This window comes from Nerophis ophidion, linkage group LG14 (assembly GCF_033978795.1).
Source record: "Nerophis ophidion isolate RoL-2023_Sa linkage group LG14, RoL_Noph_v1.0, whole genome shotgun sequence".
NCBI classification, from domain to species: Eukaryota; Metazoa; Chordata; class Actinopteri; order Syngnathiformes; family Syngnathidae; genus Nerophis; species Nerophis ophidion.
The window spans coordinates 18,746,573-18,818,661 of record NC_084624.1 but is presented as its reverse complement, the minus strand read 5'-3'; the positions used below and the strand labels follow the sequence as shown (position 1 = coordinate 18,818,661).

At 34.6% G+C, this 72,089-nt stretch overlaps 1 protein-coding gene and 2 long non-coding RNA genes across 3 annotated transcripts; 2 read left to right on the top strand and 1 right to left on the bottom strand.

Moving 5' to 3' along the window:
- The first annotated feature begins 5,391 nt into the window (after nt 1-5,391).
- On the top strand, nt 5,392-14,367 carry LOC133568236 (uncharacterized). The gene is made up of 3 exons (XM_061920043.1): nt 5,392-5,511; nt 5,742-11,953; nt 13,260-14,367. The coding sequence occupies exon 2, from the start codon at nt 5,896-5,898 to the stop codon at nt 8,476-8,478; it is 2,583 nt and encodes an 860-aa protein (XP_061776027.1). The 5' UTR covers nt 5,392-5,511; nt 5,742-5,895; the 3' UTR covers nt 8,479-11,953; nt 13,260-14,367.
- Nucleotides 14,368-35,065: 20,698 nt separating this feature from the next.
- LOC133568928 (uncharacterized) lies at nt 35,066-37,624 on the top strand. Its single transcript, XR_009809695.1, has 2 exons — nt 35,066-35,616; nt 36,452-37,624. It is a non-coding gene; the product is annotated as an uncharacterized LOC133568928 (long non-coding RNA).
- A 4,810-nt stretch (nt 37,625-42,434) lies between these two features.
- On the bottom strand, nt 42,435-44,991 carry LOC133568927 (uncharacterized). The gene is made up of 2 exons (XR_009809694.1): nt 44,443-44,991; nt 42,435-43,607 (listed from the first exon to the last, which is right to left on the bottom strand). It is a non-coding gene; the product is annotated as an uncharacterized LOC133568927 (long non-coding RNA).
- Nucleotides 44,992-72,089: the final 27,098 nt, after the last annotated feature.

Below are 72,089 nucleotides of genomic sequence, written 5' to 3'. Positions count from 1 at the left end.
ACACATAATTTGTCATTACTGGTATATTACTTAAAATAACAGGCGGTTTGTTTATTTACAGATAATGTTTTCAATTCTACAGTTTTATTATCTATTTAAAAAAATTGAAAAATTACAGTAGAAATTTAGAGTAAACTAACCATAAAAATGGGATTTTTTTTTTTTTACAGTGAACCCTACAAAGGATAATTTTTCTACTACAACTAACAAAGATATACATCTATAGGCATTATTAGCCATTTTGCATGTGTTGTTTCAAAGTAGTGTTTGAAAACATTTTTATTGCTTTTTTCGCATTATCTCAGGATTCTAGGAATATTATTGTCATATTGAGTAAAACAACTATTTTTTGCATTGCAAAGATATAAAAAAAGCAATCGTTTCGAGTAAAACTCCCAAAGATGCATTATTTCAGGCATTATTAGCCATTTTTCATGTGTGGTGTAGGAGTTATGTTTAAATAACTGTCATATTGAGTGTTACCGTATACAGTCATATTGAGTAAAACCAAATTTTTGTATTTGCAAACCATAGAAAAGCAACTGTATCTAGTAAAACTCACATGGATTCAATATCAAAGGCATTTTTAGAAAATTTGCAGGTTTGGATTAGGAATTATTTTGGAATATATTCTTATTGCTCTTTTTGAATTATGTCAGGATTTTAAGTACATTACTGTAAAATTTAGTGAAAAACATTTCTTTATGTTTTTGCAAACCTTACAAAATGTTTTTTTTTCCCAGGAAAACTCTCAAAGATACATTTCTTCAGGCATTATTAGACATTTTGCATTTCTACTTTTGAAGTTATGTTTCAAAAACAAATATGCACCACACTGTGAACCCACATCGACACAAGAATGATAAACACATTTTAGGAAAAAATCCTCACTGTATCAAAACATAAACACAACATAACAAATACCCACAAGCCCATGCAGCGCTGACTCTTCCGGGCTTTTTGCTTTTTCGCATTATCTCAGGATTCTAAGAACATTATAGTCATATTGAGTAAGAAAATTATTTTTGCATTTGCAAGATTTAAAAAAGCATATGTTCCGAGTAAAACTCCCAAAGATGCATTATTTCAGGCATATTTAGTCATTTTTCATGTGTGGTCTAGGAATTATGTTTAAATAACTGTCATATTGAGTGTTACAGTATACAGTCTTATTGAGTAAAACCTACATTTTGTATTTACAAACCATAGAAAAACAACCGTATCTAGTAAAACTCACATTTATTCAATATCAGGCATTTTTAGACATTTTGCACGTTTGGATTAGGAATTATGTTGGAAAATATTTTTATTGCTTTTTTCGCATTATCTCAGGTTTCTAAGTACATTACTGTCAAATTACTAAAATATTACTTTTTGTTTTTGCAAACCTTACCAAATGTTTTTTTTTTCAGGAAAACTCTCAAAGATACATTTCTTCAGGCATTATCAGACATTTTGCATTTCTACTTTTGGAGTTATGTTTCAAAATTGTAATTTTGAGTGTGACCAATATGAAGCCGGTAAGATCTAATTTTTGTATTTGTGAACCTTCCCAAAATACCTGATTCCGCCAAAACTCCCATAAATTCAATATTACAGGCTTTTTTGGACAGATTTCATGTTTGGTTTTGGAGTTATGATTATAAACCTTTCATATTTAGTATGACAATTATACTGTTATATTGAATAAAAAAAACTAAATTGTGTATTTGCAAACCTTACAAAAGGTAATTTTTCCAGTACAACTAACGAAAATACATATCTCTAGGCATTATTAGCCATTTTGCACGTGTTGTTTAGAAGTTATGTTTAAAAACATTTTTATTGCATTTTCGCATTATCTCAGGATTCTAAGAACATTATATACATATTGAGTAAAAAAATACTTTTAAAAGTTATAGTTCTAAAACAGATATGCACCACACCGTGAACCCACATCGAACAAGAATTATAAACACATTTCAGGAAAACATCCTCACTGTAACAAAACATGAACACAACATAACAAATACCCACAAGTCCATGCAGCGCTGACTCTTCCGGGCTACATCCCCGCTACCACCCAACCCCACGCCCCAAAACATCACCGCCCCCCTGCGTGCTTTGGTTGATGTGGGCGGGGTTAGGTGGTGGGGATGTATATTGTAACACATGGAATTATGGGTATTGTTAATGTTGTGTTAATGTTGTGTTACGGTGAAAATGTTCTCCTGAAATGTGTTTGTCATTATTGTTTGATGTGGCTCCACAGTGTGGCGCATATTTGTAACATTGTTAAAGTTGTTTGTACGGCCACCGTCAGTGTGATCTGTAAGGCTGTTGACTGTTGACTGTTGCCGTCACTCATGTATGTCATATTGCAGGGAATAAAATGTAATTGTTAGTTTGAGCATAAACTTTTTATAAGAGGCTACATATATTTTTCGACTTGAATGTGAAAATACACATAAATATTAAAAAAAATGGATTTACCTTAAAATTACATATACAACTGTTATTTTGTTAGTATGGACAAATACTTTTATATAGCAAGCTACATATTTAATTAAAGTTAAGTACTGTAATTTTACATGAAATTGAAAGTAATTTGAGAAAACAGAAAATAATATGTATAATTAATTTGGTATTTTTCTGTAAAAAAATAGGAATACACATAATTTGTCATTACTGGCATATTACTTAAAATAACAGGCGGTTTGTTTATTTACAGATAATGTTTTCAATTCTACAGTTTTATAATCTATTAAAAAAATTGAAAAATTACAGTAGAAATTTCGAGTAAACTAACCATAAAAGTAGGATTTTTTTTTTTACAGTGAACCCTACAAAAGATCATTTTTCTACTACCACTAACAAAAATACACATCTCTTGGCATTATTTGCCATTTTGCATGTGTTGTTTAAAAGTTGTGTTTGAAAACATTTTTATTGCTTTTTTCGCATTATCTCAGGATTCTAAGAACATTATTGTCATATTGAGTAAAATAACAATTTTTTGCTTTGCAAAGATTTAAAAAAGCAATCGTTTCGAGTAAAACTCGCAAAGATGCATTATTTCAGGCATTATTAGCCATTTTTCATGTGTGGTGTAGGAGTTATGTTTAAATAACTGTCATATTGAGTGTTACAGTATACAGTCATATTGAGTAAAACCTAATTTTTGTATTTGCAAACCATAGAAAAGCAACTGTATCTAGTAAAACTCACATGGTCTCAATATCACAGGCATTTTTAGACAATTTGCACATTTGGATTAGGAATTATGTTGGAATATATTCTTATTGCTCTTTTTGCATTATCTCAGGATTTTAAGTACATTACTGTCAAATTGTGTAAAACATTTCTTTTTCTTTTTCTTTTTGCAAACCTTACAAAATGTTTTTTTCGAGTACCCCGCCTTCCGCCCGATTGTAGCTGAGATAGGCGCCAGCGCCCCCCGCGACCCCAAAAGGGAATAAGCGGTAGAAAATGGATGGATGGAAAATCACAAAGATACATTTCTTCAGGCATTTTTTTGTAATTTTTGCATGTGTATTTTTGGAGATATGGTTCAAAAACTGTCTTATTGAGTGTGACCAATGTGATGCCAGTAAAACCTAATTTTTTTATTTGTGAACATTTCCAAAATACCTAATTCAGGTAAAATTCACATAAAGTCAATATTACAGGGTTTTTTTTAGACAGATTTCATGTTTGGTTTTGGAGTTATGTTTATTAACCTTTAATATTTAGTATGACAGTTATACTGTTATATTGAATAATTAAAAAAAAACTTTCATCTTTGCAAACACTGTAAAATTAAGTTCTGTAAAAAAAAAACGGTCATTTACTGGCAGCTACGGCTGCCAAACAAAAAACATAAAATTAAAGTAAAACATTGTAAACCAAATAATGATCAAAAACATTACATTTACAGAAATTTTCATGAAATGTTTTGGGGAGAAATATCGTAATTTTACAGATTTTTACTAAATTATTAAGATCAACCACCTTTAATAAAGTGATGATGCAAACAATTCTGCAGAAAAATACCTTTATTCTTCAGAATTTTTCCAGATTGTTACAAACAACCACCTTTAGTGAAGTGACAATGCTGGCGGTTCCACAGAAAATTACCATTGTTTAACAGATTTTTTCTGAATTGTTAGTATCAGGGGTGCCTCATTCACTTTACCGGGGGGCCAGTGGATCCAGGAAATTGATGCAAAGTGGGTTAACCTTGTATGAATGGCGATCCCACCCTAGCAACATACTTACCAATCCTACCATTTCACCGCAAGAATTTCACAGACCCTCATGTAGGGTTGACTCAAAGTTTGGCCGGGCGAACATGACACGTAGTACCGTGGTGAGTTTTTTGTACTCTCATTCACCAAATCATCAGCGTGCCAATTGAGGCATGTGACGTGCGCGGTATTGTCTTGCATATGATAATGACTGCAAGATATACTTGGTCAAAATTCACACAGGTCACAGTGACGGTGGCTGTACAAACAACTTTAACACTGTTACAAATATGCACCACACTGTGAACCCACATCGAAAAAGAATGATAAACACATTTCAGGAAAACATCCTCACTGTAACAAAACATGAACACAACATAACAAATACCCACAAGTCCATGCAGTGCTGACTCTTCCGGGCTACATCCCCGCTACCACCCAACCCCACGCCCCAAAACATCACCGCCCCCCTCCGTGCGTTGGTTGAGGTGGGCGGGGTTAGGTGGTGGGGGTGTACATTGTAACACATGGAATTATGGGTATTGTTTCTATTGTGTTAATGTTGTGTTACGGTGACGATGTTCTCCTGAAATGTGTTTGTCATTCTTGTTTGATGTGGCTCCACAGTGTGGCGCATATTTGTAACATTGTTAAAGTTGTTTGTACGGCCACCGTCAGTGTGATCTGTATGGCTGTTGACTGTTGATTAAGTATGTCTTGCAGTCACTCATGTATGTCATATTAGAGGGAAAAAAATGTAAATGTTAGTTTGAGCATAAACCTTTTATAAGAGGCTACATGTATTTTTCGACTTGAATGTGAAAATACACATAAATATTAAAAAAAATTATTTACATTAAAATTACATATAAAACTGTTCGATTGTTAGTATGGACAAAGACTTTTATATAACAAGCTACATATTTAATTAAAGTTAATCACTGTAATTTTACATGAAATTGAAAGTAATTTGAGAAAACAAAAAATAATATGTGTGTTGTCCTGAAGTCAACTGTTAATATTATTTACGTAATTACATTATAATATTTTTGTATTACTTGATAATATTTTGTATTAGTAACTGCAATGCTTTAATTTGGAGTCAAAGTTGTTTATATTTATTGTACTTTATAATCGGTAAACAGCAGTTAGAAGATGTCACTTCCGCTAAATTACTTCCTGTTGGTTGACTTCCGGTATTTGTTCGAAAGCTAGAGATACGTTTTGTGGTCTTCTGTAGTACTTTCTGTTGCCATCCTACACAAAGCGGCGAAGAAGCAATGCCGTAAGTCGTCTTTAATAAGTTAACAACATGTCAGACACGTTAAAAAAGTGTAGTAGTGCCGATATATTAAATATAATTGTCGAACTAGATACATTGTGTTCAAGTCATTTAGGCAGACGGGAGTCTCCCTCTGCTGGACATTTTTCGACATTACCGTTACATTTTTATATGTCATTGTAAACGAATATGTACAGAGGCAATAAGTGTGTTGTGTCTCTTGTTCTTTTCAGTTTTTCACCATCTTGTCTATGAAGGAATTGTCAAAAGTAAATGGTCAAGCTTACAACAACGTTCTCTTCATTGACTCCGGTTTGGCTTGGTGTTGAGTTGGCGTTTTTACACGTCTCACGAGAACACTAAAGTGAAAAAGGCACGTTCCGGCACATGGCAACTAGTCACAGTGGAAGCAGCAAAACGTCAGTATCCACAGCAAGTGCAGCTCTTGTTAGAGCTAAAGCAGAAGTCGCGGAAGTACAAGCGTCGTACGCAAGCCAAGAAGCTAAGCTTAAACTGGAAGAAGCTAAGCTAAAACTGGAAAAGGCTCATAATCAATTAGAAACAACGAGAATAACCACAGAATTAGAAGTGCTGACATTACAACGAGAAGCAGACGCAGCTGAGGCGGAAGCTAAGGTATTGGAGGAAGCTTCGGGAGCACAATCCACTGGCGATGACAGGAAAACTGAATCAGAAAAGGCAAACATTGAACGCACCAGTGAATATGTTCAATCACAGATCGACCTTCAACAGCAGTTGTCATCTCTAGCTGCCTTGTGTCCAGCAATAGATAAGCAACCGTATCCGTTAACACAAGCTACCATCAACACCTGGCATCTGGATGAAAATACTCCATATATGCAACCCAGTCCTAATAGAACAAACTTTAAGAGCGATAAAGAATCTCACTTATCCACACCAAACTTAAATAAACCAGTTAAAGCCACGACAAACTCCGAAGAAAAAAGACAATCTGGCTCAAACATACATGCTCCGCCCTATGTTCCCCAACAGGTTCCACAAGCCAGCATACTGTCTTCAGTGGAACCATTGGCCCACTATTTGGCAACACGAGATCTCATCACTTCAGGACTGTACTACTTCGCTGATAAACCAGAAGATTATCGCGCATGGGAGTCGTCATTCACTACAGCGGTCAGCGGTGCTCACCTCACAACAACCCAAGAACTAGACCTCATGACAAAGTGGCTTGGTAAGGAGTCTGGAGAACATGTGAGACGCATCCGCTCAATGTATGTAAACCATCCAGAACTGGCTCTACACAAAGCATGGGAAAGACTGCGTGACTGTTATGCTACCCCTGAAATCATTGAAAAATCACGATTTGATCGGCTGGACAATTTCCCCAAAATTTCTAATAAAGACAACGCAAGGCTACGCGAACTGGGAGATTTGCTCATGGAAATTCAAGGTTTTAAGAAGGACGGCTATGTCACCGGCTTGTCCTATCTGGATACGTCACGTGGAATTAGGCCGATTGTGGACAAGCTTCCTTATAGCCTTCAGGAAAAATGGACATCTTCTGGGTTTTTGTACAAAGAACATAATAACGGTTGCTTCCCTCCCTTCCACTACTTCTGTGTTTTTGTGTGCTCTGAGGCAAAGAAACGAAATGACCCCAGTTTCACCTACCAGTACAATACAACTGCTAACCTTGACAAACACATTGCAAAAGGTTTTAACTCCAACAGACCCATCACAGTGCACAAAACAGACATTTTAACAACCAATAGTGACCCCAATGAATGTTGTCCTCTACACAACAAACCACACCCCCTTAAGAAATGCAGGACATTCCGAAACAAATCCCTGGATGATAGAAAGGCCTTTTTGAAGGAAAAAGGGATATGTTTTAAATGTTGTTCCTCAGTTTCACATCTCGCCAAACAATGCCAGTCTTCTGTGAAGTGTTATGAATGTGGAAACACTCATCATGAGGCAGCAATGCATCCTGGTCAATCCCCTCAAATGGCCAAGGCTCCTCCATCTCTTAAAGAGTATGGCGGGGAGGCAGAAGAACAGTATAACATGCCTGATGTTAGCACGAGCTGTACAGATGTTTGCAGTCAAGGTCAGTGGGGGCGCTCATGCTCAAAAATATGCCTTACTAAAATGTACCATAAAAACTTCAAGGACAAGGCCATCAAAGCATACGTAATTTTGGATGACCAAAGTAATCGATCATTGGCAAGACCAGAATTGTTTAAAATGTTCAATGTGGACAGCAAACCAATCACTTATCATCTCAGAACTTGTTCTGGCCTTGTAGAGGCACACGGCAGGGAGGCTGAGGGTTTCCAGATTGAGTCCCTAGATGGTAAAGTTCTCATCTCACTTCCAACACTCCTCGAGTGTATAGAGATTCCAAATAATTGGAATGAGATCCCAACACCAACTGCAGTTTTGCATCAACCCCATCTCCATCACATTGCCAAACACATCCCCGAATTGGACCCCGGAGCACAAATACTCCTTCTCCTTGGAAGAGATGTAATCAGGGCACACAAGGTCAGACAGCAAGTAAATGGACCACACGCCGCTCCTTTTGCACAATGTCTGGATTTAGGCTGGGTGGTGATGGGAGAAGTGTGTTTAGGCAATACACACAAACCAACAATTAATTCAATGAAAACAAACGTATGGGAAAATGGACGTCATTCCATCTTTCTACCCTGCACCAGTGTCATGTGTGTTAAGAAGCAACAAACCTTCAACCAGTCCTGCAAATCACAAGAAAGGATGCTGGGATCGACAGTTTTCAACCAAACTGAACATAACAACAAACCTGCTCCATCAATGGATGACCTCCTCTTTCTAAAGATCATGGACATTCAAACCTACAGAGATGGATCCAACAATTGGGTCGCTCCACTCCTATTTAAGGAACCACGTCAACGTTTGCCAAACAATAAGGCCCAGGCAATCAAGCGGTTCATGTCACTTCAATGAACCCTCCAAAGGAAACCGGAAATGCAGGAACAGTATGTCACATTCATAGAAAAGCTCATTACCCACAAGCATGCAGAGGTAGCGCCGCCATTGAGGAAAGATGAAGAGTGCTGGTATTTGCCATCCTTTGGCGTATACCACCCACGAAAACCTGACCAGATCAGATTCGTTTTTGACTCTAGCGCCCAACACGCAGGTATTTCCCTAAATGACGTGCTACTCTCTGGACCCGACCTCAACAACTCCTTGCTGGGCGTTCTTCTGCGCTTCCGGAAGGAAAGAGTAGCGATTATGGCAGACATCCAGCAGATGTTTCATTGTTTTTTGGTGCATGAAGATCATCGAAATTTCCTACGTTTCTTGTGGCATCAGGACAATTATCTCAGGAAGCCAGTTATTGATTATCGCATGAGGGTCCACGTGTTTGGCAACACACCATCTCCTGCTGTGGCAATCTATGGACTGCGAAAGGCCATCAGGGAAGGTGCACAGCAGCACGGAGATGATACAGTCAGGTTTGTAGAAAGGCACTTTTATGTGGACGATGGCTTGGTATCCTTACCATCTGAAGGTGAGGCTATTGACCTGCTCCAAAGGACAAAGTGTTCACTCGCCGAGTCGAACCTTCGCTTGCACAAGTTTGTATCAAACTCTGAGGAAGTCAGCAAAGCCTTCTTCCCTCAAGATTGTGCCCCTGTGGTCAAATACTTAGATTTTGAGTGGAGACTTTACACCCACACAACGGAGCTTAGGGTTGCTCTGGGAGATTACATCTGACACATTTACATACTTTGCATCACCAACAAACAAACCATTCACTCGACATGGTGTTTTGTCTACAGTAAACAGTGTTTTTGATTCCCTAGGAATGCTCGCACCTGTCACAATTCAGGGAAGATCCCTTCTCAGAGAACTTACCTCCGAGCTAGCAGACTGGGACACGCCCCTGCCAGAAGCCAAAAAGAACAAGTGGGAGACTTGGAAAGAGTCTCTTCAAGGCTTAAACAAGATTCATATTCCACGCAGGTACACTGCAAAGTCACTGTGTGATGCGGTGCTCGCAGAGTTGTGCGTGTTTTCAGATGCATTATGCAAGGCCATTGGTGCTGTGGCTTACCTGAAAGTGGTCCAAGAAGATGGAGAGGCCGAAGTCGGATTTGTGATGGGAAAGGCCAAGTTGGCACCCCAGTCTGAACCTACTATCCCAAGGCTCGAGCTCTGTGCTGCTGTGCTAGCGGTAGAGATGGCAGATCTCATCCAAGATGAGCTGGACCTCAAGTTCGATGAAGTTCGCTTCTACACAGACAGTAAGGTAGTGCTTGGATACATTTGCAACGAGAAAAAACGTTTCTACACCTATGTTCATAACAGAGTCCAGCGTATTCGTCAATCTTCAAATCCCGATCAGTGGAACTATGTGTGCACAGAGGAAAACCCTGCAGATCATGCGTCAAGATCTTTACCTGTATCAAGCCTTGGACAAACATCTTGGTTTATCGGCCCTGCATTCCTGCAAAAGACATCTGCAAAAATGACACAAACCAGTGAAAGATTTGAGCTCATTGGACCACATAACGACTCTGAAATCCGACCACAAGTGCAGACCTGCGCTACTTACCTGGAACGTCAGATACTCAACCCAGATCGCTTCCAACGATTTTCCACTTTCACTTCCTTGGTGAGGGGTGTGGCATTCCTCACCCACGTCGCAAGAACATGCAAAAGGTCTAATCAAAAAGATGGATGCAAAGGCTGGCACAAGTGTCACCAACCACGCACTGCAGATGAAATTGCCCAAGCTAAATATATTATTCTGAGGGCAGCACAAAAGGCAGCCTTCTCAGGAGAGCTTTTAGCTTTACAAGAAAACAAGCCAGTTTCAAGAAACAGCCCTTTGTTGAAACTCAACCCAACATTGGAGGATAGACTCATTTGTGTGGGAGGTAGACTAAAGTGCTCTGAACTCACACTTTTAGAAAATAATCCTGTAATTCTCCCCAAGAAAAGCCACATCTCTGTGTTGCTCACACACCACCACCATGTGCAGGTAAAACATCAAGGCCGTCATTTTACTGAAGGAGCCATCAGAGCAGCAGGATTGTGGATTCTAGGTGGACGGTTTTTAATCAACTCAATTCTTCACAAATGCACAATCTGTCGTAGACTTCGAGGGAAGGTTCAAGAACAACAAATGGCTAATTTGCCTCCGGAACGTCTTAAATCCTGCCCTCCTTTTACGTATGTGGGAGTCGATGTCTTTGGACCCTGGTCTGTCTTAACCAGACGTACCAGAGGAGGACAAGCAGAGAGCAACGGTGGGCCATGATGTTCACTTGTCTTAGTTCGAGAGCTGTTCATATCGAGTTAATCGAGTCTATGGACACTTCAAGTTGTATCAACGCTCTCAGGCGTTTTTTCGCACTTCGAGGTCCAGCAAATCAACTTCATTCTGATTGTGGCACTAATTTTACGGGAGCATGCAAAGAGCTTGGAATGAACAAGGCAGTGCAGAACTTCCTCAGTGAAAAGCAGTGCATTTGGAAATTCAACCCACCACACGTTTCCCACATGGGAGGCTCTTGGGAGCGAATGATCGGGATTGCAAGAAGAATCCTGGATTCAATGCTACTGCAGCATGGGACTCCTATAACCCATGAAGTTCTTTGCACTCTGAGGGCGGAAGTCACTGCAATTATAAATGCACGACCACTTCTGCCTGTATCCATAGATCCACAACAACCCTTCATTCTTTCACAATCAATGCTCCTAACACAGAAGGCAGGAGCTCCACCTCCACCTGGAGAATTCACAGAGAGGGACCTTTACACCAAACAATGGAAGCAAGTGCAAGCATTTGCAAACCAGTTTTGGAGCCGATGGAGAAGGGAGTACCTTCCTTCTTTGCAACAGAGACAGAAATGGAATATGTCAAGGCGAAACCTTCAAGTAGGAGATCTAGTTCTCCTCAAGGACAAGCAAGCTGCACGTAACTACTGGCCTATGGCCATGGTCACCGCCACGTTCCCCGGGATCGACAATTTGGTCAGGAAGGTCGAAGTGAAGACTACAGACCAAGGAACCCCAAAAACATTTTTGAGACCAGTAACAGAAGTTGTTTTACTCCTGCCCAAAGACTAGAGTTATTTGGTAACCTTAGTGGCCTCACATAGGCCAGGCGGGGAGTGTGTTGTCCTGAAGTCAACTGTTAATATTATTTACGTAATTACATTATAATATTTTTGTATTAGTTGATAATATTTTGTATTAGTAACTGCAATGCTTTAATTTGGAGTTAAAGTTGTTTATATTTATTGTACTTTATAATCGGTAAACAGCAGTAAGATGATGTCACTTCCGCTAAATTACTTCCTGTTGGTTGACTTCCGGTATTTGTTCGAAAGCTAGAGATACATTTTGTGGTCTTCTGTAGTACTTTCTGTTGCCATCCTACACAAAGCGGCGAAGAAGCAATGCCGTAAGTCGTCTTTAATAAGTTAACAACATGTCAGACACGTTAAAAAAGTGTAATAGTGCCGATATGTTAAATATAATTGTCGAACTAGATACAATGTGTTCAAGTCATTTAGGCCAGGGGTGCCCATTACGTCGACCGCGAGCTACCAGTCGACCGCAGGGGGTGTGTCAGTCGATCTCCAGCCAGGCTTTTAAAAAAAATAGACCTAAAAATTAGTGATCATCAATCTTCACCAAGACGTCACTTAAATGACATTCACGGTACCGGAGAGTCTTGTGAGATGACGCTGGCTGCTGCAAGATCATTATTATGAAAATATGACCGAGAGGAAGGCAAGAAACACTTTTTATTTCAACAGACTCTCGCGTCGTACCTTCCGTCAAAACTCTAAAGGCCGACTACACATTTCCTATCTTCACAATAAAAGCCCTGCTTCATGCTGCCTGCGCTAACTAAATACAGAGTCTCGGAAAACTGGCGTGCACAAGCGATCCCTCAGAAAGCTGGCGTGCACATCACTTGTGCACGCCAGCTTTCCGAGACTCTTATTTTGTTAGCTCAGGCAGCATGAAGCAGGGCTTTTATTGTGAAGATAGGAAATGTGCAGTCGGCCTTTAGAGTTTGACGGAAGGGACGGCGCGAAAGTCTGTTGAAATAAAAAGTGTTTCTCGCCTTCCTCTCTGTCATTTTTTCATAATAATGAACTGGCAGCAGCCAGCTTCATCTCACAAGACCCTCGGGTGCCGTGAATGTCAATCAAGCAAGCTACGGAATTTGCCGCCAATGTTTTTCTTGTAAAGTGTATGGAAGCTGGATGAATTAGATGCCAAAAACCAACCACTTTCATGTGGTATTGTACAGAAAGGACAACTTTTTTTCTCCTCCATTTGAAAATGTGGGCGCTATCATCATTACTGTCTGATTCCAATCAATGCAAGTCATCAGAATCAGGTAATACACCAACTTATATTCTTGTCTTTGTGAAAGAAAGACATCTATATGTGTTACACATGCTTGTATTATTTAAATAAACAAGTTAAACACATTTAACTTGTTTACAAAAATGTCTCTTTCATAAATAAATAAATATAAATGATATATATAAATGAGGTAGATCCCCTCGAGTTGGTCAATTGAAAAGTAGCTCGCCTGCAGAAAAAGTGTGGGCACCCCTGATTTAGGCAGACGGGAGTCTCCCTCTGCTGGACATTTTTCGACATTACCGTTACATTTTTATATGTCATTGTAAACGAATATGTACAGAGGTAATAAGTGTGTTGTGTGTTGTGTCTCTTGTTCTTTTCAGTTTTTCACCATCTTGTCTATGAAGGAATTGTCAAAAGTAAATGGTCAAGCTTACAACGACGTTCTCTTCATTGACTCCGGTTTGGCTTGGTGTTGAGTTGGCGTTTTTACACGTCTCACGAGAACACTAAAATATGTATAATTAATTTGATATTTTTCTGTAAAAAAAAATAGGAATATACATAGTTTGTCTTTTCTGGCATATTACTTAAAATATCAGGCGGTTTGTTTATTTACAGATAATGTCTTCAATTCTACAGTTTTATAACCAATTTGAAAAATTACAGTAGAAATTTACAGTAAACTAACCATAAAAATATGATTTTTTTTTTACAGTGAACCCTACAAAAGATATTTTTTCTACTACAACTAATAAAGATACACATCTCCAGGCATTATTAGCCGTTTTGCATGTGTTGTTTAGAAGTTATGTTTGAAAACATTTTTATTGCTTTTTTCGCATTATCTCAGGATTCTAAGAACATTATTGTCATATTCACAAAAAAAAAAATACTTTTTGCATTTGCAAGATTTAAAAAAGCATATGATCCGAGTAAAATTCCCAAAAATTTATTATTTCAGTCATTATTAGCCATTTTTCATGTGTGGTGTAGGAGTTATGTTTAAATAACTGTCATATTGAGTGTTACAGTATACAGTCATATTGAGTAAAACCTAATTTTTCTATTTGCAAAGCATTGAAAAACAACTTTATCTTGTAAAACTCACATGTATTCATTATCACAGGCATTTTTAGACATTTTGCACGTTTGGATTAGGAATTATGTTGGAATACATTTTTATTGCTTTTTTCGCATTATCTCAGGATTCTAAGTACATTACTGTCAAATTGAGTAAAAAGATACTTTTTGTTCTTGCAAACCTTACCAAATGTTTTTTTTTTCAGGAAAACTCTCAAAGATGCATTTCTTCAGGCATTATTAGACATTTTGCATGTATATTCTTGGAGTTATGTTTCAAAAACTGTCATTTTGAGTGTGACCAATATGAGGCCAGTAAAACTAATTTTTGTATTTGTGATTCTTTCCAGAATACCTGATTCTGGTAAAACTCACATAAATTCAATATTAAAGGCTTTTTAAGACAAATGTTTGGTTTTGGAGTTATATATATAAACCTTTCATTTTTAGTATGACAATTACGCTGTTATTTTGAATAAAAAAAAACTAATGTGTGTCTTTGTGAACCTTACAAAAGATCATTTTTCTAGTACAACCAACAAAAATACATATCTCTAGGCATTATTAGCCATTTTGCATGAATTGTTTGGTAATTATGTTTGAACACATTTGTATTGCTTTTTTCGCACTATCTCAGGATTCTAAGAACATTATGGACATATTGAGTAAAAAACTACTTTTTGCATTTGCAAGATTTAAAAAAGCATATGTTTCGAGTAAAATTCCCAAAAATTTATTATTTCAGGCATTATTAGCCATTTTTCCTGTGTGGTTTAGGAGTTTTGTTTCAATAACTGTCATATTGAGTGTTACAGTATACAGTCATATTGAGTAAAACCTATTTTTTTTATTTGCAAACCATTGAAAAACAACTGTAGCTAGTAAAACTCACATGTATTCAATATCACAGGCATTTTTAGACATTTTGCACGTTTGGATTAGGAAATATGTTGTAATACATTTTTATTGCTTTTTTCGCATTATCTCAGGATTCTAAGTACATTACTGTTGAATTGAGTAAAACATTACTTTTTGTTTTTGCAAACCTTACCAAACGTTTTTTTTTTTCAGGAAAACTCTCAAAGATGCATTTCTTCAGGCATTATTAGACATTTTGCATGTGTATTTTTGGAGTTATGTTTCAAAAACTGTCATTTTGAGTGCGACCAATATGAGGCCAGTAAAACCTAATTTTTGTATTTGTAAACCTTTCCAAAATACCTGATTCTGGTAAAACTCACATAAATTCAATATTCAAAGCTTTTTAAGACAAATTAACGTTTGGTTTTGGAGTTATGATTTTAAACCGTTCATGTTTAGTATGACAGTTACACTGTTATATTGAATAAAAAAAACTAACTTCTGTCTTTGTGAACCTTACAAAAGATATTGTTTCTAGTACAACTAACAAAAATACATATCTCTAGGCACTATTAGCCATTTTTCATGTGTTGTTTAGAAGTTATGTTTGAATACATTTTTATGGCTTTTTTCGCATTATCTCAGGATTCTAAGAACATTATTGTCATATTGAGTAAAAAACTACTTTTTGCATTTGCAAGATTTAAAAAAGCATATGTTTCGAGTAAAACTCCCATTGATGCATTATTTCAGGCATTATTAGCCATTTTTCATGTGTGGTGTAGGAGTTATGTTTAAATAACTGTCATATTGAGTGTTACAGTATACAGTCATATTGAGTAAAACCTAATTTTTGTATTTGCAAACCATTGAAAAACAACTGTATCTAGTAAAACTCACATGTATTCAATATCACAGGCATTTTTAGACATTTTGCACGTTTGGATTAGGAAATATCTTGGAATACATTTTTATTGCTTTTTTCGCATTATCTCAGGATTCTAAGTACATTACTGTTAAATTGAGTAAAACATTACTTTTTGTTTTTGCAAACCTTACCAAACGTTTTTTTTTTTCAGGAAAACTCTCAAAGATTCATTTCTTCAGGCATTATTAGACATTTTGCATGTGTATTTTTGGAGTTATGTTTCAAAAACTCTCATTTCGAATGTGACCAATATGAGGCCAGTAAAACCTAATTTTTGTATTTGTGATTCTTTCCAAAATACCTGATTCTGGTAAAACTCACATTAATTCAACATTTAAGGCTTTTTAAGACAAATTAATGTTTGGTTGTGGAGTTATGATTATAAACCTTTCATATTTAGTATGACAGTTACACTGTTATATTGAATAAAAAAACTAACTTGTGTCTTTGTGAACTTTACAAAAGATCATTTTTGTAGTACAACTCACAAAAATACATATCTCTAGGCATTATTAGCCATTTTGCATGTGTTGTTTAGAAGTTATGTTTGAACACATTTTTATTGCTTTTTTCGCATTATCTCAGGATTCTAAGAACATTATAGATATATTGAGTAAAAAACTACTTTTTGCATTTGCAAGATTTAAAAAAGCATATGTTTCGAGTAAAACTCCCAAAGATGCATTATTTCAGGCATTATTAGCCATTTTTCATGTGTGGTGTAGGAGTTATGTTTCAATAACTGTCATAATGAGTGTTACAGTATACAGTCATATTGAGTAAAACCTAATTTTTGTATTTGCAAACCTTTGAAAAACAACTGTATCTAGTAAAACTCACATGCATTCAATATCACAGGCATTTTTAGACATTATGCCCGTTTGGATTAGGAATTATGTTGGAATACATTTTTATTGCTTTTTTCGCATTATCTCAGGATTCTAAGTAAATTACTGTCAAATTGAATAAAAAATTAAAATTTGTTTTTGCAAACCTTACAAAATGTTTTTTTTTTCAGAAAAACTCTCAAAGATGCATTTCTTCAGGCATTATTAGACATTTTGCATGTGTATTTTTGGAGTTATGTTTCAAAAACTGTCATTTTGAGTGTGACCAATATGAGGCCAGTAAAACCTAATTTTTGTATTTGTGATTCTTTCCAAAATACCCGATTCTGGTAAAACTCACATAAATTCAATATTAAAGATTATTTAAGACGAATTAATGTTTGGTTTTGGAGTTATATTTATAAACATTTCATATTCAGTATGACAATTACACTGTTATTTTGAATAAAAAAACTAACGTGTGTCTTTGTGAACCTTACAAAAGATCATTTTTCGAGTACAACTAACAAAAATACATATCTCTAGGCATTATTAGCCATTTTGCATGTGTTGTTTGGAAGTTATGTTGAATACATTTTTATTGCTTTTTTCGCATTATCTCAGGATTCTAAGAACATTATTGTCATATTGAGTTAATAAATACTTTTTGCATTTGCAAGATTTAAAAAAGCATATGTTTCGAGTAAAACTCCCATTGATGCATTATTTCAGGCATTATTAGCCATTTTTCATGTGTGGTGTAGGAGTTATGTTTCAATAACTGTCATATTGAGTGTTACAGTATACAGTCATATTGAGTAAAACCTAATTTTTGTATTTGCAAACCATTGAAAAACAACTGTATCTAGTAAAACTCACATGTATTCAATATCACAGGCATTTTTAGACATTTTGCACATTTGGATTAGGAAATATGTTGGAATACATTTTTATTGCTTTTTTCGCATTATCTCAGGATTCTAAGTACTTTACTGTCAAATTGAGTAAAAAAATACTTTTTCTTCTTGCAAACCTTACCAAATGTTTTTTTTTTTTTTTCAGGATAACTCTCAAAGATGCATTTCTTCAGGTATTTGTATTTTTGGAGTTATGTTTCAAAAGCTGTCATTTTGAGTGTGACCAATGTGAGGCCAGTAAAAACTAATTTTTGTATTTGTGATTCTTTCCAAAATACCTGATTCTGGTAAAACTCACATAAATTCAATATCAAAGGCTTTTTAAGACAAATTAATATTTGGTTTTGGAGTTATGATTATAAACCTTTCATATTTATTATGACAGTTACACTGTTATATTGAATAAAAAAACTATCTTTTGTCTTTGAGAACCTTACAAAAGATCATTTTTCTAGTACAACTAACAAAAATAAATATCTCTAGGCATTATTAGAAATTTTGCGTGTGTTCTTTAGTAGTTATGTTTGAACACATTTTTATTGCTTTTTTCGCATTATCTCAGGATTCTAAGAACATTATTGTCATATTGAGTAAAAAACTACTTTTTGCATTTGCAAAATTTAAAAAAGCATATGTTTTGAATAAAACTCCCAAAGATGCATTTCTTCAGGCATTATTAGCCATTTTTCATGTGTGGTGTAGGAGTTATGTTTCAATAACTGTCATATTGAGTGTTACAATATACAGTCATATTGAGTAAAACCTAATTTTTGTATTTGCAAACCATTGCAAAACAACTGTATCTAATAAAACTCACATGTATTCAATATCACAGGCATTTTTAGACATTTTGCACGTTTGGATTAGGAAATATGTTGGAATACATTTTTATTGCTTTTTTCGCATTATCTCGGGATTCTAAGTACATTACTGTCAAATTGAATAAAAAAAATACTTTTTCTTCTTGCAAACCTTACCAAATGTTTTTTTATTTTCAGGAAAACTCTCAAAGATGCATTTCTTCAGGCATTATTAGACATTTTGCATGTGTATTTTTGGAGTTATGTTTCAAAAACTGTCATTTTGAGAGTGACCAATGTGGGAACAGTAAAACCTAATTTTTGTATTTGTGATCCTTTCCAAAATACCTGATTCTGGTAAAACTCACATACATTCAATATTAAAGGCTTTTTAAGACAAATTAATATTTGGTTTTGGAGTTATGATTATAAACCTTTCATATTTATTATGACAGTTACACCGTTATATTGAATGAAAAAACTAACTTGTGTCTTTGTGAACCTTACAAAATATCATTTTTCTAGTACAACTAACGAAAATACATATCTCTAGGCATTATTAGCCATTTTGCATGTGTTGTTTAGAAGTTATGTTGGAATACATTTTTATTGCTTTTTTCGCATTATCTCAGGATTCTAAGAACATTAGTGTAATATTGAGTAAAAAACTACTTTTTGCATTTGCAAAATTTAAAAAAGCATATGTTTCGAATAAAACTCCCAAAGATGCATTGTTTCAGGCATTATTAGCCATTTTTCATGTGTGGTGTAGGAGTTATGTTTCAATAACTGTCATTTTGAGTGTTACAGTATACAGTCATATTGAGTAAAACCTAATTTTTGTATTTGCAAACCATTGAAAAACAACTGTATCTAGTAAAACTCCCATGTATTCAATATCACAGGCATTTTTAGACATTTTGCACGTTTGGATTAGGAAATATGTTGGAATACATTTTTATTGCTTTTTTCACATTATCTCAGGATTCTAAGTACATTACTGTCAAATTGAGTAAAAAATTACTTTTTCTTCTTGCAAACCTTACCAAATGTTTTTTATTTTCAGGAAAACTCTCAAAGATGCATTTCTTCAGGCATTATTAGACATTTTGCATGTGTATTTTTGGAGTTATGTTTCAAAAACTGTCATTTTGAGTGTGACCAATATGAGGCCAGTAAAACCTATTTTTTGTATTTGTGATTCTTTCCAAAATACCTGATTCTGGTAAAACTCACATGAATTCAATATTAAAGGCTTTTTAACACAAATTAATGTTTGGTTTTGGAGTTATATTTATAAACCTTTCATATTTAGTATGACAATTACACTGTTATTTTGAATAAAAAAAACTAACTTTTGTCTTTGTGAACCTTACAAAAGATCATTTTTCTAGTACAACTAACAAAAATACATATCTCTAGGCATTATTAGCCATTTTGCATGTGTTGTTTAGAAGTTATGTTTGAATACATTTTTATTGCTTTTTTCGCATTATCTCAGGATTCTAAGAACATTAGTGTCATATTGAGTAAAAAACTACTTTTTGCATTTGCAAAATTTAAAAAAGCATATGTTTCGTGTAAAACTCCCAAAGATGCGTTGTTTCAGGCATTATTAGCCATTTTTCATGTGTGGTGTAGGAGTTATGTTTCAATAACTGTCATTTTGAGTGTTACAGTATACAGTCATATTGAGTAAAACCTAATTTTTGTATTTGCAAACCATTGAAAAACAACTGTATCTAGTAAAACTCCCATGTATTCAATATCACAGGCATTTTTAGACATTTTGCACGTTTGGATTAGGAAATATGTTGGAATACATTTTTATTGCTTTTTTCGCATTATCTCAGGATTCTAATTACATTACTGTCAAATTGAGTAAAAAATTACTTTTTCTTTTTGCAAACCTTACCAAATGTTTTTTATTTTCAGGAAAACTTTCAAAGATGCATTTCTTCAGGCATTATTAGACATTTTGCATGTGTATTTTTGGAGTTATGTTTCAAAAACTGTCATTTTGAGTGTGACCAATATGAGGCCAGTGAAACCTATTTTTTGTATTTGTGATTCTTTCCAAAATACCTGATTCTGGTAAAACTCACATAAATTTAATATTAAAGGCTTTTTAAGACAAATTAATGTTTGGTTTTGGAGTTATGATTATAAACCTTTCATATTTAGTATGACAGTTACACTGTTATATTGAATAAAAAAACTAACTTGTGTCTTTGTGAACCTTACAAAAGATCATTTTTCTAGTACAATTAACAAAAATACATATCTCTAGGCATTATTAGCCATTTTGCATGTGTTGTTTAGAAGTTATGTTTGAATACATTTTTATTGCTTTTTTCGCATTATCTCAGGATTCTAAGAACTTTAGTGTCATATTGAGTAAAAAACTACTTTTTGCATTTGCAAAATTTAAAAAAGCATATGTTTCGAGTAAAACTCCCAAAGATGCATTGTTTCAGGCATTATTAGCCATTTTTCATGTGTGGTGTAGGAGTTATGTTTCAATAACTGTCATTTTGAGTGTTACAGTATACAGTCATATTGAGTAAAACCTAATTTTTGTATTTGCACACCATTGAAAAACAACTGTATCTAGTAAAACTCACATGTATTCAATATCACAGGCATTTTTAGACATTTTGCACGTTTGGATTAGGAAATATGTTGGAATACATTTGTATTGCTTTTTTCGCATTATCTCAGGATTCTAAGTACATTATTGTCAAATTGAGTAAAAAATTACTTTTTCTTCTTGCAAACCTTACCAAATGTTTTTTATTTTCAGGAAAACTCTCAAAGATGCATTTCTTCAGGCATTATTAGACATTTTGCATGTGTATTTTTGGAGTTATGTTTCAAAAACTGTCATTTTGAGTGTGACCAATATGAGGCCAGTAAAACCAATTTTTTTGTATTTGTGATTCTTTCCAAAATACCTGATTCCGGTAAAACTCACATAAATTCAATATCAAAGGCTTTTTAAGACAAATTAATGTTTGGTTTTGGAATTATGATTATAAACCTTTCATATTTAGTATGACATTACACTGTTATATTGAATAAAAAAACTAACTTTTGTCTTTGTGAACCTTACAAAAGATCATTTTTCTAGTACAACTAACAAAAATACATATCTGTAGGCATTATTAGCCATTTTGCATGTGTTGTTTAGAAGTTATGTTTGAATACATTTTTATTGCTTTTTTCGCATTATCTCAGGATTCTAAGAACATTAGTGTAATATTGAGTAAAAAACTACTTTTTGCATTTGCAAAATTTAAAAAAGCATATGTTTCGAGTAAAACTCCCAAAGATGCATTGTTTCAGGCATTATTAGCCATTTTTCATGTGTGGTGTAGGAGTTATGTTTCAATAACTGTCATTTTGAGTGTTACAGTATACAGTCATATTGAGTAAAACCTAATTTTTGTATTTGCAAACCATTGAAAAACAACTGTATCTAGTAAAACTCACATGTATTCAATATCACAGGCATTTTTAGACATTTTGCACGTTTGGATTAGGAAATATGTTGGAATACTTTTTTTTTTTTTTTTTTTTTTTTTTTTACTTTTTTTTAACATGTTTTATTAAGGCATATATATACAAACCCCGTTTCCATGTGAGATGGGAAATTGTGTTACACGTAAATATAAATGTAATACAATTATTTGCAAATCATTTTCAACCCATATTCAATTGAATGCACTACAAAGACAACATATTTGATGTTCAAACTGATAAACATTTTTTGTTGTTGCAAATAATCATTAACTTTAGAATTTGATGCCAGCAACAGGTGACACAGAAGTTGGGAAAGATGGCAATAAATACTGATAAAATTGAGGAATGCTCATCAAACACTTATTTGGAACATCCCACAGGTGTGCATGCTAATTGGGAACAGGTGGGTGCCATGATTGGGTATAAAAGTACATTACATGAAATGCTCAGTAATTCTCAAACAAGAATTGGGCGAGGGTCATCACTTTGTCAACAAATGCGTGAGCAAATTGTTGAACTGTTTCAGAAAAACCTTTCTCAACCAGCTATTGCAAGGAATTTAGGGATTTCACCATCTACGGTCCGTAATATCATCGAAGGGTTCAGAGAATCTGGAGCAATCACTGCACGTAAGCAGCTAAGCCCGTGACCTTCAATCTCTCGGGCTTGACTGCATCAACAAGCGACATAAATGTGTAAAGGATATCACCACATGGGCTCAGGAACACTTCAAAAACCCATTGTCAGTAACTACAGTTGGTCACTACATCTGTAAGTGCTAGTTAAAACTCTCCTATGCAAGGGGACACCGTCAGCTTCGCTGGGCCTTAGCTCATCTAAGATGGACTGATACAAAGTGGAAAAGTGTTCTGTGGTCTGACGAGTCCACATTTGAAATTGCTTTTGGAAACTGTGGACATTGTGTCGTCCGGACCAAAGAGGAAAAGAACCATCCAGATTGTTATAGGTGCAAAGTTGAAAAGCCAGCATCTTTGATGGTATGGGGGTGTATTAGTGCCCAAGAAATTGGTAACTTACACATCTGTGAAGGCACCATTGATGCTGAAAGGTCCATACAGGTATTGGAGCAACATATGTTGTCATCCAAGCAACGTTACCATGGACGCTCCTGCTTATTTCAGCAAGGCAATGCCTAGCCACGTGTTACATCAAAGTGGCTTCATAGTAAAAGAGTGCGGGTACTAGACTGGCCTGCCTGTAGTCCAGACCTGTCTCCCATTGAAAATGTGTGGCGCATTATGAAGCCTAAAATACGACAACAGAGACCCCCGGACTGTTGAACAACTTAAGCTGTACATCAAGCAAGAATGGGAAAGAATTCCACCTGAAAAGCTTAAAAAATGTGTCTCCTCAGTTCCCAAACGATTACTGAGTGTTGCTAAAAGGAAAGGCCATCCAACACAGTGGTGAACATGCCCTTTTGTTGGAATACTTTTTTATTGCTTTTTTCGCATTATCTCAGGATTCTAAGTACATTACTGTCAAATTGAGTAAAAAATTACTTTTTCTTCTTGCAAACATTACCAAATGTTTTTTATTTTCAGGAAAACTCTCAAAGATGCATTTCTTCAGGCATTATTAGACATTTTGCATGTGTATTTTTGGAGTTATGTTTCAAAAACTGTCGTTTTGAGTGTGACCAATGTGAGGCCAGTAAAACCTATTTTTTGTATTTGTGATTCTTTCCAAAATACCTGATTCTGGTAAAACTCACATCAATTCAATATTAAAGGCTTTTTAAGACAAATTAATGTTTGGTTTTGGAGTTATATTTATAAACCTTTCATATTTAGTATGACAATTACACTGTTATTTTGAATTAAAAAAAAACTAACTTTTGTCTTTGTGAACCTTACAAAATATCATTTTTCTAGTACAACTAACAAAAATACATATCTCTAGGCATTATTAGCCATTTTACATGTGTTGTTTAGAAGTTATGTTTGAATACATTTTTATTGCTTTTTTCGCATTATCTCAGGATTCTAAGAACATTAGTGTCATATTGAGTAAAAAACTACTTTTTGCATTTGCAAAATTTAAAAAACATATGTTTCGAGTAAAACTCCCAAAGATGCATTGTTTCAGGCATTATTAGCCATTTTTCATGTGTTTAGAAGTTATGTTTCAATAACTGTCATTTTGAGTGTTACAGTATACAGTCATATTGAGTAAAACCTATTTTTTGTATTTGCAAACCATTGAAAAACAACTGTATGTAGTAAAACTCACATGTATTCAATATCACAGGCATTTTTAGACATTTTGCACGTTTGGATTAGGAAATATGTTGGAATACTTTTTTATTGCTTTTTTCGCATTATCTCAGGATTCTAAGTACTTTACTGTCAAATTGAGTAAAAAATTAATTTTTCTTCTTGCAAACATTACCAAATGTTTTTTATTTTCAGGAAAACTCTCAAAGATGCATTTCTTCAGGCATTATTAGACATTTTGCATGTGTATTTTTGGAGTTATGTTTCAAAAACTGTCATTTTGAGTGTGACCAATGTGAGGCCAGTAAAACCTAATTCTTGTATTTGTGATCCTTTCCAAAATACCTGCTTCTGGTAAAACTCACATAAATTCAATATTAAAGGCTTTTTAAGACAAATTAATGTTTGGTTTTGGAGTTATGATTATAAACCTTTCATATTTAGTATGACATTACACTGTTATATTGAATAAAAAAACTAACTTGTGTCTTTGTGAACCTTACAAAATATCGTTTTTCTAGTACAACTAACAAAAATACATATCTCTAGGCATTATTAGCCATTTTGCATGTGTTGTTTAGAAGTTATGTTTGAATACATGTTTATTGCTTTTTTCTCATTATCTCAGGATTCTAAGAACATTAGTGTAATATTGAGTAAAAAACTACTTTTTGCATTTGCAAAATTTAAAAAAGCATATGTTTCGAGTAAAACTCCCAAAGATGCATTATTTCAGGCATTATTAGCCATTTTTCATGTGTGGTGTAGGAGTTATGTTTCAATAACTGTCATTTTGAGTGTTACAGTATACAGTCATATTGAGTAAAACCTAATTTTTGTATTTGCAAACCATTGAAAAACAATTGTATCTGGTAAAACTCACATGTATTCAATATCACAGGCATTTTTAGACATTTTGCACGTTTGGATTTGGAAATATGTTGGAATACTTTTTTATTGCTTTTTTCGCATTATCTCAGGATTCTAAGTACATTACTGTCAAATTGAGTAAAAAATTACTTTTTCTTCTTGCAAACATTACCAAATGTTTTTTATTTTCAGGAAAACTCTCAAAGATGCATTTCTTCAGGCATTATTAGACATTTTGCATGTGTATTTTTGGAGTTATGTTTCAAAAACTGTCATTTTGAGTGTGACCAATGTGAGGCCAGTAAAACCTAATTCTTGTATTTGTGATCCTTTCCAAAATACCTGATTCAGGTAAAACTCACATAAATTCAATATTAAAGGCTTTTTAAGACAAATTAATGTTTGGTTTTGGAGTTATGATTATAAACCTTTCATATTTAGTATGTCAGTAACACTGTTATATTGAATAAAAAAACTAACTTGTGTCTTTGTGAACCTTACAAAAGATCATTTTTATAGTACAAATAACAAAAATACATATCTCTAGGCATTATTAGCCATTTTGCATGTGTTGTTTAGAAGTTATGTTTGAATACATTTTTATTGCTTTTTTCGCATTATCTCAGGATTCTAACATTATTGTCATATTGAGTAAAAAACTACTTTTTGCATTTACAAGATTAAAAAAATTATATGTTTCGAATAAAACTCCCAAAGATGCATTGTTTCAGGCATTATTAGCCATTTTTCATGTGTGGTGTAGGAGTTATGTTTCAATAACTGTCATTTTGAGTGTTACAGAATACAGTCATATTGAGTAAAACCTAATTTTTGTATTTGCAAACCATTGAAAAACAACTGTATCTAGTAAAACTCACATGTATTCAATATCACAGGCATTTTTAGACATTTTGCACGTTTGGATTAGGAAATATGTTGGAATACATTTTTATTGCTTTTTTCGCATTATCACAGGATTCTAAGTACATTACTGTCAAATTGAGTAAAACATTACTTTTTCTTCTTGAAAACCTTACCAAATGTTTTTTATTTTCAGGAAAACTCTCAAAGATGCATTTCTTTAGGCATTATTAGACATTTTGCATGTGTGGTGTAGGAGTTATGTTTCAATAGCTGTCATTTTGAGTGTTACAGTATACAGTCATATTGAGTAAAACCTAATTTTTGTATTTGCACACCATTGAAAAACAACTGTATCTAGTAAAACTCACATGTATTCAATATCACAGGCATTTTTAGACATTTTGCACGTTTGGATTAGGAAATATGTTGGAATACATTTGTATTGCTTTTTTCGCATTATCTCAGGATTCTAAGTACATTATTGTCAAATTGAGTAAAAAATTACTTTTTCTTCTTGCAAACCTTACCAAATGTTTTTTATTTTCAGGAAAACTCTCAAAGATGCATTTCTTCAGGCATTATTAGACATTTTGCATGTGTATTTTTGGAGTTATGTTTCAAAAACTGTCATTTTGAGTGTGACCAATATGAGGCCAGTAAAACCTATTTTTTTGTATTTGTGATTCTTTCCAAAATACCTGATTCTGGTAAAACTCACATAAATTCAATATCAAAGGCTTTTTAAGACAAATTAATGTTTGGTTTTGGAATTATGATTATAAACCTTTCATATTTAGTATGACATTACACTGTTATATTGAATAAAAAAACTAACTTTTGTCTTTGTGAACCTTACAAAAGATCATTTTTCTAGTACAACTAACAAAAATACATATCTGTAGGCATTATTAGCCATTTTGCATGTGTTGTTTAGAAGTTATGTTTAAATACATTTTTATTGCTTTTTTCGCATTATCTCAGGATTCTAAGAACATTAGTGTAATATTGAGTAAAAAACTACTTTTTGCATTTGCAAAATTTAAAAAAGCATATGTTTCGAGTAAAACTCCCAAAGATGCATTGTTTCAGGCATTATTAGCCATTTTTCATGTGTGGTGTAGGAGTTATGTTTCAATAACTGTCATTTTGAGTGTTACAGTATACAGTCATATTGAGTAAAACCTAATTTTTGTATTTGCAAACCATTGAAAAACAACTGTATCTAGTAAAACTCACATGTATTCAATATCACAGGCATTTTTAGACATTTTGCACGTTTGGATTAGGAAATATGTTGGAATACTTTTTTTTTTTTTTTTTTTTTTTTTTTACTTTTTTTTAACATGTTTTATTAAGGCATATATATACAAACCCCGTTTCCATGTGAGATGGGAAATTGTGTTACACGTAAATATAAATGTAATACAATTATTTGCAAATCATTTTCAACCCATATTCAATTGAATGCACTACAAAGACAACATATTTGATGTTCAAACTGATAAACATTTTTTGTTGTTGCAAATAATCATTAACTTTAGAATTTGATGCCAGCAACAGGTGACACAGAAGTTGGGAAAGATGGCAATAAATACTGATAAAATTGAGGAATGCTCATCAAACACTTATTTGGAACATCCCACAGGTGTGCACGCTAATTGGGAACAGGTGGGTGCCATGATTGGGTATAAAAGTACATTACATGAAATGCTCAGTAATTCTCAAACAAGAATTGGGCGAGGGTCATCACTTTGTCAACAAATGCGTGAGCAAATTGTTGAACTGTTTAAGAAAAACCTTTCTCAACCAGCTATTGCAAGGAATTTAGGGATTTCACCATCTACGGTCCGTAATATCATCGAAGGGTTCAGAGAATCTGGAGCAATCACTGCACGTAAGCAGCTAAGCCCGTGACCTTCAATCTCTCGGGCTTGACTGCATCAACAAGCGACATAAATGTGTAAAGGATATCACCACATGGGCTCAGGAACACTTCAAAAACCCACTGTCAGTAACTACAGTTGGTCACTACATCTGTAAGTGCTAGTTAAAACTCTCCTATGCAAGGGGACACCGTCAGCTTCGCTGGGCCTTAGCTCATCTAAGATGGACTGATACAAAGTGGAAAAGTGTTCTGTGGTCTGACGAGTCCACATTTGAAATTGCTTTTGGAAACTGTGGACATCGTGTCGTCCGGACCAAAGAGGAAAAGAACCATCCAGATTGTTATAGGTGCAAAGTTGAAAAGCCAGCATCTTTGATGGTATGGGGGTGTATTAGTGCCCAAGAAATTGGTAACTTACACATCTGTGAAGGCACCATTAATGCTGAAAGGTCCATACAAGTATTGGAGCAACATATGTTGTCATCCAAGCAACGTTACCATGGACGCTCCTGCTTATTTCAGCAAGGCAATGCCTAGCCACGTGTTACATCAAAGTGGCTTCATAGTAAAAGAGTGCGGGTACTAGACTGGCCTGCCTGTAGTCCAGACCTGTCTCCCATTGAAAATGTGTGGCGCATTATGAAGCCTAAAATACGACAACAGAGACCCCCGGACTGTTGAACAACTTAAGCTGTACATCAAGCAAGAATGGGAAAGAATTCCACCTGAGAAGCTTAAAAAATGTGTCTCCTCAGTTCCCAAACGATTACTGAGTGTTGCTAAAAGGAAAGGCCATCCAACACAGTGGTGAACATGCCCTTTTGTTGGAATACTTTTTTATTGCTTTTTTCGCATTATCTCAGGATTCTAAGTACATTACTGTCAAATTGAGTAAAAAATTACTTTTTCTTCTTGCAAACATTACCAAATGTTTTTTATTTTCAGGAAAACTCTCAAAGATGCATTTCTTCAGGCATTATTAGACATTTTGCATGTGTATTTTTGGAGTTATGTTTCAAAAACTGTCGTTTTGAGTGTGACCAATGTGAGGCCAGTAAAACCTATTTTTTGTATTTGTGATTCTTTCCAAAATACCTGATTCTGGTAAAACTCACATCAATTCAATATTAAAGGCTTTTTAAGACAAATTAATGTTTGGTTTTGGAGTTATATTTATAAACCTTTCATATTTAGTATGACAATTACACTGTTATTTTGAATTAAAAAAAAACTAACTTTTGTCTTTGTGAACCTTACAAAATATCATTTTTCTAGTACAACTAACAAAAATACATATCTCTAGGCATTATTAGCCATTTCACATGTGTTGTTTAGAAGTTATGTTTGAATACATTTTTATTGCTTTTTTCGCATTATCTCAGGATTCTAAGAACATTAGTGTCATATTGAGTAAAAAACTACTTTTTGCATTTGCGAAATTTAAAAAACATATGTTTCGAGTAAAACTCCCAAAGATGCATTGTTTCAGGCATTATTAGCCATTTTTCATGTGTGGTGTAGGAGTTATGTTTCAATAACTGTCATTTTGAGTGTTACAGTATACAGTCATATTGAGTAAAACCTATTTTTTGTATTTGCAAACCATTGAAAAACAACTGTATGTAGTAAAACTCACATGTATTCAATATCACAGGCATTTTTAGACATTTTGCACGTTTGGATTAGGAAATATGTTGGAATACTTTTTTATTGCTTTTTTCGCATTATCTCAGGATTCTAAGTACATTACTGTCAAATTGAGTAAAAAATTAATTTTTCTTCTTGCAAACATTACCAAATGTTTTTTATTTTCAGGAAAACTCTCAAAGATGCATTTCTTCAGGCATTATTAGACATTTTGCATGTGTATTTTTGGAGTTATGTTTCAAAAACTGTCATTTTGAGTGTGACCAATGTGAGGCCAGTAAAACCTAATTCTTGTATTTGTGATCCTTTCCAAAATACCTGCTTCTGGTAAAACTCACATAAATTCAATATTAAAGGCTTTTTAAGACAAATTAATGTTTGGTTTTGGAGTTATGATTATAAACCTTTCATATTTAGTATGACATTACACTGTTATATTGAATAAAAAAACTAACTTGTGTCTTTGTGAACCTTACAAAATATCGTTTTTCTAGTACAACTAACAAAAATACATATCTCTAAGCATTATTAGCCATTTTGCATGTGTTGTTTAGAAGTTATGTTTGAATACATGTTTATTGCTTTTTTCTCATTATCTCAGGATTCTAAGAACATTAGTGTCATATTGAGTAAAAAACTACTTTTTGCATTTGCAAAATTTAAAAAAGCATATGTTTCGAGTAAAACTCCCAAAGATGCATTGTTTCAGGCATTATTAGCCATTTTTCATGTGTGGTGTAGGAGTTATGTTTCAATAACTGTCATAATGAGTGTTACACTATACAGTCAGATTGAGTAAAACCTATTTTTTTATTTGCAAACCATTGATAAACAACTGTATGTAGTAAAATTTACATGTATTCAATATCACAGGCATTTTTAGACATTTTGCACGTTTGGATTAGGAAATATGTTGGAATACTTTTTTTATTGCTTTTTTCGCATTATCTCAGGATTCTAAGAACATTAGTGTCATATTGAGTAAAAAACTACTTTTTGCATTTGCAAAATTTAAAAAAGCATATGTTTCGAGTAAAACTCCCAAAGATGCATTGTTTCAGGCATTATTAGCTATTTTTCATGTGTGGTGTAGGAGTTATGTTTCAATAACTGTCATTTTGAGTGTTACAGTATACAGTCATATTGAGTAAAACCTAATTTTTGTATTTGCGAACCATTGAAAAACAACTGTATCTAGTAAAACTCACATGTATCCAATATCACTGGCATTTTTAGACATTTTGCACGTTTGGATTAGGAAATATGTTGGAATACATTTTTATTGCTTTTTTCGCATTATCTCAGGATTCTAAGTACATTACTGTCAAATTGAGTAAAACATTACTTTTTCTTCTTGAAAACCTTACCAAATGTTTTTTATTTTCAGGAAAACTCTCAAAGATGCATTTCTTCAGGCATTATTAGACATTTTGCATGTGTATTTTTGGAGTTATGTTTCAAAAACTGTCATTTTGAGTGTGACCAATATGAGGCCAGTAAAACCTATTTTTTGTATTTGTGATTCTTTCCAAAATACCTGATTCTGGTAAAACTCACATAAATTCAATATTAAAGGCTTTTTAAGACTAATTAATGTTTGGTTTTGGAGTTATGATTATAAACCTTTCATATTTAGTATGACAGTTACACTGTTATATTGAATAAAAAAACTAACTTGTGTCTTTGTGAACCTTACAAAAGATCATTTTTCTAGTACAATTGACAAAAATACATATCTTTAGGCATTATTAGCCATTTTGCATGTGTTGTTTAGAAGTTATGTTTGAATACATTTTTATTGCTTTTTTCGCATTATCTCAGGATTCTAACATTATTGTCATATTGAGTAAAAAACTACTTTTTGCATTTACAAAATTAAAAGAATTATATGTTTCGAGTAAAACTCCCAAAGATGCATTGTTTCAGGCATTATTAGCCATTTTTCATGTGTGGTGTAGGAGTTATGTTTCAATAACTGTCATTTTGAGTGTTACAGTATACAGTCATATTGAGTAAAACCTAATTTTTGTATTTGCAAACCATTGAAAAACAACTGTATCTAGTAAAACTCACATGTATTCAATATCACAGGCATTTTTAGACATTTTGCACGTTTGGATTAGGAAATATGTTGGAATACTTTTTTATTGCTTTTTTCGCATTATCTCAGGATTCTAAGTACATTACTGTCAACTTGAGTAAAACATTACTTTTTCTTCTTGAAAACCTTACCAAATGTTTTTTATTTTCAGGAAAACTCTCAAAGAGGCATTTCTTCAGGCATTATTAGACATTTTGCATGTTTATTTTTGGAGTCATGTTTCAAAAACTGTCATTTTGAGTGTGACCAATGTGAGGCCAGTAAAACCTAATTCTTGTATTTGTGATCCTTTCCAAAATACCTGATTCAGGTAAAACTCACATAAATTCAATATTAAAGGCTTTTTAAGACAAATTAATGTTTGGTTTTGGAGTTATATTTATAAATCTTTAATATTTAGTATGACAATTACACTGTTATATTGAATAAAACAACTAATTTGTGTCTTTGTGAACCTTACAAAAGATCATTTTTCTAGTACAACTAACAAAAATACATATCTCTAGGCATTATTAGCCATTTTGCATGTGTTGTTTAGAAGTTATGTTTGAATACATTTGTATTGCTTTTTTCGCATTATCTCAGGATTCTAAGACCATTATAGTCATATTGAGTAAAAAACTACTTTTTGCATTTGCAAGATTTAAAAAAGCATATGTTTCGAGTAAAACTCCCAAAGATGCATTATTTCAGGCATTATTAGCCATTTTTCATGTGTGGTGTAGAAGTTATGTTTCATTAACTGTCATTTTGAGTGTTACAGTATACAGTCATATTGAGTAAAACCTAATTTTTGTATTTGCAAACCATTGAAAAACAACTGTATCTAGTAAAACTCACATGTATTCAATATCACAGGCATTTGTAGACATTTTGAACGTTTGGATTAGGAAATATGTTGGAATACATTTGTATTGCTTTTTTCGCATTATTTCAGGATTCTAAGTACATTACTGTCAACTTGAGTAAAACATTACTTTTTCTTCTTGAAAAAACTTACCAAATGTTTTTTATTTTCAGGAAAACTCTCAAAGATGGATTTCTTCAGGCATTATTAGACATTTTGCATGTGTATTTTTGGAGTTATGTTTCAAAATCTGTCATTTTGAGTGTGACCAATGTGAGGCCAGTAAAACCTAATTCTTGTATTTGTGATCCTTTCCAAAATACCTGATTCAGGTAAAACTCACATAAATTCAATATTAAAGGCTTTTTAAGACAAATTAATGTTTGGTTTTGGAGTTATGATTATAAACCTTTCATATTTAGTATGTCAGTAACACTGTTATATTGAATAAAAAAACTAACTTGTGTCTTTGTGAACCTTACAAAAGATCATTTTTATAGTACAAATAACAAAAATACATATCTCTAGGCATTATTAGCCATTTTGCATGTGTTGTTTAGAAGTTATGTTTGAATACATTTTTATTGCTTTTTTCGCATTATCTCAGGATTCTAACATTATTGTCATATTGAGTAAAAAACTACTTTTTGCATTTACAAAATTAAAAAAATTATATGTTTCGAGTAAAACTCCCAAAGATGCATTGTTTCAGGCATTATTAGCCATTTTTCATGTGTGGTGTAGGAGTTATGTTTCATTAACTGTCATTTTGAGTGTTACAGTATACAGTCATATTGAGTAAAACCTAATTTTTGTATTTGCAAACCATTGAAAAACATCTGTATCTAGTAAAATTCACATGTATTTAATATCACAGCCATTTTTAGACATTTTGCACGTTTGGATTAGGAAATATGTTTGAATACTTTTTTATTGCTTTTTTTCGCATTATCTCAGGATTCTAGGTACATTACTGTCAAATTGAGTAAAACATTACTTTTTCTTCTTGAAAACCTTACCAAATGTTTTTTATTTTCAGGAAAACTCTCAAAGATGCATTTCTTTAGGCATTATTAGACATTTTGCATGTGTATTTTTGGAGTTATGTTTCAAAACTGTCATTTTGAGTGTGACCAATATGAGGCCAGTAAAACCTATTTTTTGTATTTGTGATTCTTTCCAAAATACCTGATTCTGGTAAAACTCACATAAATTCAATATTAAAGGCTTTTTAAGACAAATTAATGTTTGGTTGTGGAGTTATATTTATAAACCTTTCATATTTAGTATGACAATTACACTGTTATTTTGAATAAAAAAACTAATTTTTGTCTTTGTGAACCTTACAAAATATCATTTTTCTAGTACAACTAACAAAAATACACATCCATAGGCATTAGAGAATTTAAGTCCCTACCTTTAGTCAAAAGTGATTTATGACCCCCCATAAAACAATGATTTATGACCCTCAAGGTCAAAGGTCAATGATTTATGAGGGGTCAAGTTCAAAGGTTAATGATTTATGAGGGGGTCAAGGTTAAAGGTCAAAGTCAAAGGTCAGGTTCAAATGTCAGGTTCAAATGTCAAGGTCAAGTGGGTGTGGCTTACCCGGAAGAGGGTGGAGTTAAGACCTGCGGTGGGAGTGGTTAAACCAGGAAGAGGGTGGAGTTTTAAACAGAAAGAGGGCAGAGTTAAGACCTGCGGTGGGAGTGGTTAAACCAGGAAGAGGGTGGAGTTAAGACCTGACAGGGAACAGAGGAGGGTTCAGTTTTTTTTAAGAAAGCAATGTCATCTGAGCAGCATGTGACCATATATTTGATAGTTTAAATGTTTACGATCGTTTGAAACAACTTCCAGATTTCGATGTATTGATGGCTGGGAATGTTACGTGTGGAGATGTGGACACGCACGCACTTCACACACACACACACACACACACACACACACACACACACACACACACACACGCAGAGGGGCGGTACAAAAGGGCGGTGTAAGGCTTAGTCATTATTTGGAGCTTTATACGTTAGCGTAAAGACTTTGTTCGATTCGGTCATGATTAGTGAAACGCCTGTGTCGATTTATAAAAATAATAAAACTTACATTGACGCTCCGCAAAAAAAAAAGTCGAGTGTTTCTAAATCGTATTCAGATGCCGCCGACCGAGTCTTTGCGTGAGAAATGGGACTTGGAAGGGGAGGGATCTTTTGGATTTGTATTCAGATACGAAATGGGGGATATCTGCTTATTTCAGCTAAAAGAAAGAAGAGACGGAAGCCCTTTCTCGATATTTTCATCGTTATCTATCGTGGATTGGGAAGTTTTTGGTGGACACGCACACACACACACGCACACACACACACGCACACACACGCACACACACACACACACACACGCACACACGCACACACGCACACACGCACACACGCACACACGCACACACGCACACACGCACACACGCACACACACACACACACACACACACACACACACACATTCGTACGCACTGAAACAACTTCCATACCTCACGAAAACATATTTAAACAGATGGAAAAAACTATCGCAGAACACAGTGTCACCTAGCAACTGGTCTTTACGGTCGTTTGAATCAACAGGTCAGTTTGGGGTACAAAGGAGGGTTCAGTTTTTACTGACTTCCCATCTGACAGTTTAAATGTTTACGATCGTCTGAAACAACAGGACACGCACGCACGCACACACGCACGCACGCACGCACACACGCACGCACGCACACACACACACACACACGCACACACACACGCACACACACACACACACACACACACACACACACACACACACACACCATTACCTCTGCTTTACCATGTTATTAGACATTGGTTTAACTCCATTTAAGCATTTAAACGTTAAAAGCATTGCACTTGTACGACGTTGTAATACTTTTTTTTTTACCAGCCGATGACGACGAAGTGAAAGACGATGAACTTTGCTTAAACGGTCTTACAAAGTTGGAAGATGATTATCGAGGTGTGTTTAAACCTTCGAATTATTTAATATTGTGTGTATTCATTATTTTGTTTTATAGAGGATTTGCCGTAAGATCCTAACGCGATCGTTTTAACACAATCGCAGTCTGGTGAGTCAAATGATTCTCATTTTACAAGAAAAAAAACATGCGGTATACAATACATATATACATATATTTACTTACATCTCCGGCTCGCTCGTCTCCCTTAAAGCTGGCGGGTCCGTCAACGGCCGTTCCAGGCAGAGGAGAAGGCTTGATTGCGCCAAAGACTCCAGACATCGAATCCTTGCTCCGAGGGGAAATCATCGAAAACGACGGTGAATGTCCGACAGGCACCCGCTGTAAGTTTTTCTCGTTTTCTGTAAGCTTTTTAAGATTCTCAGGAGCTTTAAAGAGCTCCTCTCACTCTAATGTCTTTCGCTCAAATGAATTTCGCGCCTAAGGGGAATGGGCGGGGACTGATTCCGGAGGTGGGCGGTTGTTTCCGCCAAGCAACCTTCTGGTTGAAATGGAGTGTGGATCAAGATGGATCCCTACTCTATATTCTTTTATTTAACCCAATGTTTTTTAAATACGTGTATAATGCTTTATATCCTATGTGTTGTGAATTCCATCCTACAATATCTTCCAAGGAACCCAAAGAAATGTTACCACACCTCCCTCTTTATTTATTCTATAGATTACCTGAACTATTTCATAAACTAAATCTTGTCTTGTTTCTGATGCTATGTTTTTTTATGCTCATCAATGCACTGTTGGACTGCGAGCACACAACTACTTTCCTTGCTTTGTTTTCCTCTATCCAGTTAACTGCCATATAAATTGCTACCAATTCACCCGTAAAAACAGATAGTTTATCACTGATTATTTTATTTAATACTATGTTTCCTTGTGGGATAACTGCTACAGCTCTTACCTTTTTTTTTTTTTTTTATATATAGTTTTTGATGCATCCGTATATATCATATCTCAATCCATTTTTCTATCCGGTAACTATTTAAATTTCTATTCTTTAGTAATTGCATGTTTTCTTTTGGGTTATCAAACATCCACGGTGGTATTGCAGGCATTGGTACTGTAGGACTAACTTTAATATTGTCAATTTTAACTTTATTACATATGTCTCCTATAATCCACCCAAAACTATTCTTTTTTGTTTTCTCTTTTTCTTGGCAGATTGGTAGCACTGGACAAGTCGGATATCCTTGCTTGGATCCTTTTAAAGTTGCCCGATAAACTGCTGAGAGTTGATCTCTCCTCTTGTCCAAAGGTTTTTCGTTCATTTTTACTTGTAATACTGGCACTAGGGTTGATGTAGTAGCTCCACAACATAACCTTAAAGCCTGTGACTGGATCCGGTCTATTTTCCCAAGTCATGTTTTTGAAGCAGATTGGTAAATAATGCATCCGTAATCAATAACAGATGGAATTAAAGTTATAAATATATACATGTATTGTTTTCAACGTTAACCTATCAGCCCCCCAATCATTACCCCTCAAAGACCTCATTATATTTAACACCTTTTTACTTTTTCCCCTATTTTTTTTATTTTCCGGAAGGAACACTCCTGAAGGAATAAATAAAGTACTATCTAATCTAATCTAATCAAATCTATTTTGCTGATGTGGGTTGACTAGTTCATATTTTTATCAAACCATATTCCTAAATATTTAAATACTTGTACCTCTTCTATATTTTCACCTTAGAGTTTTTATTTGGAGCTTGTTTGGTACTTTTGTCTTTGTAAAATGTATGACTTTTGTCTTTCCAACAGAGAATCTTAAACCTCAAGCCGTTCCCCAGTCTTGAACATTATTTACCACTTTGTTAGTTTTTTGATTATTTCTTTTGACTCTAAATAATATACTAGTCTTTCATTAATCTTTTTTTTTTTCCATTACTTTTCCCCAAATTTATAATTTCCTGCCTCTTCCGGGTCTTACCCTGACTTGCATATTGGAATTGTTACCGCTAATTTTCCCCTCTGCCGGTCATTCTCCTTCTTCATATATCCTGTCATATCATTTCAAGACCACTTCTTTGACGATGCCACCTAAGTTTTTGATCATTTGATAACCCGCTAGGTCTTTCCCCGGTGACGTATTTTTAACCTTTTTCAAAATTCGAACCATTTCATTCAAAGAAAATGTCATATCCATAGTGTTGGTAAAGCTATTAACGTTGTCTTCCATCATTTCCCCAATATTTAAACTCATTGTTTTTTCTCTCTTTTGTTTTTCCACATTTCTCAAATTATCATTACTGTGCACTTCAACAAATGTTTTTGCTAAAGGTTCTGCTGTTTCTTTACCCGTGACTACATCTTCTTTGATAAATGTGGCACATCATCCTCTTTACCCTTCATTCCTATCTTTACGAATCGTTATATATCCTTTTATTATAAAGTTTAATTTTGGCTTCAGCCCTGTTTCTTGAATACAAATTATACGTGGTTTAGTTTTCATATTTTTAATATATCCCTTTAATTCATGTTCGGTTGCTATCAAACTTCTGGCATTCCACCGGACCATTAACAGGGTGTTGGAATGTGGTAACATGACTCCGTCACGTCTACTCTCCGTAGTACAGCTTGCACCCGGTACCAAGATAGTTCTTTCAACAACTTTGATGCTGCTTTGACAATTATTTTGATCTTCTCAGTCTTATTTTTACTTTCATTTTGTATCAAAGCTGAGTTGTGCTCTCTGGTTTATTTTGCAAATGAACCGACAGAACATGATCATGTACAAGACTCGCCTACCCACAATGCACTGCAACCCAACGCTCCTGGTCGGATGTTTTTTTCGGGGTTCATGGAGAGATGCGGTAAAGAGTGGTAGCCAAGACACACGGTCACACACGGTCACACACGGTCACACACGGTCACACTCGGCAATTATTTTGACCTGGGGAGCAGATATAGAGGAAAAAAATTTTGTCTGGGGGGCCGGGATATCTGATTTTCAGGTACAAAAAACTTCACAATGACACAAAATAAACACAACAGTTAAACCTCACACTAAAAACAAGACATTGACTTGTACGTTCAAAAGACAGAATAGAACAAGTCAAGACATGCAATGCCATCTACAAAATGTTATGTAAATGTTAGTCATTACACACGCGGCTATGGTTTTGATGTATTTGTTGCAGACATGTTTACGTCAAGTAACATCACATGGTTCCATTTGCACCTTTCAACAAATCTGAAAAGGAATATTAAGAAGTAAAACTTATATTTAATCCTACCTCTTCTCCGAGCACACGGTGACCGTACATACGGGTCGAAAAATGTTGACCTAATTCAGCATTTCTCAAAGTGTGGGGAATAGAGACATGACAGGTGGGGCGCGAGGAAAGGGAGGAAATTTTTTATTTTTGATTTTTTTTTTTACTATGCTTTCATTTTCTATACACACTGTAAATCACTTTGTGATTCTGTCTGTGAAATCCGCCGTATAAATAAATGTAAATTACTTATTTTTCCTGTAGGCTTTAAATTTCTCGGCAGGAGCGAAAGTTTGACAGACATAGCAACAGTAACTTTTGCAGGCAGGTCTAAGAGGAACAAACTTTCGCGCGGATGGGTAGCAGGCTAATGTGCGAACCACAATTACACAAAATGGATACATTTGCAACTCGCACCTCAAAGGTCTGCGGAGAAACAAAAATATGACGGGTCTAATCAACCAAAAAGTCAACCTAAAAGAAAATATGGCGAAGGGTATCTTGCTCTTGGATTCACGGCAGCGGAGGTGGGGGCAGAGGAGAGACCCCTGTGTGTTCTTTGTCTAAAACGGCTAGCAGCAAACAGCATCAGGCCCAACAAAGTAAAGAGACAACTCGAGACCACACATGATGTCCAATAAATTGTTTTGTTGGGGCGATGGGGGTAGGTGGGCCTTGAGTCTAAAGTGGTGATGACAGAAAAAAAAAAAGTTTGAGAAGCCCTGACCTAATTGTACGGATCTCACTTTAAACGGCAAACCGATCATTTAAATGTTTTCACTTTGAATATGAAACGAGGAGTAAAATGTACAATATTATCAATTATTTCACAAGGACATGTTTTAAGGATATTGTACAGTATAATTAAATCTAAAATGAATGTGATCACTTTCAGGATCATTTTATTTTTAGCCAGTAAACAACTGTTATGTACTTTTGAATCGGGTTTTCAAAAAAAAAAAAAGGGAGGGACAATCAAGGATCAACAATGGCACGACTTTCACTAACTTGCGTGAGGTCAAAAGACAAGAGATTTTAGACCAATGCTGCTTTGGATCTGTTCCTGCTAAACTAGTAAGTGACTTTCAATGCTCAAATCAGAATAATAATACAAATTTTAGCTACTGGAAATTTGTGTGGTAGCAATAAATACCCACCAGCGCGATACTTTGCAGTTCCACACTGACCAACCACGCAACAAACTCAAAAGAACTGTACAAGGAAAAAACAATGCAGTGACTTCAAACTGCAAATATAAGGTTTGAGTAAAATATGTAGGTTGGTGTGAATGTTGTCCGTCTATCTATGTTGACCCTGCAATGAGATGGCGACTTGTCCAGGGTGTACACCTCCTTCCACCCGATTGTAGCTGAGATAGGCGCCAGCGACCCCCACGTCCCCAAAAGGGAATAAGTGGTAGAAAACGAATGTAGGTTCCTACTGTGGAAAGTTCAGTAATACAGAATCATTGTGGCATTATCGTGTCAGTTGGACGCTATATGCGCTAGTCCTCATGGTAAATGTGGTTTTCCTTTTGGGAAAACGCCATCGCTTTGGTTCACTGGTGCGGCCAATATAAACCAAAACTGAAAATTCTTAAGTGGGGCTTTAAGTAGAGTTTATAAATCTTGTATCTGTGCCACATATAGCCTTATTTCAGTGTCAACAGTCTCCAGCTTACTTGCTACACATGTTTTGGCTCTGCCCATCCCTGTGCAGTTATTGGACCGACATTTTTAATACTTTGTCTGATGTTGTAATTACCTACTAGGCCTTCTTTGCCTTTATTTGTTGTTGTATCTTTATGTTAGCAATTGGGACTTTTTGAATGAAATTGTCTGTGGCTCCATGTTAACGAAGTTGCCTGTACTATTTGACTGATGCATTTTATTGATTGATTTATTAGCAGTAATTGCACAAAGGCATTCTTCTTATTTTAGTTTTCTGACAGCACGTAGGCGTTCGCATCAACTTTCGTCTTTTTAACAAATGGGTAAAGGGGGAATGATGTATGCCGTAAAACTAGTTGGCACATTTAATATTTAATAATAATGAATATTGTAAAATTCTATAATTTTTGTTATTTAAAGGGGAAAACCCGATTCAAAAGTACATAACAGTTGTTTACTGGCTAAAAATAAAATGATCCTGAAAGTGATCACATTCATTTTAGATTTAATTATACTGTACAATATCCTTAAAACATGTCCTTGTGAAATAATTGATAATATTGTACATTGTACATTTTACTCCTCGTTTCATATTCAAAGTGAAAACATTTAAATGATCGGTTTGCCGTTTAAAGTGAGATCCGTACAATTAGGTCAGGGCTTCTCAAACTTTTTTTTTTTCTGTCATCACCACTTTAGACTCAAGGCCCACCTACCCCCATCGCCCCAACAAAACAATTTATTGGACATCATGTGTGGTCTCGAGTTGTCTCTTTACTTTGTTGGGCCTGATGCTGTTTGCTGCTAGCCGTTTTAGACAAAGAACACACAGGGGTCTCTCCTCTGCCCCCACCTCCGCTGCCGTGAATCCAAGAGCAAGATACCCTTCGCCATATTTTCTTTTAGGTTGACTTTTTGGTTGATTAGACCCGTCATATTTTTGTTTCTCCGCAGACCTTTGAGGTGCGAGTTGCAAATGTATCCATTTTGTGTAATTGTGGTTCGCACATTAGCCTGCTACCCATCCGCGCGAAAGTTTGTTCCTCTTAGACCTGCCTGCAAAAGTTACTGTTGCTATGTCTGTCAAACTTTCGCTCCTGCCGAGAAATTTAAAGCCTACAGGAAAAATAAGTAATTTACATTTATTTATACGGCGGATTTCACAGACAGAATCACAAAGTGATTTACAGTGTGTATAGAAAATGAAAGCATAGTAAAAAAAAAAATCAAAAATAAAAAATTTCCTCCCTTTCCTCGCGCCCCACCTGTCATGTCTCTATTCCCCACACTTTGAGAAATGCTGAATTAGGTCAACATTTTTCGACCCGTATGTACGGTCACCGTGTGCTCGGAGAAGAGGTAGGATTAAATATAAGTTTTACTTCTTAATATTCCTTTTCAGATTTGTTGAAAGGTGCAAATGGAACCATGTGATGTTACTTGACGTAAACATGTCTGCAACAAATACATCAAAACCATAGCCGCGTGTGTAATGACTAACATTTACATAACATTTTGTAGATGGCATTGCATGTCTTGACTTGTTCTATTCTGTCTTTTGAACGTACAAGTCAATGTCTTGTTTTTAGTGTGAGGTTTAACTGTTGTGTTTATTTTGTGTCATTGTGAAGTTTTTTGTACCTGAAAATCAGATATCCCGGCCCCCCAGACAAAATTTTTTTCCTCTATATCTGCTCCCCAGGTCAAAATAATTGCCGAGTGTGACCGTGTGTGACCGTGTGTGACCGTGTGTGACCGTGTGTCTTGGCTACCACTCTTTACCGCATCTCTCCATGAACCCCGAAAAAAACATCCGACCAGGAGCGTTGGGTTGCAGTGCATTGTGGGTAGGCGAGTCTTGTACATGATCATGTTCTGTCGGTTCATTTGCAAAATAAACCAGAGAGCACAACTCAGCTTTGATACAAAATGAAAGTAAAAATAAGACTGAGAAGATCAAAATAATTGTCAAAGCAGCATCAAAGTTGTTGAAAGAACTATCTTGGTACCGGGTGCAAGCTGTACTACGGAGAGTAGACGTGACGGAGTCATGTTACCACATTCCAACACCCTGTTAATGGTCCGGTGGAATGCCAGAAGTTTGATAGCAACCGAACATGAATTAAAGGGATATATTAAAAATATGAAAACTAAACCACGTATAATTTGTATTCAAGAAACAGGGCTGAAGCCAAAATTAAACTTTATAATAAAAGGATATATAACGATTCGTAAAGATAGGAATGAAGGGTAAAGAGGATGATGTGCCACATTTATCAAAGAAGATGTAGTCACGGGTAAAGAAACAGCAGAACCTTTAGCAAAAACATTTGTTGAAGTGCACAGTAATGATAATTTGAGAAATGTGGAAAAACAAAAGAGAGAAAAAACAATGAGTTTAAATATTGGGGAAATGATGGAAGACAACGTTAATAGCTTTACCAACACTATGGATATGACATTTTCTTTGAATGAAATGGTTCGAATTTTGAAAAAGGTTAAAAATACGTCACCGGGGAAAGACCTAGCGGGTTATCAAATGATCAAAAACTTAGGTGGCATCGTCAAAGAAGTGGTCTTGAAATGATATGACAGGATATATGAAGAAGGAGAATGACCGGCAGAGGGGAAAATTAGCGGTAACAATTCCAATATGCAAGTCAGGGTAAGACCCGGAAGAGGCAGGAAATTATAAATTTGGGGAAAAGTAATGGAAAAAAAAAAAGATTAATGAAAGACTAGTATATTATTTAGAGTCAAAAGAAATAATCAAAAAACTAACAAAGTGGTAAATAATGTTCAAGACTGGGGAACGGCTTGAGGTTTAAGATTCTCTGTTGGAAAGACAAAAGTCATACATTTTACAAAGACAAAAGTACCAAACAAGCTCCAAATAAAAACTCTAAGGTGAAAATATAGAAGAGGTACAAGTATTTAAATATTTAGGAATATGGTTTGATAAAAATATGAACTAGTCAACCCACATCAGCAAAATAGATTTGATTAGATTAGATTAGATAGTACTTTATTTATTCCTTCAGGAGTGTTCCTTCCGGAAAATAAAAAAAATAGGGGAAAAAGTAAAAAGGTGTTAAATATAATGAGGTCTTTGAGGGGTAATGATTGGGGGGCTGATAGGTTAACGTTGAAAACAATACATGTATATATTTATAACTTTAATTCCATCTGTTATTGATTACGGATGCATTATTTACCAATCTGCTTCAAAAACATGACTTGGGAAAATAGACCGGATCCAGTCACAGGCTTTAAGGTTATGTTGTGGAGCTACTACATCAACCCTAGTGCCAGTATTACAAGTAAAAATGAACGAAAAACCTTTGGACAAGAGGAGAGATCAACTCTCAGCAGTTTATCGGGCAACTTTAAAAGGATCCAAGCAAGGATATCCGACTTGTCCAGTGCTACCAATCTGCCAAGAAAAAGAGAAAACAAAAAAGAATAGTTTTGGGTGGATTATAGGAGACATATGTAATAAAGTTAAAATTGACAATATTAAAGTTAGTCCTACAGTACCAATGCCTGCAATACCACCGTGGATGTTTGATAACCCAAAAGAAAACATGCAATTACTAAAGAATAGAAATTTAAATAGTTACCGGATAGAAAAATGGATTGAGATATGATATATACGGATGCATCAAAAACTATATATAAAAAAAAAAAAAAAAGGTAAGAGCTGTAGCAGTTATCCCACAAGGAAACATAGTATTAAATAAAATAATCAGTGATAAACTATCTGTTTTTACGGGTGAATTGGTAGCAATTTATATGGCAGTTAACTGGATAGAGGAAAACAAAGCAAGGAAAGTAGTTGTGTGCTCGCAGTCCAACAGTGCATTGATGAGCATAAAAAAACATAGCATCAGAAACAAGACAAGATTTAGTTTATGAAATAGTTCAGGTAATCTATAGAATAAATAAAGAGGGAGGTGTGGTAACATTTCTTTGGGTTCCTTGGAAGATATTGTAGGATGGAATTCACAACACATAGGATATAAAGCATTATACACGTATTTAAAAAACATTGGGTTAAATAAAAGAATATAGAGTAGGGATCCATCTTGATCCACACTCCATTTCAACCAGAAGGTTGCTTGGCGGAAACAACCGCCCACCTCCGGAATCAGTCCCCGCCCATTCCCCTTAGGCGCGAAATTCATTTGAGCGAAAGACATTAGAGTGAGAGGAGCTCTTTAAAGCTCCTGAGAATCTTAAAAAGCTTACAGAAAACGAGAAAAACTTACAGCGGGTGCCTGTCGGACATTCACCGTCGTTTTCGATGATTTCCCCTCGGAGCAAGGATTCGATGTCTGGAGTCTTTGGCGCAATCAAGCCTTCTCCTCTGCCTGGAACGGCCGTTGACGGACCCGCCAGCTTTAAGGGAGACGAGCGAGCCGGAGATGTAAGTAAATATATGTATATATGTATTGTATACCGCATGTTTTTTTTCTTGTAAAATGAGAATCATTTGACTCACCAGACTGCGATTGTGTTAAAACGATCGCGTTAGGATCTTACGGCAAATCCTCTATAAAACAAAATAATGAATACACACAATATTAAATAATTCGAAGGTTTAAACACACCTCGATAATCATCTTCCAACTTTGTAAGACCGTTTAAGCAAAGTTCATCGTCTTTCACTTCGTCGTCATCGGCTGGTAAAAAAAAAAGTATTACAACGTCGTACAAGTGCAATGCTTTTAACGTTTAAATGCTTAAATGGAGTTAAACCAATGTCTAATAACATGGTAAAGCAGAGGTAATGGTGTGTGTGTGTGTGTGTGTGTGTGTGTGTGTGTGTGTGTGTGTGCGTGTGTGTGTGTATGTGTGTGTGTGTGCGTGCGTGCGTGTGTGCGTGCGTGCGTGCGTGTGTGCGTGCGTGCGTGTCCTGTTGTTTCAGACGATCGTAAACATTTAAACTGTCAGATGGGAAGTCAGTAAAAACTGAACCCTCCTTTGTACCCCAAACTGACCTGTTGATTCAAACGACCGTAAAGACCAGTTGCTAGGTGACACTGTGTTCTGCGATAGTTTTTTCCATCTGTTTAAATATGTTTTCGTGAGGTATGGAAGTTGTTTCAGTGCGTACGAATGTGTGTGTGTGTGTGTGTGTGTGTGTGTGCGTGTGTGCGTGTGTGCGTGTGTGCGTGTGTGCGTGTGTGCGTGTGTGCGTGTGTGCGTGTGTGCGTGTGTGCGTGTGTGCGTGTGTGCGTGTGTGTGTGTGTGTGTGTGTGTGTGTGTGCGTGTGTGTGCGTGTGTGTGTGTGCGTGTGTGTGTGTGCGTGTCCACCAAAAACTTCCCAATCCACGATAGATAACGATGAAAATATCGAGAAAGGGCTTCCGTCTCTTCTTTCTTTTAGCTGAAATAAGCAGATATCCCCCATTTCGTATCTGAATACAAATCCAAAAGATCCCTCCCCTTCCAAGTCCCATTTCTCACGCAAAGACTCGGTCGGCGGCATCTGAATACGATTTAGAAACACTCGACTTTTTTTTTTGCGGAGCGTCAATGTAAGTTTTATTATTTTTATAAATCGACACAGGCGTTTCACTAATCATGACCGAATCGAACAAAGTCTTTACGCTAACGTATAAAGCTCCAAATAATGACTAAGCCTTACACCGCCCTTTTGTACCGCCCCTCTGCGTGTGTGTGTGTGTGTGTGTGTGTGTGTGTGTGTGTGTGTGTGTGTGTGTGTGAAGTGCGTGCGTGTCCACATCTCCACACGTAACATTCCCAGCCATCAATACATCGAAATCTGGAAGTTGTTTCAAACGATCGTAAACATTTAAACTATCAAATATATGGTCACATGCTGCTCAGATGACATTGCTTTCTTAAAAAAAACTGAACCCTCCTCTGTTCCCTGTCAGGTCTTAACTCCACCCTCTTCCTGGTTTAACCACTCCCACCGCAGGTCTTAACTCTGCCCTCTTTCTGTTTAAAACTCCACCCTCTTCCTGGTTTAACCACTCCCACCGCAGGTCTTAACTCCACCCTCTTCCGGGTAAGCCACACCCACTTGACCTTGACATTTGAACCTGACATTTGAACCTGACCTTTGACTTTGACCTTTAACCTTGACCCCCTCATAAATCATTAACCTTTGAACTTGACCCCTCATAAATCATTGACCTTTGACCTTGAGGGTCATAAATCATTGTTTTATGGGGGGTCATAAATCACTTTTGACTAAAGGTAGGGACTTAAATTCTCTGGCATTATTAGAAATTTTGCATGTGTTGTTTAGAAGTTATGTTTGAATACATTGTTATTGCTTTTTTCGCATTATCTCAGGATTCTAAGAACATTATTGTCATATTGAGTAAAAAACAACTTTTTGCATTTGCAAGATTTAAAAAAGCATATGTTTCGAGTAAAACTCTCAAAGATGCATTATTTCAGGCATTATTAGCCATTTTTCATGTGTGGTGTAGGAGTTATGTTTAAATAACTGTCATTTTGAGTGTTACAGTATACAGTCATATTGAGTAAAACCTAATTTTTGTATTTGCAAACCATTGAAAAACAACTGTATCTAGTAAAATTCACATGTATTCAATATCACAGCCATTTTTAGACATTTTGCACGTTTGGATTAGGAAATATGTTTGAATACTTTTTTATTGCTTTTTTTCCGCATTATCTCAGGATTCTAGGTACATTACTGTCAACTTGAGTAAAACATTACTTTTTCTTCTTCAGAACCTTACCAAATGTTTTTTATTTTCAGGAAAACACTCAAAGATGCATTTTTTTCAGGCATTATTAGACATTTTGCATGTTTATTTTTGGAGTTATGTTTCAAAAACTGTCATTTTGAGTGTGACCAATGTGAGGCCAGTAAAACCTAATTCTTGTATTTGTGATCCTTTCCAAAATACCTGATTCAGGTAAAACTCACATAAATTCAATATTAAAGGCTTTTTAAGACAAATTAATGTTTGGTTTTGGAGTTATATTTATAAATCTTTAATATTTAGTATGACAATTACACTGTTATATTGAATAAAACAACTAATTTTTGTCTTTGTGAACCTTACAAAAGATCATTTTTCTAGTACAACTAACAAAAATACATATCTCTAGGCATTATTAGCCATTTTGCATGTGTTGTTTAGAAGTTATGTTTGAATACATTTTTATTGCTTTTTTCGCATTATCTCAGGATTCTAAGAACAGTATAGTCATATTGAGTAAAAAACTAAATTTTGCATTTGCAAAATTTAAAAAAACATATGTTTCAAGTAAAACTCCCTAAGATGCATTGTTTCAGGCATTATTAGCCATTTTTCATGTGTGGTGTAGGAGTTATGTTTCAATAACTGTCATTTTGAGTGTTACAGTGTACAGTCATATTGAGTAAAACTTAATTTTTGTATTTGCAAACCATTGAAAAACAACTGTATCTAGTAAAACTCACATGTATTCAATATCACAGGCATTTTTAGACATTTTGCACGTTTGGATTAGGAAATATGTTGGAATACATTTTTATTGCTTTTTTCGCATTATCTCAGGATTCTAAGTACATTACTGTCAACTTGAGTAAAACATTACTTTTTATTCTTGAAAAAACTTACCAAATGTTTTTTATTTTCAGGAAAACTCTCAAAGATGGATTTCTTCATGCATTATTAGACATTTTGCATGTGTATTTTTGGAGTTATGTTTCAAAAACTGTCATTTTGAGTGTGACCAATGTGAGGCCAGTAAAACCTAATTCTTGTATTTGTGATCCTTTCCAAAATACCTGATTCAGGTAAAACTCACATAAATTCAATATTAAAGGCTTTTTAAGACAAATTAATGTTTGGTTTTGGAGTTATGATTATAAACCTTTCATATTTAGTATGTCAGTAACACTGTTATATTGAATAAAAAAACTAACTTGTGTCTTTGTGAACCTTACAAAAGATCATTTTTATAGTACAATCAACATAAATACATATCTCTAGGCATTATTAGCCATTTTGCATGTGTTGTTTAGAAGTTATGTTTGAATACATTTTTATTGCTTTTTTCGCATTATCTCAGGATTCTAACATTATTGTCATATTGAGTAAAAAACTACTTTTTGCATTTACAAAATTAAAAAAATTATATGTTTCGAGTAAAACTCCCAAAGATGCATTGTTTCAGGCATTATTAGCCATTTTTCATGTGTGGTGTAGGAGTTATGTTTCAATAACTGTCATTTTGAGTGTTACAGTATACAGTCAGATTGAGTAAAACCTATTTTTTTTATTTGCAAACCATTGATAAACAACTGTATGTAGTAAAATTTACATGTATTCAATATCACAGTCATTTTTAGACATTTTGCACCTTTGGACTAGGAAATATGTTGGAATACTTTTTTTATTGCTTTTTTCGCATTATCTCAGGATTCTAAGTACATTACTGTCAAATTGAGTAAAACATTAGTTTTTCTTCTTGAAAACCTTACCAAATGTTTTTTATTTTCAGGAAAACTCTCAAAGATGCATTTCTTCAGGCATTTTTACACATTTTGCATGTGTATTTTTGGAGTTATGTTTCAAAAACTGTCATTTTGAGTGTGACCAATGTGAGGCCAGTAAAACCTAATTTTTGTATTTGTGATCCTTTCCAAAATACCTGCTTCTGGTAAAACTCACATAAATTCAATATTAAAGGCTTTTTAAGACAAATTAATGTTTGGTTTTGGAGTTATGATTATAAACCTTTCATATTTAGTATGACAATTACACTGTTATTTTGAATAAAAAAACTAACTTTTGTCTTTGTGAACCTTACAAAATATAATTTTTCTAGTACAACTAACAAAAATACATATCTCTAGGCATCATTAGCCATTTTGCATGTGTTGTTTAGAAGTTATGTTTGAATACATTTTTATTGTTTTTTTCGCATTATCTCAGGATTCTAAGAACATTATTGTCATATTGAGTAAAAAACTACTTTTTGCATTTGCAAAATTTAAAAAAGCATATGTTTCGAGTAAAACTCCCAAAGATGCATTGTTTCAGGCATTATTAGCCATTTTTCATGTGTGGTGTAGGAGTTATGTTTCATTAACTGTCATTTTGAGTGTTACAGTATACAGTCATATTGAGTAAAACCTAATTTTTGTATTTGCAAACCATTGAAAAACAACTGTATCTAGTAAAACTCACATGTATTCAATATCACAGGCATTTTTAGACATTTTGCACGTTTGGATTAGGAAATATGTTGGAATACTTTTTTATTGCTTTTTTCGCATTATCTCAGGATTCTAAGTACATTACTGTCAACTTGAGTAAAACATTACTTTTTCTTCTTGATAACCTTACCAAATGTTTTTTATTTTCAGGAAAACTCTCAAATATGCATTTCTTCAGGCATTATTAGACATTTTGCATGTTTATTTTTGGAGTTATGTTTCAAAAACTGTCATTTTGAGTGTGACCAATGTGAGGCCAGTAAAACCTAATTCTTGTATTTGTGATCCTTTCCAAAATACCTGATTCAGGCAAAACTCACATAAATTCAATATTAAAGGCTTTTTAAGACAAATTATTGTTTGGTTTTGGAGTTATATTTATAAATCTTTAATATTTAGTATGACAATTACACTGTTATATTGAATAAAACAACTAATTTGTGTCTTTGTGAAACTTACAAAAGATCATTTTTCTAGTACAACTAACAAAAATACATATCTCTAGGCATTATTAGCCATTTTGCATGTGTTGTTTAGAAGTTATGTTTGAATACATTTTTATTGCTTTTTTCGCATTATCTCAGGATTCTAACATTATTGTCATATTGAGTAAAAAACTACTTTTTGCATTTGCAAAATTTAAAAAAGCATATGTTTCGGGTAAAACTCCCAAAGATGCATTGTTTCAGGCATTATTAGCCATTTTTCATGTGTGGTGTAGGAGTTATGTTTCAATAACTGTCATTTTGAGTGTTACAGTATACAGTCATATTGAGTAAAACCTAATTTTTGTATTTGCAAACCATTGAAAAACAACTGTATCTAGTAAAACTCACATGTATTCAATATCACAGGCATTTGTAGACATTTTGCACGTTTGGATTAGGAAATATGTTGGAATACATTTGTATTGCTTTTTTCGCATTATCTCAGGATTCTAAGTACATTACTGTCAAATTGAGTAAAACATTACTTTTTCTTCTTGAAAACCTTACCAAATGTTTTTTATTTTCAGGAAAACTCTCAAAGATGCATTTCTTCAGGCATTATTAGACATTTTGCATGTGTATTTTTGGAGTTATGTTTCAAAAACTGTCATTTTGAGTGTGACCAATATGAGGCCAGTAAAACCTATTTTTTGTATTTGTGATTCTTTCCAAAATACCTGATTCTGGTAAAACTCACATAAATTCAATATTAAAGGCTTTTTAAGCCAAATTAATGTTTGGTTTTGGAGTTATATTTATAAACCTTTCATATTTAGTATGACAATTACACTGTTATTTTGAATAAAAAAACTAACTTTTGTCTTTGTGAACCTTACAAAATATCATTTTTCTAGTACAACTAACAAAAATACACATCTATAGGCATTATTAGAAATTTTGCATGTGTTGTTTAGAAGTTATGTTTGAATACATTGTTATTGCTTTTTTCGCATTATCTCAGGATTCTAAGAACATTATTGTCATATTGAGTAAAAAACAACTTTTTGCATTTGCAAGATTTAAAAAAGCATATGTTTCGAGTAAAACTCTCAAAGATGCATTATTTCAGGCATTATTAGCCATTTTTCATGTGTGGTTTAGGAGTTATGTTTCAATAACTGTCATAATGAGTGTTACAGTATACAGTCAGATTGAGTAAAACCTATTTTTTTTATTTGCAAACCATTGATAAACAACTGTATCTAGTAAAACTCACATGTATCCAATATCACTGGCATTTTTAGACATTTTGCACGTTAGGATTAGGAAATATGTTGGAATACTTTTTTATTGCTTTTTTCGCATTATCTCAGGATTCTAAGTACATTACCGTCAAATTGAGTAAAACATTACTTTTTCTTCTTGAAAACCTTACCAAATGTTTTTTATTTTCAGGAAAACTCTCAAAGATGCATTTCTTCAGGCATTATTAGACATTTTGCATGTGTATTTTTGGAGTTATTTTTCAAAAACTGTCATTTTGAGTGTGACCAATGTGAGGCCAGTAAAACCTAATTCTTGTATTTGTGATCCTTTCCAAAATACCTGATTCTGGTAAAACTCACATAAATTCAATATTAAAGGCTTTTTAAGACAAATTAATGTTTGGTTTTGGAGTTATGATTATAAACCTTTCATATTAAGTAAGACATTACACTGTTATATTGAATAAAAAAACTAACTTGTGTCTTTGTGAACCTTACAAAATATCATTTTTCTAGTACAACTAACAAAAATACACATCTCTAGGAATTATTAGCCATTTTGCATGTGTTGTTTAGAAGTTATGTTTGAATACATTTTTATTGCTTTTTTCGCATTATCTCAGGATTCTAACAATATTATTGTCATATTGAGTAAAAAACTACTTTTTGCATTTGCAAAATTTAAAAAAGCATATGTTTCGAGTAAAACTCCTAAAGATGCATTGTTTCAGGCATTATTAGCCATTTTTCATGTGTGGTGTAGGAGTTATGTTTCAATAACTGTCATTTTGAGTGTTACAGTATACAGTCATATTGAGTAAAACCTAATTTTTGTATTTGCAAACCATTGAAAAACAACTGTATCTAGTAAAACTCACATGTATCCAATATCACTGGCATTTTTAGACATTTTGCACGTTAGGATTAGGAAATATGTTGGAATACTTTTTTATTGCTTTTTTCGCATTATCTCAGGATTCTAAGTACATTACTGTCAAATTGAGTAAAACATTACTTTTTCTTCTTGAAAACCTTACCAAATGTTATTTATTTTCAGGAAAACTCTCAAAGATGCATTTCTTCAGGCATGATTAGACATTTTGCATGTGTATTTTTGGAGTTATGTTTCAAAAACTGTCATTTTGAGTGTGACCAATGTGAGGCCAGTAAAACCTAATTCTTGTATTTGTGATCCTTTCCAAAATACCTGATTCTGGTAAAACTCACATAAATTCAATATTAAAGGCTTTTTAAGACAAATTAATGTTTGGTTTTGGAGTTATATTTATAAACCTTTAATATTTAGTATGACGATTACACTGTTATTTTGAATAAAAAAACTAACTTGTGTCTTTGTGAACCTTACAAAAGATCATTTTTCTAGTACAATTAACAAAAATACATATCTCTAGGCATTATTATTACTCCTCTCTGAGCTGCTACCTTACCGTGGTAGAGGAGTTTGCGTGTCCCAATGATCCTAGGAGCTATGTTGTCTGGGGGCTTTCATGCCCCCTGGTAGGGTCTCCCAAGACAAACAGGTCCTAGGTGAGTGATCAGACAAAGAGCAGCTCAAAGACTTCTATGGAATTACAACAAAATGAACCCAGATTTCCCTCGCCCGGACGTGGGTCACCGGGGCCCCGCTCTGGAGCCAGGCCCGGAGTTGGGGCACGATGGCGAGCGCCTGGTGGTCGGGCCTGTCCCCATGGGGCCCGGCCGGGCACAGCCCGAAGAGGCAACGTGAGTTATTCCTCCAATGGGCTCACCACTCATAGGAGGGGCCATAGAGGTCGGGTGCATTGTGAGCTGGGCGGAAGCCGAAGGCAGGGCACTTGGCGGTCCGATCCTCGGCTACAGAAGCTAGCTCTTGGGACGTGGAACGTCACCTCACTGGGGGGGAAGGAGCCTGAGCTAGTGCGCGAGGTAGAGATGTTCCGGCTGGATATAGTCGGACTCACCTCGACGCACAGCAAGGGCTCTGGAACCAGTTCTCTCGAGAGGGACTGGACCCTCTTCCAATCTGGCGTTGCCGGCAGTGAGAGGCGACGGGCTGGGGTGGCAATTCTCGTTGCCCCCCGGCTCAAAGCCTGCACGTTTGAGTTCAACCCAGTGGACGAGAGGGTAGCTTCCCTTCGCCTTCGGGTGGGGGGACGGGTCCTGACTGTTGTTTGTGCTCACGCACCAAACAGCAGTTCAGAATACCCACCCTTTTTGGGTACACTCAAGGGAGTACTGGAAAGTGCTCCTCCGGGTGATTCCCTTGTCCTACTGGGAGACTTCAACGCTCATGTTGGCAACGACAGTGAAACCTGGAGAGGCGTGATTGGGAAGAATGGTCGCCCGGATCTAAACCCGAGTGGTGTTTTGTTATTGGACTTTTGTGCTCGTCACGGATTGTCCATAACAAACACCATGTTCAAACATAAGGGTGTCCATATGTGCACTTGGCACCAGGACACCCTAGGCCGCAGTTCCATGATCGACTTTGTAGTTGTGTCATCGGATTTGCGGCCTTATGTTTTGGACACTCGGGTGAAGAGAGGGGCGGAGCTTTCTACCGATCACCACCTGGTGGTGAGTTGGCTGCAATGGTGGGGGAGGATGCCGGACAGACCTGGCAGGCCCAAGCGCATTGTGAGGGTCTGCTGGGAACGTCTGGCAGAGTCTCCTGTCAGAGAGAGTTTCTATTCACACCTCCGGGAGAACTTTGAACATGTCACGAGGGAGGTGCGGGACATTGAGTCCGAACCTCTATTGTTGAGGCGGCTGATTGGAGCTGTGGCCGCAAGGTCGTTGGTGCCTGTCGTGGCGGTAATCCCAGAACCCGTTGGTGGACACCAGCAGTGAGGGATGCCGTCAAGCTGAAGAAGGAGTCCTATCGGGTTCTTTTGGCTCATAGGACTCCGGAGGCAGTGGACGGGTACCGACGGGCCAAGCGGTGTGCAGCTTTAGCGGTCGCGGAGGCAAAAACTCGGACATGGGAAGAGTTCGGGGAAGCCATGGAAAACGACTTCCGGACGGCTTCGAAGCGATTCTGGACCACCATACGGCGCCTCAGGAAGGGGAAGCAGTACACTATCAACACCGTGTATGGTGCGGATGGTGTTCTGCTGACTTCGACTGCGGATGTTGTGGAAAGGTGGAGGGAATACTTCGAAGACCTCCTTAATCCCACCAACACGTCTTTCTTTGAGGAAGCGGTGCCTGGCGAATCTGTAGTGGACTCTCCTATTTCTGGGGCTGAGGTCGCTGAGGTAGTTAAAAAGCTCCTCGGCGGCAAGGCCCCGGGGGTGGATGAGATCCGCCCGGAGTTCCTTAAGGCTCTGGATGCTGTGGGGCTGTCTTGGTTGACAAGACTCTGCAGCATCGCGTGGACATCGGGGGCGGTACCTCTGGATTGGCAGACCGGGGTGGTGGTCCCTCTCTTTAAGAAGGGGGACCGGAGGGTGTGCTCCAACTATCGTGGGATCACACTCCTCAGCCTTCCCGGTAAGGTTTATTCAGGTGTACTTGAGAGGAGGCTTCGCCGGATAGTCGAACCTCGGATTCAGGAGGAACAGTGTAGTTTTCGTCCTGGTCGTGGAACTGTGGACCAGCTCTATACTCTCGGCAGGGTTCTTGAGGCTGCATGGGAGTTTGCCCAACCAGTGTACATGTGCTTTGTGGACTTAGAGAAGGCATTCGACCGTGTCCCTCGGGAAGTCCTGTGGGGAGTGCTCAGAGAGTATGGGGTATCGGACTGTCTTATTGTGGCAGTCCGCTCCCTGTATGATCAGTGTCAGAGCTTGATCCGCATTGCTGGCAGTAAGTCGGACACGTTTCCAGTGAGGGTTGGACTCCGCCAAGGCTGTCCTTTGTCACCGATTCTGTTCATAACTTTTATGGACAGAATTTCTAGGCGCAGCCAAGGCGTTGAGGGGTTCCGGTTTGGTGGCCACGGGATTAGGTCTCTGCTTTTTGCAGATGATGTAGTCCTGATGGCTTCATCTGGCCGGGATCTTCAGCTCTCACTGGATCGGTTCGCAGCCGAGTGTGAAGCGACCGGAATGAGAATCAGCACCTCCAAGTCCGAGTCCATGGTTCTCGCCCGGAAAAGGGTGGAGTGCCTCTCCGGGTTGGGGAGGAGACCCTGCCCCAAGTGGAGGAGTTCAAGTACTTAGGAGTCTTGTTCACGAGTGGGGGAAGAGTGGATCGTGAGATCGACAGGCGGATCGGTGCGGCGTCTTCAGTAATGCGGACGTTGTATCGATCCGTTGTGGAGCTGAGCCGGAAGGCAAAGCTCTCAATTTACCGGTCGATCTACGTTCCCATCCTCACCTATGGTCATGAGCTTTGGGTCATGACCGAAAGGATAAGATCACGGGTACAAGCGGCCGAAATGAGTTTCCTCCGCCGGGTGGCGGGGCTCTCCCTTAGAGATAGGGTGAGAAGCTCTGCCATCCGGGAGGAGCTCAACGTAAAGCCGCTGCTCCTCCACATCGAGAGGAGCCAGATGAAGTGGTTCGGGCATCTGGTCAGGATGCCACCCGAACGCCTCCCTAGGGATGTGTTTAGGGCACGTCCAGCTGGTAGGAGACCACGGGGAAGACCCAGGACACGTTGGGAAGACTATGTCTCCCGGCTGGCCTGGGAACGCCTCGGGATCCCCCGGGAAGAGCTAGACGAAGTGGCTGGAGATAGGGAAGTCTGGGCTACCCTGCTTAGGCTGCTGCCCCCGCGACCCGACCTCGGATAAGCGGAAGATGATGGATGGATGGATGGATAGGCATTATTAGCCATTTTGCATGTGTTGTTTAGAAGTTATGTTTGAATACATTTTTATTGCTTTTTTCGCATTATCTCAGGATTCTAAGAACATTATTGTCATATTGAGTAAAAAACTACTTTTTGCATTTGCAAAATTTAAAAAAGCATATGTTTCGAGTAAAACTCCCAAAGATGCATTGTTTCAGGCATTATTAGCCATTTTTCATGTGTGGTGTAGGAGTTATGTTTCAATAACTGTCATTTTGAGTGTTACAGTATACAGTCATATTGAGTAAAACCTAATTTTTGTATTTGCAAACCATTGAAAAACAACTGTATCTAGTAAAACTCACATGTATTCAATATCACAGGCATTTTTAGACATTTTGCACGTTTGGATTAGGAAATATGTTGGAAAACTTTTTTATTGCTTTTTTCGCATTATCACAGGATTTTAAGTACATTACTGTGATATTGAGTAAAAAAAAACTTTTTCTTCTTGAAAACCTTACCAAATGTTTTTTATTTTCAGGAAAACTCTAAAAGATGCATTTCTTCAGGCATTATTAGACATTTTGCATGTGTATTTTTGGAGTTATGTTTCAACAACTGTCATTTTGAGTGTGACCAATATGAGGCCAGTAAAACCTAATTTTTGTAATTGGGAGTCTTTCCAAAATACCTGATTCTGGTAAAACTCACATAAATTCAATATTAAAGGCTTTTTAAGACAAATTAATGTTTGGTTTTGGAGTTATGATTATAAACCTTTCATATTTAGTATGACAGTTACACTGTTATATTGAATAAAAAAACTAACTTGTGTCTTTGTGAACCTTACAAAAGATCATGTTTCTAGTACAACTAAGAAAAATACATATCTCTAGGCATTATTAGCCATTTTGCATATGTTGTTTAGTAGTTATGTTTGAATCCATTGTTATTGCTTTTTTCGCATTATCTCAGGATTCTAAGAACATTATCGTCATATTGAGTAAAAAACTACTTTTTGCATTTGCAAAATTTAAAAAAGCATATGTTTCGAGTAAAACTCCCAAAGATGCATTATTTCAGGCATTATTAGCCATTTTTCATGTGTGGTGTAGGAGTTATGTTTCAACAACTGTCATATTGAGTGTTATAGTATACAGTCATATTGAGTAAAACCTAATTTTTGTATTTGCAAACCATTGAAAAACAACTGTATCTAGTAAAACTCACATGTATGAAATATCAGAGGCATTTTTAGACATTTTGCACGTTTGGATTAGGAAATATGTTGGAATACATTTTTATCGCTTTTTTCGCATTATCTCAGGATGCTAAGTACATTACTGTCAAATTGAGTAAAAAATTACTTTTTCTTCTTGCAAACCTTACCAAATGTTTTTTTATTTTCAGGAAAACTCTCAAAGATGCATTTCTTCAAGCATTATTAGACATTTTGCATGTTTATTTTTGGAGTCATGTTTCAAAAACTGTCATTTTGAGTGTGACCAATATGAGGCCAGTAAAACCTAATTTTTGTAATTGAGAGTCTTCCCAAAATACCTGATTCTGGTAAAACTCACATAAATTCAATATTAAAGGCTTTTTAAGACAAATTAATGTTTGGTTTTGGAGTTATGATTATAAACCTTTCATATTTAGTATGACAGTTACACTGTTATATTGAATAAAAAAACAAACTTGTGTCTTTGTGAACCTTACAAAAGATCATTTTTCTAGTACAACTAACAAAAATACATATCTCTAGGCATTATTAGCCATTTTGCATGTGTTGTTTAGAAGTTATGTTTGAATACATTTGTATTGTTTTTTTTCGCATTATCTCAGTATTCTAAGAACATTATTGTCATATTGAGTAAAAAACTATTTTTTTGCATTTGCAAAATTTAAAAAAGCATATGTTTTGAGTAAAACTCCCAAAGATGCATTGTTTCAGGCATTATTAGCCATTTTTCATGTGTGGTGTAGGAGTTATGTTTCAATAACTGTCATTTTGAGTGTTACAGTATACAGTCATATTGAGTAAAACCTAAATTTTGTATTTGCAAACCATTGAAAAACAACTGTATCTAGTAAAACTCACATGTATTCAATATCACAGACATTTTTAGACATTTCTCACGTTTGGATTAGGAAATATGTTGGAATAATTTTTTATTGCTTTTTTCGCATTATCTCAGGATGCTAAGTACATTACTGTCAAATTGAGTAAAACATTACTTTTTTTTCTTGAAAACCTTACCAAATGTTTTTGATTTTCAGGAAAACTCTCAAAGATGCATTGTTTCAGGCATTATTAGCCATTTTTCATGTGTGGTGTAGGAGTTATGTTTCAATAACTGTCATTTTGAGTGTTACAGTATACAATCATATTGAGTAAATCCAAATTTTTGTATTTGCAAACCATTGAAAAAACAGTATCTTGTAAAACTCACATGTATTCAATATCACAGGCATTATTAGACATTTTGCATGTGTATTTTTGGAGTTATGTTTCAAAAACTGTCATTTTGAGTGTGACCAATATGAGGCTAGTAAAACCAAACTTTTGTATTTGTGATTCTTTCCAAAATACCTGATTCTGGTAAAACTCACATAAATTCAATATTAAAGGCTTTTTAAGACAAATTAATGTTTGGTTTTGGAGTTATGATTATAAACCTTTCATATTTAGTATGACAGTTACACTGTTATATTGAATAAAAAAACTAACTTGTGTCTTAGTGAACCTTGCAAAAGATAAATTTTCTAGTACAACTAACAAAAATACACATTTATAGGCATTATTAGAACATTTGCATGTGTTGTTTAGAAGTTATGTTTGAATACATTTTTATTGCTTTTTTCGCATTTTCTCAGGATTCTAAGAACATTATTGTCATATTGAGTAAAAAACAACTTTTTGCATTTGCAAGATTTAAAAAAGCATATATTTCGAGTAAAACTCTCAAAGATGCATTATTTCAGGCATTATTAGCCTTTTTTCATGTGTGGTGTAGGAGTTATGTTTCAATAATTAAATAATTGATAATTGATAGCTGTGGTCTCACACAAATAATAAATGAACCCACGCATCGCAACGGTAATACGATAGACTTAGTGCTTGTCAAGGGTATCACCGCTTCCAAAGTTACGATACTCCCGTATACTAAAGTATTGTCCGATCATTACCTTATAAAATTCGAGGTTCAGACGCATGTTCGTCAAACTAATAATAATAATAACTGCTATAGCAGCCGCAACATTAATACGGCCACAACGACAGCTCTTGCTGACCTACTGCCCTCGGTAATGGCACCATTCCCAAAGTATGTGGGCTCTATTGATAACCTCACTAACAACTTTAACGACGCCCTGCGCGAAACCATTGATAACATAGCACCGCTAAAGTTAAAAAAGGCTCCAAAAAAGCGCACCCCGTGGTTTACAGAAGAAACTAGAGCTCAGAAATTATTATGCAGAAAGCTGGAACGCAAATGGCGCACGACTAAACTTGAGGTGCACCATCAAGCATTTAGTGATGGTTTAATAACTTATAAACGCATGCTTACCTTAGCTAAAGCTAATTATTACTCAAATCTCATCCACCGCAATAAAAACGATCCTAAATTTTTGTTTAGTACGGTAGCATCGCTAACCCAACAAGGGACTCCTTCCAGTAGCTCCACCCACTCAGCTGATGACTTTATGCAATTCTTTAGTAAGAAAATTGAAGTCATTAGAAAGGAGATTAAAGACAATGCGTCCCAGCTACAACGGGGTTCTATTAACACTGACACGATTGTATATGCGGCGGATACTGCCCTCCAAAATAGTTTCTCTCGTTTTGAGGAAATAACATTAGAGGAATTGTTACAACGTGTAAATGGAATAAAACAAACAACATGTTTACTTGACCCTCTTCCAGGGAAACTGATCAAGGAGCTCTTTGTATTATTAGGTCCATCAGTGCTAAATATTATAAACTTATCACTTTCCTCGGGCACTGTTCCCCTAGCATTCAAAAAAGCGGTTATTCATCCTCTTCTTAAAAGACCTAACCTCGATCCTGACCTCATGGTAAACTACCGACCGGTGTCTCACCTTCCCTTTATTTCAAAAATCCTCGAAAAAATTGTTGCGGAGCAGTTAAATGAACACTTAGCGTCTAACAATCTATGTGAAACCTTTCAATCCGGTTTCAGGGCAAATCACTCGACGGAGACAGCCCTCGCAAAAATGACTAATGATCTATTGCTAACGATGGATTCTGATGCGTCATCTATGTTGCTGCTCCTCGATCTTAGCGCTGCTTTCGATACCGTCGATCATAATATTTTATTAGAACGTATCAAAACACGAATTTGTATGTCAGACTTAGCCCTGTCTTGGTTTAACTCTTATCTTACTGATAGGATGCAGTGTGTCTCCCATAACAATGTGACCTCGGACTACGTTAAGGTAACGTGTGGAGTTCCCCAGGGTTCGGTCCTTGGCCCTGCACTCTTCAGCATCTACATGCTGCCGCTAGGTGACATCATACGCAAATACGGTGTTAGCTTTCACTGTTATGCTGATGACACCCAACTCTACATGCCCCTAAAGCTGACCAACACGCCGGATTGTAGTCAGCTGGAGGCGTGTCTTAATGAAATTAAACAATGGATGTCCGCTAACTTTTTGCAACTCAACGCCAAAAAAACGGAAATGCTGATTATCGGTCCTGCTAGACACCGAACTCTATTTAATAATACAACTCTAACATTTGACAACCAAACAATTAAACAAGGCGACACGGTAAAGAATCTGGGTATTATCTTCGACCCAACTCTCTCCTTTGAGGCACACATTAAAAGCGTTACTAAAACGGCCTTCTTTCATCTCCGTAATATCGCTAAAATTCGCTCCATTCTGTCCACTAAAGACGCTGAGATCATTATCCATGCGTTTGTTACGTCTCGCCTCGACTACTGTAACGTATTATTTTCGGGTCTCCCCATGTCTAGCATTAAAAGATTACAGTTGGTACAAAATGCGGCTGCTAGACTTTTGACAAGAACAAGAAAGTTTGATCACATTACGCCTGTACTGGCTCACCTGCACTGGCTTCCTGTGCACTTAAGATGTGACTTTAAGGTTTTACTACTTACGTATAAAATACTACACGGTCTAGCTCCATCCTATCTTGCCGATTGTATTGTACTATATGTCCCGGCAAGAAATCTGCGTTCAAAGGACTCCGGCTTGTTAGTGATTCCCAAAGCCCAAAAAAAGTCTGCGGGCTATAGAGCGTTTTCCGTTCGGGCTCCAGTACTCTGGAATGCCCTCCCGGTAACAGTTCGAGATGCCATATCAGTAGAAGCATTTAAGTCTCACCTTAAAACTCATTTGTATACTGTAGCCTTTAAATAGACTCCCTTTTTAGACCAGTTGATCTGCTGTTTCTTTTCTTTTTCTTCTATATCCCACTCTCCCCTGTGGAGGGGGTCCGGTCCGATCCGGTGGCCATGTACTGCTTGCCTGTGTATCGGCTGGGGACATCTCTGCGCTGCTGATCCGCCTCGACATCTCTGCGCTGCTGATCCGCCTCCGCTTGGGATAGTTTCCTGCTGGCTCCGCTGTGAACGGGACTCTCGCTGCTGAGTTGGACCCGCTTTGGACTGGACTCTCGCGACTATGTTGGATCCATTGTGGATTGAACTTTCACAGTATCATGTTAGACCCGCTCGACATCCATTGCTTTCCTCCTCTCTAAGGTTCTCATAATCATTATTGGATCATTATTGTCACCAATGTCCCACTGGGTGTGAGTTTTCCTTGCCCTTATGTGGGCCTACCGAGGATGTCGTGGTGGTTTGTGCAGCCCTTTGAGACACTAGTGATTTAGGGCTATATAAGTAAACATTGATTGATTGATTGATTGAATAACTGTCATTTTGAGTGTTACAGTATGCAGTCATATTGAGTAAAACCTAAATTTTGTATTTGCAAACCATTGAAAAACAACTGTATCTAGTAAAACTCACATGTATTCAATATCACAGACATTTTTAGACATTTCTCACGTTTGGATTAGGAAATATGTTGGAATACTTTTTTATTAATTTTTTCGCATTATCTCAGGATGCTAAGTACATTACTGTCAAATTGAGTAAAAAATTACTTTTTGTTCTTGCAAACCTTACCAAATGTTTTTTTTTTCAGGAAAACTCTAAAAGATGCATTTCTTCAGGCATTATCAGTCATTTTGCATATGTATTTTTCGAATTATGTTTCAAAAACTGTCATTTTGAGTGTGATCAATATGAGGCCAGTAAAACCAAACTTTTGTGTTTGTGATTCTTTCCAAAATACCTGATTCTGGTAAAACTCACATAAATTCAATATTAAAGGCTTTTTAAGACAAATTAATATTTGGTTTTGGAGTTATGATTATAAACCTTTCATATTTAGTATGACAGTTACACTGTTATATTGAATAAAAAAACTAACTTGTGTCTTAGTGAACCTTACCAAAGATCAATTTTCTAGTACACTAACAAAAATACACATCTATAGGCATTATTAGAAATTTTGCATGTGTTGTTTAGAAGTTATGTTTGAATACATTGTTATTGCTTTTTTCGCATTATCTCAGGATTCTAAGAACATTATTGTCATATTGAGTAAAAAACAACTTTTTGCATTTGCAAGATTTAAAAAAGCATATATTTCGAGTAAAACTCTCAAAGATGCATTATTTCAGGCATTATTAGCCATTTTTCATGTGTGGTTTTGGAGTTATGTTTCAACTACTGTCATATTGAGCGTTACAGTATACAGTCATATTGAGTAAAACCTTTTTTTTTTATTTGCAAACCATTGAAAAACAACTGTAGCTAGTAAAACTCACATGTAATCAATATCACTGGCATTTTTAGACATTTTGCACGTTTGGATTAGGAAATATGTTGGAATACATTTTTATTGCTTTTTTCGCATTATCTCAGGATTCTAAGTACATCACTGTGACATTGAGTAAAAAATTACTTTTTGTTCTTGCAAACCTTACCAAATGTTTTTTTTTTTTTTCAGGAAAACTCTCAAAGATGCATTTCTTCAGATATTATTAGACATTTTGCATGTGTATTTTTGGAGTTATGTTTCAAAAACTGTCATTTTGAGTGTGACCAATATGAGGCCATTAAAACCTAATTTTTGTATTTGGGATTCTTTCCAAAACACCTGGTTCTGTTAAAAGTCACATCAATTTAATATTAAAGGCTTTTTAAGACAAATTAATGATTGGTTTTAGAGTTATATTTATAAACCTTTCATATTTAGTATGACAGTTACACTGTTATTTTGAATAAAATAAACTAACTTGTGTCTTTGTGAACCTTACAAAATATCATTTTTCTAGTACAACTAACAAAAATACACATCTATAGGAATAATTAGACATTTTGAATGTGTTGTTAAAAGTTATGTTTGAATACATTTGTATTGCTTTTTTCGCATTATCTCAGGATTCTAAGAATATTATTGTCATATTGAGTAAAAAACTACTTTTTGCATTTGCAAGATTTAAAAAAGCATATGTTTCGAGTAAAACTCCCAAAGATGCATTATTTCAGGCATTATTAGCCATTTTTCATATGTGGTTTAGGAGTTATGTTTCAATAATTGTAATATTGAGTGTTACAGTATACAGTCATATTGAGTAAAACCTAATTTTTGTATTTGCAAACCATTGAAAAACAACTGTATCTAGTAAAACTCACATGTATTCAATATCACAGGCATTTTTAGACATTTTGCGCGTTTGGATTAGGAAATATGTTGGAATACTTTTTTATTGCTTTTTTCGCATTATCTCAGGATTTTAAGTACATTACTGTGACCTTCAGTAAAAAAAATACTTTTTCTTCTTGAAAACCTTACCAAATGTTTTTTTATTTTCAGGAAAACTCTAAAAGATGCATTTCTTCAGGCATTATTAGACATTTTGCATGTGTATTTTTGGAGTTATGTTTCAACAACTGTCATTTTGAGTGTGACCAATATGAGGCCAGTAAAACCTAATTTTTGTAATTGGGAGTCTTTCCAAAATACCTGATTCTGGTAAAACTCACATAAATTCAATATTAAAGGCTTTTTAAGACAAATTAATGTTTGGTTTTGGAGTTATGATTATAAACCTTTCATATTTAGTATGACAGTTACACTGTTATATTGAATAAAAAAACTAACTTGTGTCTTTGTGAACCTTACAAAAGATCATGTTTCTAGTACAACTAACAAAAATACATATCTCTAGGCATTATTAGCCATTTTGCATGTGTTGTTTAGTAGTTATGTTTGAATCCATTTTTTTTGCTTTTTTCGCATTATCTCAGGATTCTAAGAACATTATTGTCAAATTGAGTAAAAAACTACTTTTTGCATTTGCAAAATTTAAAAAAGCATATGTTTCGAGTAAAACTCCCAAAGATGCATTATTTCAGGCATTATTAGCCATTTTTCATGTGTGGTGTAGGAGTTATGTTTCAACAACTGTCATATTGAGTGTTACAATATACAGTCATATTGAGTAAAACCAAATTTTTGTATTTGCAAACCATTGAAAAACAACTGTATCTAGTAAAACTCACATGTATGAAATATCACAGGCATTTTTAGACATTTTGCACGTTTGGATTAGGAAATATGTTGGAAATCATTTTTATTGCTTTTTTCGCATTATCTCAGGATGCTAAGTACATTACTGTCAAATTGAGTAAAAAATTACTTTTTCTTCTTGCAAACCTTACCAAATGTTTTTTTATTTTCAGGAAAACTCTCAAAGATGCATTTCTTCGGGCATTATTAGACATTTTGCACGTGTATTTTTGGAGTCATGTTTCAAAAACTGTCATTTTGAGTGTGACCAATATGAGGCCAGTGAAACCTATTTTTTGTATTTGTGATTCTTTCCAAAATACCTGATTCTGGTAAAACTCACATAAATTCAATATTAAAGGTTTTTTAAGACATATTAATGTTTGGTTTTGGAGTTATATTTATAAACCTTTCATAATTAGTATGACAATTACACTGTTATTTTGAATAAAAAAACTAACTTGTGTCTTTGTGAACCTTACAAAATATCATTTTTCTAGTACAACTAACAAAAATACATATCTCTAGGCATTATTAGCCATTTTTCATGTGTTGTTTAGAAGTTATGTTTGAATACATTTTTATTGCTTTTTTCGCATTATCTCAGGATTCTAAGAACATTATTGTCATATTGAATAAAAAACTACTTTTTGCATTTGCAAGATTTAAAAAAGCATATGTTTCGAGTAAAACTCCCAAAGATGCATTGTTTCAGGCATTATTAGCCATTTTTCATGTGTGGTGTAGGAGTAATGTTTCAATAACTTTCATTTTAAGTGTTACAGTATACAATCATATTGAGTAAAACCTAATTTTTGTATTTGCAAACCATTAAAAAACAACTGTATCTAGTAAATCTCACATGTATTCAATATCACAGGCATTATTAGACATTTTGCATGTGTATTTTTGGAGTTATGTTTCAAAAACTGTCATTTTGAGTGTGACCAATATGAGGCCAGTAAAACCAAACTTTTGTATTTGTGATTCTTTCCAAAATACCTGATTCTGGTAAAACTCACATAAATTCAATATTAAAGGCTTTTTAAGACAAATTAATGTTTGGTTTTGGAGTTATATTTATAAACCTTTCATATTTAGTATGACAATTACACTGTTATTTTGAATAAAAAAACTAACTTGTGTCTTTGTGAACCTTACAAAATATCATTTTTCTAGTACAACTAACAAAAATACATATCTCTAGGCATTATTAGCCATTTTGCATGTGTTGTTTAGAAGTTATGTTTGAATACATTTTTATTGCTTTTTTCGCATTATCTCAGGATTCTAAGAACATTATTGTCATATTGAGTAAAAAACTACTTTTTGCATTTGCAAAATTTAAAAAAAGCATATGTTTCGAGTAAAACTCCCAAATATTCATTGTTTCAGGCATTATTAGCCATTTTTAATGTGTGGTGTAGAAGTTATGTTTCAATAACTGTAATTTTGAGTGTTACAGTATACAATCATATTGAGTAAAACCTAATTTTTGTATTTGCAAACCATTAAAAAAAACAGTATCCAGTAAAACTCACATGTATTCAATATCACAGGCATTATTAGACATTTTGCATGTGTATTTTTGGAGTTATGTTTCAAAAACTGTCATTTTGAGTGTGACCAATATGAGGCCAGTAAAACCAAACTTTTGTATTTGTGATTCTTTCCAAAATACCTGATTCTGGTAAAACTCACATAAATTCAATATAAAGGCTTTTTAAGACAAATTAATGTTTGGTTTTGGAGTTATGATTATAAACCTTTCATATTTAGTATGACAGTTACACTGTTATGTTGAATAAAAAACTAACTTGTGTCTTAGTGAACCTTACAAAAGATCAATTTTCTAGTACAACTAACAAAAATACACATCTATAGGCATTATTAGAAAATTTGCATGTGTTGTTTAGAAGTTATGTTTGAATACATTTTTATTGCTTTTTCGCATTTTCTCAGGATTCTAAGAACATTATTGTCATATTGAGTAAAATACAACTTTTTGCATTTGCAAGATTTAAAAAAGCATGTATTTCGAGTAAAACTCTCAAAGATGCATTATTTCACGCATTATTAGCCATTTTTCATGTGTGGTTTAGGAGTTATGTTTCAATAACTGTCATATTGAGAGTTACAGTATACAGTCATATTGAGTAAAACCTATTTTTTTTTATTTGCAAACCATTGAAAAACAACTGTATCTAGTAAAACTCACATGTATTCAATATCACAGGATTTTTTAGACATTTTGCACGTTTGGATTAGGAAATATGTTGCAATACATTTTTATTGCTTTTTTCGCATTATCTCAGCATTCTAAGTACATTACTGTTGAATTGAGTAAAACATTACTTTTTGTTCTTGCAAACCTTACCAAATGTTTTTTTTTCAGGAAAACTCTAAAAGATGCATTTCTTCAGGCATTATCAGTCATTTTGCATTTGTATTTTTCGAGTTATGTTTCAAAAACTGTCATTTTGAGTGTGACCAATATGAGGCCAGTAAAACCAAACTTTTGTGTTTGTGATTCTTTCCAAAATACCTGATTCTGGTAAAACTCACATAAATTCAATATTAAAGACTTTTTAAGACAAATTAATGTTTGGTTTTGGAGTTATGATTATAAACCTTTCATATTTAGTATGACAGTTACACTGTTATATTGAATAAAAAAACTAACTTGTGTCTTAGTGAACGTTACAAAAGATCCATTTTCTAGTACAACTAACAAAAATACACATCTATAGGCATTATTAGAAAATTTGCATGTGTCGTTCAAAAGTTATGTTTGAATACATTTTTATTGCTTTTTTCGCATTATCTCAGGATTCTAAGAATATTATTGTCATATTGAGTAAAAAACAACTTTTTGCATTTGCAAGATTTAAAAAAGCATATATTTCGAGTAAAACTCTCAAAGATGCATTATTTCAGGCATTATTAGCCATGTTTCATGTGTGGTTTAGGAGTTATGTTTCAACAACTGTCATATTGAGCGTTACAATATACAGTCATATTGAGTAAAACCTATTTTTTTTAATTTGCAAACCATTGAAAAACAACTGTAGCTAGTAAAACTCACGTGTATTGAATATCACAGGCATTTTTAGACATTTTGCACGTTTGGATTAGGAAATATGTTGGAATACATTTTTATTGCTTTTTTTGCATTATCTCAGGATTCTAAGTACATTACTGTTGAATTGAGTAAAACATTACTTTTTGTTCTTGCAAACCTTACCAAATGTTTTTTTTTCAGGAAAACTGTAAAAGATGCATTTCTTCAGGCATTATTAGACATTTTGCATGTGTATTTTTGGAGTTATGTTTCAACAACTGTCATTTTGAGTGTGACCAATATGAGGCCATTAAAACCTAATTTTTGTATTTGGGATTCTTTCCAAAACACCTGGTTCTGTTAAAAGTCACATCAATTCAATATTAAAGGCTTTTTAAGACAATTTAATGATTGTTTTTAGAGTTATATTTATCAACCTTTCATATTTAGTATGACATTTACACTGTTATTTTGAATAAAATAAACTAACTTGTGTCTTTGTGAACCTTACAAAATATCATTTTTCTAGTACAACTAACAAAAATACACCTCTATAGGAATTATTAGACATTTTGCATGTGTTGTTAGAAGTTATGTTTGAATACATTTGTATTGCTTTTGTCGCATTATCTCAGGATTCTAAGAATATTATTGTCATATTGAGTAAAAAACTACTTTTTGCATTTGCAAGATTTAAAAAAGCATATGTTTCGAGTAAAACTCCCAAAGATGCATTATTTCAGGCATTATTAGCCATTTTTCATGTGTGGTTTAGGAGTTATGTTTCAATAATTGTAATATTTAGTGTTACAGTATACAGTCATATTGAGTAAAACCTAATTTTTGTATTTGCAAACAATTGAAAAACAACTGTATCTAGTAAAACTCACATGTATTCAATATCACAGGCATGTTTAGACATTTTGCGCGTTTGGATTAGGAAATATGTTGGAATACTTTTTTATTGCTTTTTTCGCATTATCTCAGGATTTTAAGTACACTACTGTGACCTTCAGTAAAAAAAATACTTTTTCTTCTTGAAAACCTTACCAAATGTTTTTTATTTTCAGGAAAACTCTAAAAGATGCATTTCTTCAGGCATTATTAGACATTTTGCATGTGTATTTTTGGAGTTATGTTTCAACAACTGTCATTTTGAGTGTGACCAATATGAGGCCAGTAAAACCTAATTTTTGTAATTGGGAGTCTTTCCAAAATACCTGATTCTGGTAAAACTCACATAAATTCAATATTAAAGGCTTTTTAAGACAAATTAATGTTTGGTTTTGGAGTTATGATTATAAACCTTTCATATTTAGTATGACAGTTACACTGTTATATTGAATAAAAAAACTAACTTGTGTCTTTGTGAACCTTACAAAAGATAAATTTTCTAGTACAATTAACAAAAATACATATCTCTAGGCATTATTAGCCATTTTGCATGTGTTGTTTAGTAGTTATGTTTGAATCCATTTTTATTGCTTTTCGCATTATCTCAGGATTCTAAGAACATTATTGTCAAATTGAGTAAAAAAGTACTTTTTGCATTTGCAAAATTTAAAAAAGCATATGTTTCGAGTAAAACTCCCAAAGATGCATTATTTCAGGCATTATTAGCCATTTTTCATGTGTGGTGTAGGAGTTATGTTTCAACAACTGTCATATTGAGTGTTATAGTATACAGTCATATTGAGTAAAACCTAATTTTTGTATTTGCAAACCATTGAAAAACAACTGTATCTAGTAAAACTCACATGAATGAAATATCACAGGCATTTTTAGACATTTTGCACGTTTGGATTAGGAAATATGTTGGAAATCATTTTTATTGCTTTTTTCGCATTATCTCAGGATGCTAAGTACATTACTGTCAAATTGAGTAAAACATTACTTTTTCTTCTTGCAAACCTTACCAAATGTTTTTTATTTTCAGGAAAACTCTCAAAGATGCCTTTCTTCAGGCATTATTAGACATTTTGCATGTGTATTTTTGGAGTTATGTTTCAAAAACTGTCATTTTGAGTGTGACCAATATGAGGCCAGTAAAACCTATTTTTTGTATTTGTGATTCTTTCCAAAATACCTGATTCAGGTAAAACTCACATAAATTCAATATTAAAGGCTTTTTAAGACAAATTAATGTTTGGTTTTGGAGTTATATTTATAAACCTTTCATATTTAGTATGACAATTACACTGTTATTTTGAATAAAAAAACTAACTTGTGTCTTTGTGAACCTTACAAAATATCATTTTTCTAGTACAACTAACAAAAATACATATCTCTAGGCATTATTAGCCATTTTGCATGTGTTGTTTAGAAGTTATGTTTGAATACATTTTTATTGCTTTTTTCGCATTATCTCAGGTTTCTAAGAACATTATTGTCATATTGAATAAAAAACTACTTTTTGCATTTGCAAGATTTAAAAAACCATATGTTTCGAGTAAAACTCCCAAAGATGCATTGTTTCAGGCATTATTAGCCATTTTTCATTTGTGGTGTAGGAGTTATGTTTCAATAACTTTCATTTTGAGTGTTACAGTATACAATCATATTGAGTAAAACCTAATTTTTGTATTTGCAAACCATTGAAAAACAACTGTATCTAGTAAAACTCACATGAATGAAATATCACAGGCATGTTTAGACATTTTGCATGTTTGGATTAGGAAATATGTTGGAATACATTTTTATTGCTTTTTTGCATTATCTCAGGATTCTAAATACATTACTGTGACATTGAGTAAAACATTACTTTTTGTTCTTGCAAACCTTACCAATTTTTTTTTTTCAGGAAACCCCTCAAAGATGCATTTCTTCAGATATTATTAGACATTTTGCATGTGTATTTTTGGAGTTATGTTTCAAAAACTGTCATTTTGAGTGTGACCAATATGAGGCCAGTAAAACCAAACTTTTGTATTTGTGATTCTTTCCAAAATACCTGATTCTGGTAAAACTCACATAAATTCAATATTAAAGGCTTTTTAAGACAAATTAATGTTTGGTTTGGGAGTTATGATTATAAACCTTTCATATTTAGTATGACAGTTACACTGTTATATTGAATAAAAAAACTAACTTGTGTCTTAGTGAACCTTACAAAAGATCAATTTTCTAGTACAACTAACAAAAATACACATCTATAGGCATTATTAGAAATTTTGCATGTTTTGTTTAGAAGTTATGTTTGAATACATTTTTATTGCTTTTTTCGCATTATCTCAGGATTCTAAGAACATTATTGTCATAATGAGTAAAAAACAACTTTTTGCATTTGCAAGATTTAAAAAAGCATATATTTCAAGTAAAACTCTCAAAGATGCATTATTTCAGGCATTATTAGCCATTTTTCATGTGTGGTTTAGGAGTTATGTTTCAACAACTGTCATATTGAGCGTTACAGTATACAGTCATATTGAGTAAAACCTATTTTTTTTTATTTGCAAACCATTAAAAAACAACTGTAGCTAGTAAAACTCACATGTATTCAATTTAACAGGCATTTTTAGACGTTTTGCACGTTTGGATTAGGAAATATGTTGGAATACATTTTTATTGCTTTTTTCGCATTATCTCAGGATTCTAAGTACATTACTGTTGAATTGAGTAAAACATTACTTTTTGTTCTTGCAAACCTTACCAAATGTTTTTTTTTTTTTTCAGGAAAACTCTAAAATATGCATTTCTTCAGGCATTATTAGACATTTTGCATGTGTATTTTTGGAGTTATGTTTCAACAACTGTCATTTTGAGTGTGACCAATATGAGGCCATTAAAACCTAATTTTTGTATTTGGGATTCTTTCCAAAACACCTGGTTCTGGTAAAACTCACATAAATTCAATATTAAAGGCTTTTTAAGACAAATTAATGTTTGGTTTTGGAGTTATATTTATAAACCTTTCATATTTAGTATGACAATTACACTGTTATTTTGAATAAAAAAAACTAACTTGTGTCTTTGTGAACCTTACAAATTATCGTTTTTCTAGTACAACTATCAAAAATACACATCTATAGGAATTATTAGACATTTTGCATGCGTTGTTTAGAAGTTATGTTTGAATACATTTGTATTGCTTTTTTCGCATTATCTCAGGATTCTAAAAATATATTTTGTCATATGGAGTAAAAAACTACTTTTTGCATTTGCAAGATTTAAAAAAAGCATATGTTTCGAGTAAAACTCCCAAAGATGCATTATTTCAGGCACTATTAGCCATTTTTCATGTGTGGTGTAGGAGTTATGTTTCAATAACTGTCATATTGAGTGTTACAGTATACAGTCATATTGAGTAAAACCTAATTTTTGTATTTGCAAACCATTGAAAAACAACTGTATCTAGTAAAACAAATATGTATTCAATATCACAGGCATTTTTAGACATTTTGCACGTTTGGATTAGGAAATATGTTGGAATACATTTTTATTGTTTTTTTCGCATTATCTCAGGATTCTAAGAACATTATTGTCATATTGAGTAAAAAACAACTTTTTGCATTTGCAAGATTTAAAAAAGCATATATTTCGAATAAAACTCTCAAAGATGCATTATTTC

Bases quoted from the DNA above. Each gene is read 5' to 3' on its own strand.
- LOC133568236 (XM_061920043.1), top strand. From the start codon at position 5,896: ATGGCAACTAGTCACAGTGGAAGCAGCAAAACGTCAGTATCCACAGCA.